The sequence below is a fragment of the Esox lucius genome, chromosome 2, assembly GCF_011004845.1.
Source record: "Esox lucius isolate fEsoLuc1 chromosome 2, fEsoLuc1.pri, whole genome shotgun sequence".
Classification (NCBI taxonomy): domain Eukaryota; kingdom Metazoa; phylum Chordata; class Actinopteri; order Esociformes; family Esocidae; genus Esox; species Esox lucius.
In genome coordinates, this window is record NC_047570.1 from 20,026,629 (window position 1) to 20,096,252 (window position 69,624).

At 39.6% G+C, this 69,624-nt stretch overlaps 1 protein-coding gene across 1 annotated transcript; it reads right to left on the reverse strand.

Annotated features, from left to right (window-relative positions):
• Window positions 1–1,783: 1,783 nt before the first annotated feature.
• On the reverse strand, window positions 1,784–34,384 carry LOC105022272 (mucin-5B). Its single transcript, XM_034287377.1, has 30 exons — window positions 34,346–34,384; window positions 26,420–26,474; window positions 23,879–24,149; window positions 23,579–23,693; window positions 22,625–22,715; window positions 22,421–22,527; window positions 21,689–21,905; window positions 21,454–21,579; window positions 21,150–21,267; window positions 20,907–21,045; window positions 20,524–20,634; window positions 20,350–20,419; window positions 19,925–20,062; window positions 19,651–19,812; window positions 19,454–19,548; window positions 19,059–19,185; window positions 18,130–18,385; window positions 17,534–17,586; window positions 11,830–11,930; window positions 11,555–11,706; window positions 11,338–11,476; window positions 9,971–10,081; window positions 5,911–6,090; window positions 5,539–5,778; window positions 5,302–5,458; window positions 5,075–5,203; window positions 3,414–3,564; window positions 3,260–3,303; window positions 3,099–3,165; window positions 1,784–1,913 (listed from the first exon to the last, which is right to left on the reverse strand). Exons 1-30 carry the CDS (start codon window positions 34,382–34,384, stop codon window positions 1,784–1,786), a joined length of 3,891 nt encoding a protein of 1,296 aa, XP_034143268.1.
• Window positions 34,385–69,624: the final 35,240 nt, after the last annotated feature.

A 69,624-nucleotide genomic window follows, 5' to 3' on the forward strand; every position in this document is an offset into this window, starting at 1 on the left:
AGTTGTAGTAGGGGTGGTTTGAGTTGTAGTAGGGGTGTGAGTTGTTGTTTTAGTTGTACCTGGAGCTGTTGATGTTGAAGTAGAGCTTGGTTTGTGGGTAATGGTATTAGGACCTGTTGTTGTTATGGTGGTTGAAGTCGGTGTTGTGCATACAAATTCACAACATTTAACTCTAATCTCGTAGTCAAAGCAGGTTTGTTGAAGACCTTGCTCATTATTGTTACAAATCAGCCCAATGGATGAATCACATGTCACATCCTGGCCCAGCTGTGATATCGTAAGACTAGGAAATTGTTTTGACCTGCATTCAACTGCCTCTGGCGTTGAGCAAATGTGATAACCAGCAGCAATTATATTCTTTATGGATTCATCATCTCCACCTTCAGGGCCAGAGGTTGGCTGACCAAGGTTGATCCAATCTGACCACACACATTGTTGACCTCCACTGCATTTGGTTGTTGAAGGAACAGTGGTTTGAGTTGTAGTAGGTTTGGTTTGAGTTGTAGTGGGGATGGTTTGAGTTGTAGTAGGTGTGGTTTGAGTTGTATTGGGGATCGTTTGAGTTGTAGTAGGTGTGGTTTGAGTTGTAGTAGGGGTGGTTTCAGTTGTTGTAGGGGTGGTTTCAGTTGTAGTAGGAGCAGTCGATGTTGACAGTGTAGTAGATTTTGTAGGAGTGGTAGGAGTCATAGTAGTGTTGAGAGGCTGAGTTGTGGTTGGAGTTGTGGTGACTGTTCTTGGATGACTTGTAGTTACTGTGGATGTTGACATTTGTTTAGTTGTGGCAGATGATGTAGTTCGAGTTACTGGTGTTGTTGTGTGACACTCTGCATGCTCACAGCACTTCAACTTGATTTCATAATCAAGGCATATTGGAGGAATGCCTTGATTTTTGTTCTGGCATATTAGTCCAACTTTAGTATTACATTCTACATTCTGTCCTAATTCAGACAATGGGACCCCTGGATATTCTACTCCTTGACACATAACTTCCACTGGATTTTCACAAGTTTTATATCCAGACTCAATGATCCTTTTAATTGATTCATTATCTCCACCCGAAGGGCCAAATTGAGGATAGTCCACATTAAACCATTGTGACCAGCTGCAAACTGTGCAGTTCTGTGGCTTTGTAGTCATGGTGGTTTTTGACATGGTGGTTTGAGTTGTAGTGGGGGTGGTTTGAGTTGTAGTAGGGGTGGTTTGAGTTGTAGTAGGGGTGGTTTGAGTTGTAGTAGGGGTGTGAGTTGTTGTTTTAGTTGTACCTGGAGCTGTTGATGTTGAAGTAGAGCTTGGTTTGTGGGTAGTGGTTTTAGGACCTATTGTTGTTATGGTGGTTGAAGTCGGTGTTGTGCATACAAATTCACAACATTTAACTCTAATCTCGTAGTCAAAGCAGGTTTGTTGAAGACCTTGCTCATTATTGTTACAAATCAGCCCAATGGATGAATCACATGTCACATCCTGGCCTAGCTGTGATATCGTAAGACTAGGATATTGTTTTGACCTGCATTCAACTGCCTCTGGCGTTGAGCAAATGTGATAACCAGCAGCAATTATATTCTTTATGGATTCATCATCTCCACCTTCAGGGCCAGAGGTTGGCTGACCAAGGTTGATCCAATCTGACCACACACATTGTTGACCTCCACTGCATTTGGTTGTTGTAGGAACAGTGGTTTGAGTTGTAGTTGGTTTGGTTTGAGTTGTAGTGGGGATTGTTTGAGTTGTAGTAGGTTTGGTTTGAGTTGTAGTAGGGGTGGTTTCAGTTGTTGTAGGGGTGGTTTCAGTTGTAGTAGGAGCAGTTGACGTTGACAGTGTAGTAGATTTTGTAGGAGTGGTAGGAGTCATAGTAGTGTTGAGAGGCTGAGTTGTGGTTGGAGTTGTGGTGACTGTTGTTGGATGACTTGTAGTTACTGTGGATGTTGACATTTGTTTAGTTGTGGCAGTTGATGTAGTTCGAGTTACTGGTGTTGTTGTGTGACACTCTGCATGCTCACAGCACTTCAACTTGATTTCATAATCAAGGCATATTGGAGGAATGCCTTGATTTTTGTTCTGGCATATTAGTCCAACTTTAGTATTACATTCTACATTCTGTCCTAATTCAGACAATGGGACCCCTGGATATTCTACTCCTTGACACACAACGTCCACTGGATCTTCACAAGTTTTATATCCAGACTCAATGATCCTTTTAATTGATTCATTATCTCCACCCGAAGGGCCAAATTGAGGATAGTCCACATTAAACCATTGTGACCAGCTGCAAACTGTGCAGTTCTGTGGCTTTGTAGTCATGGTGGTTTTTGGAATAGTGGGGGTGGTTGATGTAGTTATTGTTGTTACTGGAAATGGTGTTCTTTTGGTTTGTGTAGTGGTTGGAAGTTTAGTTGGGCAACCATTTTCATCACAGCATAGGATTCGAATTTGGTAGTTGAAGCATAGTGGGAATGGCCCTGACTGGTCTTCATTTCTGCAAGTAAGTCCTTCTACTAGATTACAATGCACTACTTGGCCCACTTGGCTCATGCTAACATTTGGGTACTTCTCAGCTCTACATTGAATCATGGTAGGCTTTTCACATATATCGTATCCCTCTGCTCTTATTTTGTTGTATGTTTCATTGTCTCCTCCAGGAGTTCCAAATGTAGGGAAGCTTATATCAAACCATTGAGACCATACACATGGCTGTCCACAAGAAGTTGTATAGGATGTTTGATCCTCAGTTGTTGCTGTTGGCTTTGTCTCAGTTGAAGTTGTAATTGGCTCTGTAGACACAAGGATTGCAATTAAAGTGGTTTTTGTTCAGTCTAATACAAACAACTGTTTTTAAATGTAAGGGCAACTGGGGAAGTTGCATAGTTATGTTTTTGACAGAGTTGATTTAGTTCTCACAAGTCATACAACTAATTTACAGTCATCATTCAAGTTGCAGACACAGGTACCTACCAGTTGATGTTGTTACTGGTGTTGAGAAAATAAAGACAGATGTTGTCACTGTAGAGGAGGGTGAAGAGGTTCTAGCAGTTGAACAATAGTAAATGTTCCTATGAATGGTTCCATTTTCTCCACAACTGGCTGTAAAACAATTTTCATGCCCATCTGTGGTGTCGTAAATGGTTTGTCCGTAGGTGTATTTGGTCCCATTGTAGGTGCAAGTGCAAGCTGCATGGATAGTTATATATAAATATACAAATAACATTAAGAACTGTAACGTTGAATAAATATAAAACAATTTTGGGAAAGGATTCATTCATACCTTCTACATCATATTTGCAGTCCACTGTCTCGGAATTACAGTAACTTCGGGAAAATAGAGATTTACAATTCTGCTTAATTCTTCATTTTTCATATAAACAAATGTGTACTGTTCACAATTCTAACCCAAACTACATGTATTAGTAAATGCATACCATGTCTGGCAGTTTTCTTTGACAGGCACTTTTTCTCCATTATTGTAGTGTATTCCATCACTGTCATAGCAGCCGCACTGCTCGATCTTCACACACTTCATTGTGTCTTCATCAAAGAAGGGCTGATCAGGAGGACACTTTGGATAGCAACCTAATAAAGAAAAATATTAAATATTTTTAACATGTGACTTATATTTAAACAGTAATTTTATTTAATAAATATTTCAAGCTAGAGATCAACTTCATACCATAGTATTACCTTTGTAAGTACAGTATAAGTACAACACAATCCACACAAGCATTTCTTTATCAAGCTGAGCAATGCCATATTCTTGCTGACTTTTCATTATCAAGCTGAGCTATGCCATATGCTTGCTGACTTTTCATTATCAACCTGATCTATGCCATATGCTTGCTGACTTTTCATTATCAAGCTGATCTATGCCATATGCTTGCTGACTTTTCATTATCAAGCTAAACTATGCCATATGCTTGCTGACTTTTCATTATCAAGCTGAGCTATGCCATATGCTTGCTGACTTTTCATTATCAAGCTGAGCTATGCCATATGATTGCTGACTTTTCATTATGCATAATTTAGTTCAAGATGTAGCCTGCATTTGTTTCACACTGTCAATATCAGTCAGGTAATGTTGACAGTAATCTAACATTAAAGGACAATGCTAGTCTTCACTACTGCTAATCATCTTGGTTGGAGCCAAAGTAATCCAAATCTATTGGAATCTTTCAAATCCAAAATAGCCTTTTGAACTAATTTGTTAGAATTAACATTTCAAAACTTCCATTGTCGGAGGTAGTACAGAGGTGCATCTTAAAATAAATGCGTGTGGACAACAACAAAGATTCAGTGGCTATTTGGGGAATTTTGACTCTGCAGGCAGTTTTTGGCACCTATAGAAAACCTAAATACGACCCGAACATGCTGCCAGAGAATTAGCAGAATATCCATGTATGTAGTCAGCATATTACACCAGAAGAACACAAGAGAGATATGGAGACCAAGCTGACTGTTAGCGATTTATCAAGGCAACAATGTTTTTTAAAGCCAAATTGTATTAAAAAAAAATTGAATGTCCATGTCTGCAAAACATTAGCTGACCAGTGAGGTCAAGGAGGTCAACTTTACTCTTGTTGTAGTTAAAAAAAAATACATGTGATCACCTGCAAAAACCTTAATCAGGTTAAGAATTTTACAAAATGGTATTGACAGCTTTTTTTCACAGTATGACGTTAGAAAGATGATTTGGAGTTGTTTTGGGGTCTTGAGTTTTCCTTTAAACAAACACTACCAATTTTAAGAAAATTAAGTTATACTTTATTTTGAAAAGTCCCAATTTCTGTAGATTTTCTGTAGGTAATGCTATGAACAATATTTTAACAAACTATCTGTTGATAAGCAAATACTAGCTATTTTTAGTGTTAGGTTTACAATAATGTTTAGGGTAGGTTTTAAAGTTTATGTTCAGGATTATGTTAAAGTTTAAGATTAGGGTGAGGGTTATGGTTAGTAGATAGTTAAATCTTTAATGATAATCAGTATATAATCTGTAGAGCATCTACAGACACTTTTGGGACTCTCAAAAATGAAGTGTTACCAATTGTTATTCCCAAAACAGATCTTAAATGAATGTTAAATGTACCTTCAAGAGGTGGTATCTGAGTGGAACAGTTCCCGGAGCGGTTTCTGCAGGTCTTCATACAATCAGTTCCACATGGCTTGTAGTGCCATTCACATTCTCCAGGGGGGTTGTAGTAATCACAGAACAGTGCTGCATGTGTTGGATAAAATAATTCAATATTATCTTCATTTCATTTGGAACGGATTGAGCCAATGTAATGTGAGCACTTAACTTAATTGAACACTCACGACATATTTCTGGTTTTCTCCAGGCTATGCAGGCTCCAGCCTCATTGCAAGCCATTGCATAAGCTGCCACGGCGGTACAGAAGCACTCACAGTCTCCACCACTATCACAACCACATGAGTCTCTCACACAAGCATCGTAGTAAGGAGAGGGATCCACCTTATTGAAAAGCTGAAGTTAATCGAAATGATCTCATGAAATTCTGAAACATTCAGTTATCAACTAAAGTCTAAACGTACTTTAGAATGGCAGGCTGTGAAAACGTCACTCTGGATGATGCTGCACTGCCTTTGTGACCAAGACTGCCTGTAAGGGTTAGCAGTACAGGGGTTCCTTTCACTTTTAGCATCGGGGCAACTTGCAGAGACTTTCCAGCTATTTCCAAAGTCTAGAGGATTGACAACAACTTCCTGGTTCCTTGAAGTGAAGTCATTTTTTGCATTGCCATCATAGTTGCCACACAGACCACAGACATTTCCCTAATTGAGAACATAACATTATGATTAAGTTTAATGATAACATTTTTCATTCAACAGACATTTGAATTTCAGATGAATACCAGAAACACATTTTAATCTATCATTGATCATTAAATAAAAGTTCACAATTACCTTAAACTGTGGACTAAGCTTGATGAACATGCTTGTTTTCCTGTCCCACATGAGAATCAAACCACTTTGGGCTTCTATTACAAGGTAGATGCCCATTGTGTAAATCTGGTAAGGTACCTCCTCCCCTCTATTTCTCTCAATGACCTGGTACTTCCCCTCTGTCAGGATTAATTCGTTGTTCTGATAGATGAAAAAGAAAAATATATAGTAAGAGTCATAATCATGTAATTTCTCTATTTACTATGTTATAATAGATGCTATAATGATAAATAATCTGTAATGGAATGTTTTGAATAGCATTTTCTTAGAACAACAGTTGAAAATGCTCCCATTGTTTCGGTTGGCCTCCTGACTCTTTTCAGTGCTCTTCAAATTTGAACTTCAGAATCAACTATAAACCAAAAGTAGATGTATTTTGCCCTTCATAGGTACTGGGACAGTAAAGTCAAAAAGGCTATTTTTGCTGTACACTCATATAAATATTGGATTGTATATCAATACAAGATATATCTGTGCAAAATATATATCTTTTACTAATTAAGAATAATAGCATAGTCCGAGCATAGTTCCAACCCCCATTTTACATGAGCATAAGTATTGGGATATTTGGCTCACAGGTGTTTCAAATAGACCAGGTGTTTCTTGTTGCATTGATTGTTCACACACAAAAGGGCTCTGAATGTGTAGGATGAGTTCTATACTTTGCTTTTGCCTTTGTAGTCAGCATTTGGTGTCAGTTTGCAAAATCCATAATGAATACAAGGAAGTTGTCTTTAAAAGAAAAGCAAGCGATCTGGAGGCTAAAAGAAAAGAGGAACTCAATTATAACCATAGCACAAAAGTTGAGCGTAGCCAAATCAAACAATATATATTATGTCCTGAAAAATAGGGCTAACCCTAACCCAGCAATTGGCAATGATAAAGTCGACCAAGGAAACCAACAGAAGTCGATAACAGAAAAATTACCAGAATTGTTTTGGAACAGAGCTTTATAGACAGATGGAATAAAAGTGAACCTTTATCAAAGTGATAAGCAAAAGTGTGGAGAACAAAAGGACCTGCAGATTATTCAAAGCGGATCACCTGAAAACTGTGATGCGTGATGGAGGTCATATCATTGCATGGGGATGCATGTGTCTTATGCAACAGGCTCACTCATCTTTATTGATGATAAAACAAGTAATGACAACAGCAGAATTAATTCAGACGTGTAGAGATGAATCTTGGCTACCAATCTACAAGAAATTGCCAACAAACTCATTGGGCAACAACGCAACAGGACAACTACCTAAAACCCACTGACAATGCAACCAAGGAGTTCATCAGGGACAAATGTGGAATTTAGACTAAGACAATTTACTGATTTAAATCTGAATAATTTCACTTCCTGAAGAGGAGACTGAAGTTAGAAAAAACCCATAACAAGCAGCTCAAAATGACTACAGTAAAGGCTTAGCAAAACATCTCAAAGGATATGAGTTTGGTGATGTCAGTAGGTCGCAAACTCACTGCTGTTATTGAATGCAAGAGATTTTCGACTAAATACTTGCTTTTATACATCTTAAATTTGCTTTAAGTTGAATAGTTCCGATACTTGCTCGGTGGGATGAAACTGTTAGATTCTGTCCATTTGTGATCCATGAACAAAATGAATGCAACCGGAAGTCAGGGGAGAGCCTTTATTCAGTATGAGGTTTACGATGATAACCTTTTCTGATGATACATCACGTCACTGACTGGACACAGACAACTGAGTGTGTGAGTACCAGCAACATGTTCAAGAAGGATTTCAACCACAACCACATGGGTCACATCTGTTCCAAATCTTCCTGACCACTCACATGGCAGAACAATGCCAGGGTCAGATCACTTGGCTTCACATTCCATTTCCAGATGAATCATCGACAGCAAGATGAGAGGAGAATCATGAAGGACTCCACATACTACAGGACAGAGTACCACAGGCCAGTTGACTGGAAAGGTCACATGTTCCCATCACAGTGGAAGACACTGTTGTGGTGTTAATCTTGAAATAGTGAAGTGGTGGGAACTCACTGTTCCATTACACACCTAAACTGACTTGTTAGGACAACCAGGCAATTTGCTGGGTCCACATCACACCGACTGCAATAACTGATATTGGAACTTTACATCCCTGATGCAAGACAGAGAAGACTGAAGACTAGAACTACAGGACATTTGATGAGAATCTAGGGTCATTCCTAACAATCAATAATTTTCCTAAAGTGACTGGTATTTTGATCTCTTATGTATGTATGTTCATTCCTCACAAAGCAGGTGGAGGACTACATATGATCACTATTCAAACATTGGTGGAGGACTACATATGATCACTATTCAACACTTGTCTTTTTGTGAAGTTGCTTCATAGTCATGATTACATCAGCTATCCTGATATGTTTATTAGTGCCATATTCCTTTTCAAAGGTAGAAATTGTCAGTAGTACATTCATTGGAGTTGAGTGTTCAGGATACGTTCAGGATATATTGGGTTGTTGGTATGATGTTGATGCATGACTCATGATATGGACAAGGGGGGACTTTGATTGTTTTATTTGGAATGAATTCGGCATTTCATTAATATGACATGTTAGGTCTGTTTCTGTTGGACACAGGTTAGACTGATAGTAGCTTGAGACTTGATGTGTTCGGTAAAGATCGATCACAATGGTCACCACTATTGCAATGCCATACAGTGCTATGTGTCAGGGCAAGCTGTGTCCATTGCATCTTATTTTCATTTCATTTAAGGAATAATAAAGCCTCATAGGCCAAATAGTCCTTTTTATTATTTTTCTTTATTGATTTTTACAGAAGTGTTTGGACCTTTTCAGTTCATTACGAATTGGACTGTACTTTTATTTAGCTATTTTTATCAACATGTAATGATTAAGTGTTACATGATTGAAGGGGGGACTGATAGATATTGAGCATGAAAGTAATTGAATTAAGCTTGACACAATGTATGAGTGTCCTCCATAAAGAGAAAGTTAGTACTTTCATACATTGTGTCAAGCTTAATTCTATTACTTTCATGCTCAATATCTATCAAAGCTGTGGTGGGTTGAAACTCAGACAGTGCTGTAATTCTTAGTTGGTAAAACATACAGCTCTGAAAAAAATGAAGAGACCACTCCACCTTTTTCTATCCTTTCCAAAAAAGTCGAAAAGGAAGGTTTTGAGTGAGGAATAGAAGGGTTAAAATTAAGAGACCACTGCACCTTTTTCTTTCCAAAAACTTCGAAAAGGAAGGTTTTGAGTGAGGAACAGGAGGGTTAAAATTAAGAGACCACTGAAAATTTAACACTTCTGTTCCTCACTCGAAACTTTCCTTTTCAACTTTTTTGGAAAGGAGAGAAAAAGGTGCAGTGGTCTCATATTTTTTTCCGGAGCTTTATGTGTTGAATGTGATATGCTTCAATATGCTTCAAATTCATATTTTAATCATATTTTTTCAAATGGGTGAAAGATGTTTTGATCCAGGGTGGTGATTATGGTTGATCATGTGGTGAAATTTAACAAATATCGAAAGCACAGGTGACGCGTGCCCTTCAGGAAAAAATGTGTCCACTACTAGTACTACAAATGGGATAATTCAACCTGGTCTCATGGGAATTTGTACCTTAGTATACAGAAATATTTGACACATTTTGTATAATGTTTTACATTAGTGTATATTACAATACACAAATGTGTGATATGTTATGAATGCAACAAAAAAAGTATGATATTATACACATCTTTTAAAGTTCAGGATAAGGTGAGGCATAACAATACTGGAGATAAGGAAAGAAGAAAACACATCTATGGATTCAATTTTGCAACCAATGGTGTGGTGTGGTGTGGGGGCTTTGCCCATCCACCATTCCTCATCACAATGCACATCTTTACTCTGCATGCGCTCACCACTGCCCCTAGTGCCCAATCTCCTCATTATGAGCGCATCAGTAAAGTGTTAAATTTGAAATCTCTAGTATATACAGTATATTAGTATAAATAAATAGTAGTTGGTCAGTGATTGTATGTGCAAGGTAGTTACCCCCAGGAAGATCTTGATTGCCTTGGAGCAGGTGGTTCCTGTTGTTCCACAAGGGACGTTCTCAGTGATGACTCTGAAGCTGCCATTGGTATTGTTGTTACCACAGTAGTCCTGGTTAAGATACAATTTCAGACATATTTTACAACAGCCAACACATTATTTTGTGCACATTCTGCGAGTCACTCAAATGATGCATTGTGTGAATAACTGTCTAAGCCATGTTCAAAAATAAACTGTTTACTACTGGTAATTCTAGGATGCAAGATAGGATGTTTGTATCCTCTGTGTAATCTGCCTACCTAAGGCAATTAATACATTTTATCACCTCTGTAAAAAGCATTTCCCATTGCTTCTAGCCTAGCTGCTTCTACAAATGTTGCGGTCTGATTTTCCATCGTTTAATTAATTATTTCAATTCTAAATAACAATCTCCGTAATATAGGCTCATATGGTACAACAAGACAAGACTTCTGGGATTTCTGCAAAATCATGCATCGGTACAGAGTTTATGGACATATGAATTACAAATAACAGGCAAAACTAAACTAAATACAGCAGATGTGTGTACTGACACTTCAGTTTGCACATTTGATTGCATTAAGCTGTGCATTTGGGTTAGAAAGACAAGGAGGAAGACCTTGCATTGAATGATCTAGTCATAAGTGATTGACATAAAAAAGAACATCCTTATTTTGATTGCAATAATTTCCCTTACATGGTCCAGCATTTATGTTACAGGTTTTAGTATGAATCTGCTTGCTTGAGGAGCCAAATGTAACATCACAGACAACGCTACCATTGTCAACAGTGCCTGGTGTGTTTTGTGCATCTGTTATATTTAGATTTGTGCACATACAGAAATGTAACATCTGTGGGGTGATCTGAAGAGCTGTGCATAGGAGATTTCCTTGCAATCTGACAGATTTGGAGCGCTTTTGCAAAGAAGAGTGGGCAAATATTGCCACTTTAAGATGTGCCATGCTAATAGACTCATACCCAAAAATACTAAGTGCTGTAATAAAATTAAAAGGTGGTTCAAAAAGTATTAGTTTAAGGGTGTGGACACTTATGCAACCAGGTTATTGTAAGGTTTTTATTTCTCATTTTTCCCCCTCAAAGATTTCAGTTTGTTTTTCAATTGAATTGTTCACATTATAGGTAACATTAAAAGTGGAAAAAGTTCTGACATAATTTATATTTGTCTCATTCTTTTACATCACAAAAACCTAGCATTTTAACAGGGGTGTGCAGATTTTTACATGAAATTCATCTGTTACATTAATTTGTTGACTCCTTGGAATCATCTACAAAATGGGTCAACATTTCTACCAGTATATAGTGAATTTAACTCAGCCTTCAAAACATACCTCTGTAAGAATGTATTCACAGTCTCCTTCAAAAGTGTATCGTTTCTCATCAAAAGTAATGTAGTGTCCTTCTCCATAAATGGCACAAGTTCCATGGCACAGATTTGTTGTGCACTGCCATCTTCTGTCTTTACAAGTACTGTAAGTGACAACAAAGGTATATCAGACATTGAATTCATAATTAGTTTACCCCTCAACTAAGGCAAGCTGAACTCACCAGGTATTGCAGTCAACCTTTATGCTGTCTCCGCGTTGGTAAACAGCACCATTGTGAGAACAAGGACAAAGATCTGGCTGGATGCAACCTCCTTTTCCATCAGATACCAGACCAGAAGGACACATACAGCCTGATATACATTCTGTGCTGATCTGTAAAGAGAAAATTGTTTTAATCTCAACATCCTTTGTGCAGTAGAGGAATAAAACTATATATAGTGGACAAGTTTTCCTTTTTTGATTACAACTTCATCTATGATAGAATTTGTGACTCACACAGGCCATATCCAGAATATTGCAGCTCTTCTGACACTCTAATCCTCTCACTCCCGGGCTCGCTTTTGAGCAGTTGAAGAAAACCATTGGGGCAACACATGCTGTTGCAGTGGGAAATAAGTAAATTAATTTATCAGGATGTTGTAAATATTTCATGTGTTGCTGGCATCAAATTGAAAGAGGGCATATTTTTTCAAGAAACAATAACAATAATTTCTCAGTTTCAAAATATGATGTGTTGACACCTCACAGATTATTGTTTGTATGTTAGCTACCGTGCCAGTGCGCTTATTTTCAAAGTCTCAAAAGAAAATAACTTACAGTAAAACATTTGAATCATTCGCTTTGTTTATTTTTATTTCTTGCCTTTTTTTTAAGCACTCGTTATATTCGCACCATCACAATTTGGCATGGAAGTAGCCAGAAATTGTAAGGTCAGATAAGAGATTTGCATCACAGAAATTTTGTTTACCAGATACAAATATTGAAAGAGAGGGTAAATTCTCTGTGCAAGTTGTATCAATTCTGGACACAGACATTCTGCTGGATAGTTAGAACATTAGTTAGCAAGCTAACATTCTTTTGCAAGAGATAAAATGATTGTATGCTGTTATAAATGTTTTTCATTCATATAAAAATTGTCCATAGGTCTGTTCTTTAATTAAAGGTATCGTTTCAGCAGTTGTTTATTTTTTTAGTAAATCATTTGTTAATGGTTATTGATTTTCATAGTTTGCTAGTTCTACAGTGGATATAAAAAGTCTACACACACCTGTTAAAATGCCAGGTTTTGTGATGTAAAAGAATGAGACAAAGATAAATCATGTCAGATCTTTTTCCACTTTTAATGTGACCTATAATGTGAACAATTCAATTGAAAAACAAACTGAAATCTTCGAGGGGGAAAAATGAAAAATAATAACCTTACAATAACCTGGTTGCATAAGTGTGCATACCCTATTATAACTGGGGATGTGGCTTTGTTCACAGTTTACCCATCCCATTCAAACTCATGTTAAATAGAAATAATTGCAGACCTGCCATCATTTTGATACACTGCCGATTTTGCAGGTTTTCCTACTTACAAAGCATGTAGAGGTCTGTAATTTTTATCATAGGTACAATTCACCTGTGAGAGACGGAATCTAAAACAAAAATCCAGAAAATCACATTGTATGATTTTTAAATAATTAATTAGCATTTTATTGCATGACATAAGTATTTGATCACCTAACAATCAGTAAGAATTCCGGCTTTGACAGACCTGTTCGTTTTTCTTTAAGAAGCCCTCCTGTTATCCACTCTTTACCTGTATTAACTGCACCTGTTTGAACTGGTTACCTGTATAAAAGACACCTGTCCACACACTCAATCAAACAGACTCCAACCTCTCCACAATGGCCAAGAACAGAGAGCTGTGTAAGGACAACAGGGATAAAATTGTAGACCTTCACAAGGCTGGGATGGGCTACAGGACAATAGGCAAGCAGCTTGATGAGAAGGCAACAACTGTTGGCGCAATTATTAGAAAATGGAAGAAGTTCAAGATGACGGTCAATTTCCCTCGGTCTGGGGCTCCATGCAAGATCTCACCTTGTGGGGCATCAACGATCATGAGGAAGGTGAGGGATCTGCCCAGAACTACACAGCAGGACCTGGTCAATGACCTGAAGAGAGCTGGGACCACAGCCTCAAAGAAAACCATTAGTAACACACTACGCCGTCATGGATTAAAATCCTGCAGCGCACGCAAGGTCCCCCTGCTCAAGCCAGCGCATGTCCAGGCCCATCTGAAGTTTGCCAATGACCATTTGGATGAGCCAGAGGAGGAATGGGAGAAGGTCACGTGGACTGATGAGACAAAAATAGAGCTTTTTAGTCTAAACTCCACCCGCCATATTTGGAGGAAGAAGAAGGATGAGTACAACCCAAAGAACACCATCCCAACCGTGAAGCTTGGAGGCGGAAACATCATTCTTTGGGGATGCTATTCTGCAAAAGGTATAGGACGACTGTACTGTACCGAGGGGAGGATGAATGGGGCCATGTATCGCAAGATCTTGGCCAACAACCTCCTTCCTTCAGTAAGAGCACTGAAGTTGGGTTGTGGCTGGGTCTTCCAGCATGACAACGACCCGAAACACACAGCCAGGGCAACTAAGGAGTGGCTCCGTAAGAAGCTTCTCAAGGTCCTGGAGTGGTCTAGCCAGTCTCCAGACCTGAACCCAATAGAAAATCTTTGCCCAGCGACAGCCCCGAAACCTGATGGATCTGGAAAAGGTTTGTATGGAGGAGTGGGCCAAAATCCCTGCTGCAGTGTGTGCAAACCTGGTCAAGAACTACAGGAAACGTATGATCTCTGTAATTGCAAACAAAGGTTTCTGTACCAAATATTAAGTTCTGCTTTTCTGATGTATCAAATACTTATGTCATGCAATAAAATGCACATTAATAACTTAAAAATCATACAATGTGATTTTCTGGATTATTATTTTTTGATTCCGTCACTCACAGTTGAAAAGCAGAACTTAATATTTGGTACAGAAACCTTTGTTTGCAATTACAGAGATCAAACGTTTCCTGTAGATCTTGACCAGGTTTGCACACACTGCAGCAGGGATTTTGGCCCACTCCTCCATACAGAGGAGCTAGGCCACTCCAGGACCTTGAGATGCTTCTTACGGAGCCACTCCTTAGTTGCCCTGGCTGTGTCATTGTCATGCTGGAAGACCCAGCCACGACCCATCTTCAATGCTCTTACTGAGGGAAGGAGGTTGTTGGCCAAGATCTCACGATACATGGCCCCATCCATCCTCCCCTCAATACGGTGCAGTTGTTCTGTCCCCTTTGCAGAAAAGCATCCCCAAAGAATGATGCTTCCACCTTCATGCTTCACAGTTGGGATGGTGTTCTTTGGGTTGTACTCATCCTTCTTCCTCCAAACACGGCGAGTGGAGTTTAGACCAAAAAGCTCTATTTTTGTCTTATCAGACCACATGACCTTCTCCCATTCCTACTCTGGATCAACCAGATGGTCATTGGCAAACTTCAGACGGGCCTGGACATGCGCTGGCTTGAGCAGGGGGACCTTGCGTGCGCTACAGGATTTTAATCTATGACTGCGTAGTGTGTTACTAATGGTTTTCTTTGAGACCGTCATCTTGAACTTCTTCCATTTTCTAATAATTGCACCAACAGTTGTTGCCTTCTCACCAAGCTGCTTGCCTATTGTCCTATAGCCCATCCCAGCCTTGTGCAGGTCTACAATTTTATCCCTGATGTCCTTACACACCTCTCTGTTCTTGGCCATTGTGGAGAGGTTGGAGTCTGTTTGATTGAGTGTGTGGACAGGTGTCTTTTATACAGGTAACAAGTTCAAACAGGGGCAGTTAATACAGGTAATGAGTGGAGAACAGGAGGGCTTCTTAAAGAAAAACTAACAGGTCTGTGTGAGCCGGAATTGTTATTGATTGTTAGGTGATCAAATACTTATGTCATGCAATAAAATGCAAGTTTATTATTTAAAAATCATAAAATGTGATTTTCTGTATTTTTGTTTTAGTATTTTTGTTTTCTCACAGGTGAATTGTACCTATGATAAAAATTTCAGACCTCTACACGCTTTGTAAGTAGGAAAACTTGCAAAATCAGCAGTGTATCAAATACTTGTTCTCCCCACTGTACAATGGAACACATTGAAGACAGTCATCATCAAGTGGAGAAAATATGGCACAACAAGGACATTACCAAGAACTGGCCGTCCATCAAAAATTTATGAGAAGACGAGAAGAAAAACAAAAACAGTCTCCCAAAAGCATGTGGGAAAATGTATTATGGTCTGATCAAACCAAGTTTGAACTATGTGGCCATAATTCCAAAAGGTATGTTTGGCGCATAAACAACTCTGCACATCACCCAAAGAACACTATACCCACAGTGAAGCATGGTGGTGGCAGCATCATGCTTTGGGCCTGTTTTTCTTCAGCTGGAACCGGGGCCTTAGTCAGGGTGGAGGGAATTATGAACAGTTCCAAATACCAGGCAATTTTGCCACAAAACGTCAGGCTTCCGTTAGAAAGCTGAAGATAAAGAGGAAGTTCACCTTTCAGGACGACAACAACCCGATGCACACATCCAAATCCACAAAAGCATGTCTTCAACAGAAGAAGATTAAAGTTTTGGAATGGCCCAGCCAGAGCCCAGACATTAATCCAACTGAACATCTGTGGGGTGATCTGAAGAGGGCTGTGCACAAGAAATGTCTTCGCAATCTGACAGATTTGGAGCGCTTTTGCATAGAAGAGTGGGCAAATATTGTCACATCAAGATGTGCCATGCTAATAGACTCCTACCCAAAAAGACGGAGTGCTGTTAAAAAATCAAAAGGTGCTTCAACAAAGTATTAGTTTAAGGGTGTGCACACTTCTGCAAACAGGATATTGTGGGGGTTTTATTTTGTATTTTTCCCCTGTGGTAATTGCGGTAGATCACGAAAGACAATTTCTCACGTTGAGCACACGAGTGCGTGTGTCGTTTATTTTTCAGCAAGCAACCAAAAATCTGTAGCGCCTAAATGTCATCACGCATTCAGAACATTTAAAGGAACCGCGATCCCTGAACAGTCATAACTACATGAAGTGACTAAGGACAGTAAATTACATGTATAATGTATTATGTTTTTTCACTGCATTAAGAAACACATTAAGAACAAAGTGCTTAACAACAAAGGTGAATTATGTATGTCACCTTCACTACAGCCCCTCAAAGATTTCAGTTTGTTTTTCAATTGAATTGTTCACGTTATAGGTCACATTAAAGGTGGAAAAAGTTCTGACATGATTTATCTTTGTCTCATTCTTTTATATAACAAGAACCTGGCATTTTAACAGGGGTGTGTAGACTTTTTTGATCCACTGTACATTTTGGTAACTCATTATTATAGCAGTTCTGAATGTTTAGAACTCATATATGATGTGTTTATATGTCTGACAATTTAGAATGTTATCTGATAGAAAGTTGTTAATAATACATTTTCACAAGTGTCCCACTTAAACGTATCATGTTAGCAGTTATAAATAATCATAACTCATCTATAAATAAAAAAAGATAGGCTTTTAAAAGTTACACATTTTGGTAAATAATTTATGGATTATTTGAAATGTATGGGATTACAGGTGTTTAAACCATAGTTGGAACTCTTTACTACATACACAACAGTGGATATTAAGAACTTTTGACACATTCAGTCAATGAATGGTGGGTATGAAGACCAAAACATTTGAAGATGTTCAAGATTAACTCTTCCACTGTTTCCAACTCAAAGTATTATAGTTACCAATTCATACCAGAGCATTAACCATCCATGGACAATAACAGAGAAGTGATAAGTATTGTTCAAATCATCTGGCAGTTAAAATGTTAAGAAATACATGATTAAATAAAGTCTGGCGTATTAATTTTGCCCAGACATCATTGTATTGAGTGTATGTCAACACACTTAATGAAAACCATTGTTTTCATTTCCTACAAATAACTTATTGTACAACTGTTGAAAATAAGATTGCATTACAATACATAAATGTTCATTTTGTAAGCATTTGTAAATTACCTTTGCACCTTTTTTAGGGGAATATTGGCAAAAAAAATTACCAGCACTTAATTCAATAAACCTGCAAGTATTATTTTAACAGTATTATTAACTTACATGAGTGATCTGATGAATCTCCAATACAATGGATTTTGCCCTCCGTGCAAGTGCTGAAATAAAATATTAATCAAAGAAAGCAACACTCTTAAATAAATACATTTTAAATAAATGTTAATCTTAATATTAAAAGAAAGCTACTTTCTTATATGATGTAGTGAATTATTTTGATGTACAATTTGAATATATACTAAAATAGTTGACACGTCATAATCCCCATTCAACCTAGCAGTATTATCCCCATTTATTTTCACGTCACCATTCATTTTCCCCCGTAATTAATTCTGCGTTTAATTTAGGCCCTCCCTGGCTCAGCATTTTGATAACTGTGCAAATCTCATCAGGACAAGGTGACGTTTGTCAACATATTTGTTTCAGTCAAGTTCACAAAAATGTTTTATATTCGGCCAACATTGATAAACGTTACCTTGATTAACACAGAGGTGGAGTAAGCCTAAAGAAACCATAGACCTTATTGAAAGTGGATAAAATGAATGGTGTAATAACGCAAAGAGACACTGTTAAATTTTTGCCAGAAGGTTTGGTTGGGATTATAACTATTTGAGCCCATAGGTAAGTAAAAAATGTATACATACCACATGCTTTGGTCCTTGCTGATGACATTTCCAGGGGGCACTACTGAGCCCTTGTAATAACAAGGGCAGCTGGCTGGTGGTACACACTTGCCTTCATCATCCTGGAAGGTACCCTCAGAACAGACACACCCATCCACAGGCTCAAAGGTAACAGAACAGGTATAGTCAGGGTCACTGTTGCAGCGGCAGGAACGACCATTGCTTTTTATGCTGTAGGTGTAGACCATTGTGCTGGGGCAGGAGGTGGAGTATTTTGCTGGGGATGGCAAAATGTGGTTTAATGCAAAAAACAACTAGATGACATCTATGGCAATTATGACAAAAATAACTAACTACCAAATTTTTGTCCAGAATCTAAAGCGTCCCTGGCAAGTTTTTCGAGGCTGCTGACAAAGGGTAAAGAAAGGAGAAGAAAGAGATGCTCACCTGAATGGGTAAGTGTGTCCAAAAGTTTGACTGGTACAGTGTGTTTTTGTATTACCCATGTTATGTTTGTTTTTACAACCCATTACATTGTATACCGTTTTTTTAATATATTGAATTCTGTTAATAGTTATGAATGAAAAAATAAGTAGAGTATCAATTGGAAAACCTATTAAATGTTATGTTTATTCAAGGTTTTAAAAAGCAATAGGGCATGTGAGTCAGTCTTGTGTTGTGAATATAGTCACATGTAAATTGACTGGGCTTCATGACATTGGTTAACCTCAAAATGTCACTTGAACTGTCCATGCTGGAAAGACCAGACATGTTTCACATATTTAGGCCATCTCAACCTAAAATTACTAAAAGTTAGGGACACAAACTTTTTCTTCTCTTCCTCTACTTAGCTGCTATTCAACTTGAGTTCTTCCTCTGCCACCCACAACTTATTTTGAAAGTGCTAAAGAAAGCCTCAAATCCAGTCATTGTGTGGTTTTGTTACTTACTGCAGATAGTGTCCCTCCAGTTTTTAATCTGGATACCCTCCGCAGAACAAGCGTGGACATAAGAGGAGACTGCAGCACACATGCAGTCCTCACTCTTCTCACAGTTATTGGTGTCATACATGCAGTTCTGAATAAAAAAACACATTTAGAACAGCATTCACTTGATACTGTAAAATAATTATAGTTAATGGTATATGCATAAAATACACAAATACTGTTCAGATAAACAGCATTTAGCAGCAAGCAATACACATTTCAACTACCCCATAGAAGTTGGCATCACATGTTTTATAATGCATTATAATGGATTAGCTATGCTAGAAAATCACAAATGATATATATCTTCTATCTTGTATATCTTCTTTTGTCCAAAATTTATGTTGAAAGAGTCTCACTTCTTTGTACATGTCTGGGCTTATTGTTGCATGGCAGGGAGCAAACAACCCTTTAGGATCAGCAATCTGAGAGCACCAGTGTTGGGCATATTTCTCTTTAATAGGAAAAAGAAAAAAATATGATTTAGTTATGTGGAAAAACAATTCTCCATAATATTGTGAAACAGACATGTAAAGGTGATAAACCACATAGCTACCATTTTCAAGACTTAGACTCCGGCTTTCAAAGCTTCTTGTGATGTCTGGGCAGCTGGCTCGTGTTTTCCAAGTGTTTGCAAAACCAATAGCTGTGCCCTCAGTCACTCCACTCAGGCCCTTAAGATCATCTCCTTGGTTGTTGTTGAAATTTCCACACAGGCCTGCATGGTGAAAATTTTGTGAAATAGCTAATTTCTCCATGAACAGAACAAGACATTACATTGCAACATTACAATGGATTGTGGTGGTTTGTCAAAGGATAATGAGACATACCACACGTTTTCTGCTGCCAAAATGTGCTTGCAGCAATATAGACCTGCAAGATTGGTGAGATTTGGATTTCCAACTGGAGGCCAAAAGTGGTCTGGACAATGATGAAAAATGAGGAAGCTCTGAGAATGGTTAGTCCAGCTACAAAGAACAAGAGGATTGAGTGTCAATCTTTTTTTTTTTCAACTTGTACCCTTTTCAAATTTTTACATTTTACATTGCAATGACTTTATATGAGTAACAGTAATATGATATAACAAGTGACACTCTAATGATGTTCAAGTACATTTAGTATAATCTGCTACTCTCAATAATAATCAGATATATTTTGGGGGGTTCATGGCCCTTCTAGTTGTCTCGTGGCACTTGTCAGCTGCCTATTTAGCCTTGTCAGCTGCCTATTTAGCCCTGATGCAATTGTAACTTACCAGCAGAAAAAGGTAGCTGGGAATAGATTCCATTTACAAAGGCTTTTCCATTTTCCTGTATGTTGATTACCTGCATAGAGGAAACGTGAAATGTTTATTGAAGTCATTCAAGTAGTATGTTCAAACCTAAGAACCTACACACTTTGGAGAACATATCAGTCAAATAATACTTACAGTGGTTCCTCCTGAGAGAGCCAGTGTAACAGCTTTTAGACAAGTCTGACTGTCAGAAAGCCCGCACTTTACCAGATCTCCCAGGACAGTGAATTGCATCCCATAACAGTCCTAAAATAAAGATATATTAACCTCAATAAGGTGATACATTATGTCCTTCTGAATCTTTTTGAAATGGGCATATCTCAGCATAAAACTGTAGAAGGTGTGTATATTTATATATATATATGTGTGTGTGTGATTTGAGTTTTTTATTTGATTTGAGTTTTCATCAAAAACAAATGTTTGTCAGATGTAAAAGCATGAATAGACACAAATAATTTGCATATAATTCATTTTAAAATAATGTACATAGAGATTTGGTGAGGAAATTGCATATTGACCTTGGTCAGAACATAGGAGCAGTCCCCATGGAAGGTGTATGCTTTCCCATCAAAGGTGTTAATGTGGGATCCCCCCTCTACAGAGCAGGTTCCAGGACAGTCCTTGTCCTTACACTTCCACTGACCACCACTACAGGAACTAAAGGGGAAAATATATGTATATCTTTTTATTGATAGTTAAAGTATTACTTAATATGATTTAATAATATGATAAAGTCTGAATGTGTAGCCTCTCTGTCTTACCAATCTTTACAAGTGCTTGAATAAGACTCTCCTGGTGCATAGGATTTTCCATTGTGGCGGCAGGAGCATTGACTCAAAGCAATACAACCATTCTTGTTGACGTCATCAAAAACAGTGTCTTTGGATGGGAGAGTATGGCTCTATCAGCATTTAGTCTGCTACATTTATTTTCATTTTTCATTACAAAAATTGATTTACATTTAATAATTTATCAGGGGCTCTTATCCAAAGCAATGTACAGTTAGTATATTTCACCTCTTTGTAGAGGAGGGTGTGCAGATACAGTTTAAATGTGTCTGCCTACCTGGAGGACAAAAGCAGCCATCTGAGCAGTGGTCCTCACACAGCTGGCCTCTCTCTGGGTTGGAGCAGGTATCAACACAGGGGTTTCCACACTCCTGGTACTCCATGTTAAAGGGGCATGTCTTAACTGCACAAACAATGATATTTAAAAAGGTTATTATATGGTTAAATTCTCTATCTAGCAACTAACCAATGTACAGATGGAATGTTGTGAGGGAGATTAAATGCATGCTTACAACAGAACTTTTCAGTCCTCCATTGTTTGGGCTTCCCTCCTGCATGAAGACATTGGCGGGAGTACTCTGAGATGGTGTTGCACAGGCAGAAAGACTTGGTGTGGTTATCACAGTGGCACAAGTCAGACTCACAGGATCCAACAAATGAGTCAACAGCCAACAAGTCCTTACAGCTACTGAAGGCAGGGCTGGAGAACAAATGCTCACAAACGGGTTTCTATAAAAAAAGACAGAGATATTATAAAAACAATATGATGAACGTCATTGTCTATTTTAATGGAAATTCAATATACATGAATATAACCGATGAATATATGCAGTATAAAAAAATGGGAAGTGAAAATCCCAATATTTGACCAATATATTCTTTGTCCTATGTTCACAATGCCAGAATTAACTCTTTGAGACCAGAATAGTACTAGCTAGTCCAGTGAGATTTAGGGTGGGGGTATATTACTGTGAGTGTCTAAAGCAAGTATGAGGAAACTAAACATCAATACCAAATCATAGACAGACTGGTGAGGAAGTTCAAAAGGGGAATCTCAAGCACTCTGTATCTTTTTGTAGGAAAGTATATTTGAAACATTTTAAAACATTAACTACATGTTGTTGGGTCATTTATGCTCATATTTATGCTAGTAGTACGGTAAAAATCTTAAATATGGCCGCTGTAAGTACAACGTAGCCTAGACTATAGTAGTGAAAAATCTTAAGCAGTAAAATGTAACCTACCAGATTGGTGCATTTCTGATTTGAAAGCAGAGGGTTTTCAGTACAACTTTCAGTTGGACCATCCAATTTCCAGAAGTTTCCAAAGTCGGCAGGTGACAATGTCATACCTTTGACATGAAAATAATTCCAGTTATTCTTCAATGTCATCTGTATTCCGAAAAAGTGGCTAATTTTCACATGTTGAAAGCATAAGTGAAATTGTACCATGACTATGGAATTCATCAAATTGCTGAAGGCCATTAAAATCTCCACACAGACCACAGGTCTGATTTCTGAATTTGATGTCCATCTCCACCTGAAAGATAAGATATGTTTTAGGGTAATGTTTTACTTCTATGTGCAAAACAATTGCAAAACTACTTAAAAATATTGTTGGTGAATTACTTCCTTTCACTTTACAATGATGTACTGTAATTTTATAACAAATCTAAAGCTATTTAATTGTTCCATTGGTCTCCAACACTGAACTAAGTTTATACAAAATAGGAAATGTTCTTCTGACAATAAGGTGGACATTGGCACACATTACAATTTAGAGGATGCACTATAAAAAATAGTCTATCATTTGATAATTTATGAGCCAGTTTTACACAGCAAGAAAATATCAATACAATGATCCTGCAGTGACAAGAAATGTAAGTTGTTAAATGGATTATAGTTAATGAAAGTGTTTTATAGGGTCTGCTACATTTTTAAGTTGAAAAAACTATATTTCACATAATTTTAATTCCTAGAATACCCTACTAATTATTTGCCTCAAATGAGTGATCAAATTAGGTTCTGAGATATACACTGATATTTTTTAAATGGCGTTCATACATTAAATAAAATAGTTAAAAATGGTCTTTCAGTATTAATGACAAACAAATTTGTGTGAATGGATGCATTTCCAGTGGATTGCTGTATTGCATACATCACATTTTACCATAAATAATTGCTTCTTTCTCACAGTAATAGTAATAAAAGAAAATACTTAACAGTTAAACAGTTAACATTACACAAGAGTAACAATGCATTTCTGTTTAAACAAAATTACAGATAACGCCTACCTTACCAGTTTTCCCAGTCATTACATTTACCAACCAAAGGCTTTGAATTTATAACCTAGTTCTGGCATCCAGAACAGAAATGTTTATGAATGAGTAATTATTGTAATACCATGAAAGAATCCTCCTGGTTCCATATGGCTACAAATCCCAGTTTAGCTGAGATCTTGATGTAAGAGGGAGTTTCTTCAATGAGAATGCCAGACTGGCTGAATGGTGAGGTGGTCCTTGAAAAAGAGGGAGACAATTGGTCTTAACAAAACTACAACCAATGTTCTATTAGCAAAATCAACTGATATTATTTCATTTAATGTTCATTGGTAACTTTGTGTAATTTCTTGTAATTTTTTTAAAATCAATGACAATGGGACAACAACTTAACAATTAGAAATGAAATGAGTTAAGAACATACTTCTTCCCATTAACAACAATGGATCCCTTGGATAGCTCCACTACTAGGCCATCTAGCCTCATTGTGATCTTGCTAATGGTTGGCTGGTTGTCTACCACCTGCCGCCTCATCTGGATGTTGAAATCCTCATAATTGCTATGGCACAGTGAGGTCAGAACATAGTTGCAGGTGGAGGGTAGCTGAAAGATGTCTCCATCAAAGGTCTTGAAGTGGAAATTACCCCACGTACTGCAGACCTGGTCATTATGTGTAGGATTCACTCCTGGAGAAAAGGAGAACCAATTAGTTTTTGATAATATACCCTTTAGCAGGTTTGATGTTTGGATGATGTTCATGTAGGATTTAGATTTGGTTTTAACTAAGAGCCTATTGATAGATTGCTAGTTTAACCTCATTCACTCACATGTTTAGGTTGTCTGACTAAAGCCGGGATTTGTTTCATAAAATTGTAAAGAAAGTTTAAGCAGTGCCTTTATTAAAAATATGTACATTCCATTACATGTGTGCATATGTTCCCCAATCACATTTGACCAAGCCGTTCTGCCTCTTAACACGCTGTTGACTCAATGAACGACTTGCCAGCACATATGCTCTTGGTGGAGTATACATTCACTGACCAAAATCCGCAATTGAACTTACAGGCATCTAGCCTATGTACCACAATGGGTTCCTTAAGCATGAAATGACAAGACAACCCTATTAACCCTAGATGGTGCTGAGCCAATTTGCACTTCCACATGAAAGGCCAACAGGCATTGTCGGTATGTCACAACCAGTGGCCAACACAGATGTAAATGAAATATAACATTTTAAAGCATATCTGTGAATGGGATTGCCCAGATTATATTTTATACAAGACCTGTCTCAGTGTTAATTTGATCATTTGAAAATATGAAAATCACAGTTCTGAACATCGAAAAAAATTAATTTATATAGGTTACTTATAGATAACCCACAAAACCTGTCGCTCTACTTGTTATGACTGTCCATCCGAGTTATTGTTCTTTCATCACTGTTCGTGAAAATCTAAGACTGCGGTGTTGATGTTTTTATGTGTACATACAATTTCAGGTAACATTGAGGGGATAATATTAACCATGGCCTTTGGTGATTCTGCTAAAATAATAAGTTTATGTTAATTTAAATTAAGTTTTACTGTAAATCAGTGTAGAATCCTCTGCATTTTAAGTTCTATCACAATTTTCCATTGCTAAATCTTTATTTTCTTATTCCTGAAACATACATTAAAAGCACATAAAGGCAGCACTGATCTTTGTCAAATATTCCTTAATATTTAGGCTATCCAATGATTTAAAAATATAAGAGCATTATAACATACAGTTATTACTTCTGTTGACAACAAACCTCAAAGCTCAATCATGGATTCTACTTACCAATTTGAGAGGCAGTTAAACCAATTGCCAGTGCCATACATATTAACACCCATGTGGGTGTCTGTGTTGTCCACATGGTGATCCTGTGGGTAGTGAACACAGGTGGTATGTGAAAGGAACTTATCTTGGACCTGGATTTTATACCACCTGACTGAGGGGAAGGTCATAGCTCTTTCTGGACAGAAAGGTGTGGCAAAAGGTATTTTTCTTCCACCATGTGTTCATGGTTCTCTCATAATATGACATTTGAGGACCAGAAATGTTTTGTCATTTCACTTAAGATGTTATCAAAATGGAACTATATGGTGAGCATTCTTTGGACATTCACTGTAGAAGTCTAACTTGTTGTTGTCCATTGATGACTTCACCAGTGCTTGCTTTTTGTTTTCAGAGTTTATTTAGCACACCTAATGTTTTGACAATGTCTCTGATCAATTTATCTCATGATGGCCAGCTTAACCTACATTAACTTCATGTTGTCAGAAACCAGCAACAGACTCCAAATGCAGTCTAGAATCAAGACATCAACAGTTCGTATGTACAAAATGTGCTATCATTTGAAAGTGGTTAATCCGATATGAATTAAAATACCCACATATTCCTTAACCGACAACCTCACTCTGCAGGAAGTGAGGTCACTCTGCAGGAATATTACACCTGTACCAAAGCCTAAATCTACCCTCACGAACAATTTTAGAACAGTGGCAAACATGTTCAGGACTAAACTTAGAAACTGTAAATTCTAAAGAGTTATTTTCCTGGATTTATATTCCCATTCCCCCAAAATGTTTGCTAACTGCAATAAATAAATTATTTAATTAGAAATATGTTTTATTTAGAACTGACCTCAGCATGAATTGCACTTAGTAATGTGAGCTTCTGTTTATACAAAACATTTAAAACAGAAACATTTTGTTGTGTTATACACTTAATTTATGATGAAGTGAAAACATGCTTTAAGGTTTGGCTGATTGTTTGGTTCTGATATTTATTTAATTATTTTACTTAATAAGAAAGTGTTTGATCACGCCCAACATTTATTTTTGTTAGTGGTGACCGATAGCCTAGTGGTTAGAACATCTGAACAGGAAACGAAAGGCTACCAGGACAAATCCTGAGCTGGCAAGGTGTCAAGTTAATCCTTATTGCACCTGTAAGCTGCTGTCAAAAAGTGATTCAGGAGAAGTTGTAAAATATAATCTCTTTTAGCATAGGGTTACAGGGAGTGAAGAAAATAACGCAAACGCCTAAAAATATATTAATATATAGGATATAATAAGGAGCAGGACTCCCCTTTGCCCTCAGAACAGTTCCAATCCATTTTGAAATGCTGTCATACAAATCCTGAAATGTGTGTAATGGCATATTGCATTTTTAGGTTGATTCTGATTTTAGAATCAAGAATCAACTTCTAACTTGAAACAAAGTATGGGTCTTAGGACTGTTCGATGTACAATTCCTCTCCCAGTGTTGTTTATTTGTTTTCTTCACCTTGTAATGAGTCATTCACCTAGGACACTGCAGGTGTGTTTCAATCACAAGCGTCATTCAGTCTATTGTCTTTGCAGGGTACACGAATTGTCACTCTTATCAAAGTCTTTACAGACAATGACAATATTACTCATATGAATGAAAAGATTATTACATTATTAAATGTTTCATTATCACAAAATTGTTTGTATATGGTATCAGTTTTGTTCTAATTTGCAACAAGGTGTGATCATGGTGTTGGCAGTTCCACCTGCTCAACCCTTATACCAACATCATTGCAGAATATTATTGATGAGTGTGTGGGGCGCAAACCATTGCAAAATATAGGATACATACCAGTAAAGCTACAAAACTCCCTCTTGCTACTGATGTATTTATTTAACACATCAACAAACAGCGTGGCTCCACAAGACACTTAGAACAACAGAGCGGCTTGCTTCTACCAGGTGTTGTAGTACACATAGGTCTCTCTCTCAGAGATAGAGAGAGAGACCTTCTTGTGTAATTGCTCTCCTTCTCTCTCACACACACAAAATTACCACTGTCACATTTACAAACCTAAATTAGGAATGCAACCAAACTCAGAACCAATGTGCCTACAGGGCCATACGCGAACAGCAATGAGCTCAACACAACTGAAGGCCACTACTGAAGCGGAAAGACAACTTTTTAGGGATACAGATCCATTCTATGACAACAACCTTAATAGATAAGCATGGACACATTGTGGGAAGAGCAAGCTGTCAGCCAGCTTGGCAGCGATCAGGTGGACACTTTGTGAAAACCTCTGCTCCACCTGGGAGATGACTGTGTCGCATGCCTCCATCACTGGTGCTGTGTTGGTTACTCGTCAGCCTGGCTCATCTGTTCCATCGTGAACAATGGCAGCCCATTTATCAGTTAGCTTCCGCATATTATGGACATTCTCTTTGAAACAGTTGAGCGCACTACTAATCCCAGATACTTCAATGATCCGTTTTTGTGTTGTATAAAACATCAACTTCTGGCATTAGGAGGAAAAGAATTCCAGCAACTGCAGAAAGGCTCGGTCCCTGAGTGTTTTTGACAGGCCGTATGCCTCACTTATGGTGGCCTCATCCCATCCTAGTTGTGTGCATGTCCTCCATACACAGGAGCAGCGCGGTTTTCCCAAACTGCATTGAAAGTTCTACTTTTACAGTTCCATTGTACAGCGGGTGTTCTTGGAATACATCTCTGTGTTGCTTCAGCAAGTGCCGCAACACGTTTTGGAGTCCCAGGGAAAACGGTGGCTAAAGCGGTTAAATCTGCAATAAACACCTTCTGGATGCTCACCCTTACTGAACAAAGTTGCTGTAACGTCAGGTTCAGCTGGTGAGCAAAGCAGTGAACAAACTGGGCATGGGGGTATGTCTCTTTCATTAGCGTCTGTACACCTCGGACGTTTCCGCTCATTACATCATAAGTCTGAGCGATCAGCTTTTCTCCTAGCTTCAGTGGTTCCAGCACACCCTTGATGCTATTAGAGAGGCCGAGTCCAGTTTTATCTTTGACTTCCACAAACTCTAAACACTGCTCGGTCACTGTATTGTCAGGCAACATGTAACGCAACACAACCACTATTTTTGATTTACAGGTGACATCAGTTGTCTCATCTGCCTGTATGGCAACAAATTATGTCTCGTCCACTTGCTTGGCTATCTCCTCCCTGTACACTTCATACATACAGTCTAACAGTTTGTTTTGTACAGTGCTAAATGTCCCTTTGAAGATGGGCTGAGCGTTATAGTGCTTCTGAAGTCTCAAATCGCCCTCACACATGAAAATGCATCTGAATATTCCAGGATTCAGGGAGTCCACCAACTTGTCGTGCCCCTGCTGTGTGGTTTCACATTTTCCACACAGTTTAATACATGTTATGATCCGACTGAAAACGTATCTGTTTTCCTCCACCTGTTTGTTATGCTGCTCAATGGAGTGCCTGTACGCACTGTCAACTTGGGCTGGGACATTTACCCTTCCAAGTAAGCCCAATTTCACAACATTGTCCAGATGACTCTCGCTTTTCTCATGTTTTGCAATCCTCTCAGAAAGATGTTTCAAATCTTTGTAACACATCCTTGACCTAGTACCATCTCCACCAAATGGCAAGGATGGAAACTAGGACAATCTACCCCCCTTGCTCTTCTTGCCGACTAATGTTGGCACCAGACAGACAAACAGCCAATCAGCTACCGGCTGTCAGCCTCACATGACATCAAATTAATGTGATCTACATTGATCACACTAACATTCTGAGCATGCGTATTAATATTTTCACACGTACAATATACATTGCATTGTGAGAGAGGGGCTAGCCCCACATTCACACTTAGCCTATGGCCTACTACTGCAAACTGGAATCGGCAGAACGCAGTCTGAAGCAGCAAGGCAGGGACCAATGAACATGAAATAAAATCCTAACACAAATTATATGCAATTTAGGAAGATGCTATATTCATAGATAATAAATTATAGGAAGTAATCTTCGAGAAATAAAAATAACAATGTTGCAGTTCTTTCTGTTGACAACAGGTGGGGCTGTTTTTGACTGTTTCCATCTGACCATTTGATTGTAAATCTATTCATAGAAAGTATTTGTGTCTTGTGCTAAGTAAAATGTTTAGCATACAACTCTGCATTCCGTGTGATAAAACCCTGGCTCAATTCTTACTACATTCATTCTGGTATGCTCTTCAGCACAACTTTAGTGGAGTGGGTTTCACATTGAAGGTCTGTGTTAGAATGCGGGTGTTTGTTGTTTCCTTTTAATTGGTGTCCAAGTAAGATCCTGACCAGTTAGTGATTCAATTAATGAATCAAGTAAATGGTGAGAGTGAAAACCTGCAGATACTCGGACCTCAGTGGAACCAGTTTGACAGCTGTGCCCGAGTGCCAAAACTGCACCATGGGACAAAAGGAGGATGAAGTCATGATACCAGCCTTTTTAATCCTGTCTCCCCTTTTAAACACTTAACTCTGACAAAAAAAAGTGGCACGGTCAGTCATAGACCAATGAGGACGCTGATCAGCAGATATTATTTTTTGTCAGCAATTGCAACCTTAATATTTTTATGACCCTGACATTCATTTTCAAATTCAAAATGTTTATATTGAAAAAGATTTTCTGCAATAACTGAAACATTTAGCCCATCCTCCAAAAGGCCATAGGCTCTGTCTCTGACTTTTGCAGCCATGCTGGGAGAAAGTGTCAGGTTCTGGCTGGGGGCCTCTAAGCATCTCCATGCCACAGTCAGGACCTGTTTTCTGTTCTCCCCAGTTAGAGACAGCTGCTATTTAAGTTGTTCTGTTTGCTTTTCAGTTTGTTTTGAGTTGTTTTGAGTTGTCTGTCTGTTTGCTACAGTTTGTGATAACACTCCCCTTTTGTTGTTTTCCTATTGAAATATTAAAAGGATGTTCCCTAACTCTGTGCCTCGTGTCCTGCCTCACCTGCACTGTGACTAGAAAGTGTATAGTGGGAGTTGGAATTCTGCTTCCTGTACCACTGTAAAAATGGTAAAGACCATCTGATGACATCAGAAACAAAATAATCTGTAAAAATAAACATTCCCAAGGGTACAAGTACATTAGCTGTGACTTTTGAATTCTTAAAAAAAAAGTCAATTTTATTATGAAGATGTTTGCGACCCATGAAAATAATTGACCTCAGATTGAACCCCTTAAACAGTGCAAAACTGGAGCAGTTTACAGCTAAAGTGCAGAAAGTGGATGATTCGGAGAACAGGAGTTCTTCTAACCAAATATTAAGTCCTGGGTTCCAAAAAAAAAATTCATGCCATTTCTTTGTTTATTTTTCAGAATTACAATGATAAACTTAAAGGGTACACTTGTAAAATGTATGGTACTACTAGCATAAATGTTCAAAACACATCAGAAGGGAATGTTTCATGTTAATGGTTAAAATATTTTCTCAAAAAAAACTTCCAAGTTCCTGAGATATTCCTGAGACGTTCTTGCTTGTTTGTCCATCAGCTTGCACAGACCTGTAGTCTTCTCATACTTGCTTTCAACACCTGCACTACACTCCCTCCACTCTAAACACTGCAAAGTTTCTGTCTGGACCAGCAAATAATATTCTAGTTTCATTCAGTAAGGGAACGGGATAAGGTGACTAGTCATGTTTTTTTTTGTGCATATGGCGCTACAGTACAAATTTCTCCTATTCGTCTCTGCAGATCCTCTCATGGTCTACCAGTTTGGATGGGGAACATCACTGCAAAGTCATTTTCAGGTTTCTCTAATGGACCTGTTTTAAGTGCAGGTTCTAGTTGAGCAACTCAGAGACATTCACAGACTTATCCCAAAGACGCTTCTGCATTGTCTTCGCTGTGCGCTTTGAGTTGGTGAACTGATGAAAGATGAACCTTCACCCCAGTGTTCTCACCCAGAGTAGATTTTCATGAAGCATCTGTCTGTACTTCTCTCTGTTCACCTTTTCCTAGATCCTAACTAGTCTCCTAATCCCTGCTGAAAAACATCCTATGCCTTGAAACAAACCTGTCTCAGAGCTCTATGGAAAATTCCTTTGACCTCATTGCTTTGTTTTTGCTCTGATATGCACTGTCCACTGTGGGACCTTATACAGACAGATGTGTGCCTTTCCAAGTCATGATCAATCAGTTGAAATGACCACAGGTAGACTCCAATCATGTTGTAGAAACATCCAGTTTAAGTTGAAGCTGATTTTTGTTTATTTGAAGTATCAATTTTTCTCTAGCAGATGCAAAAGTTGTTGTCTAGACAAGTTTGTGGCTTAGAGAAAACTGTAAAGGTTCACCTGACTTAAGACAACTTTTAGGATAAAAAAAAATCAAAATCCTGAAAGCTGGAAGATCTTTCAGACCATTTCTCATATTATACCAGAGAAATTGGAATTTGCACACTAAAACCTTTTCAGTTAATAAAGGTGTGGCAATCTAATCACCTTAATCTCTTGAGAAATTGTCAATTAATTGGTTACTCCCATTCCATGATCTGCCACTCCTTAGTCTTACCAGGGTAAATATGTATTCTGGTCTTTGTACTGTTTGCAAATGTTTACAAAATTAGCATTATGCTTCCCAGAACAGGATCTATGAGCTTTAATGCATGGATGAACTATATATGGAAAAATCTGAAAAATAACAAAGATTGAAACAATCATCAAGTAAAAACCAGTGTATTGATCCAAAACATTGCAAATATTTCTTCTCTGTGCTAAGGCAATTTAGACCAGGCATAATGCAAGAAGCACACAATTAAGGAAGGCATCTAAGGCTGGATTTATCCTTCAATAAATGTTCACTATAGCAGGATCATAATATTTTAACCTAATGTGCCCACTAAAATCTCTGTATGTTACCCTCTATGTGGTGGAAGTTGATGTCACTGAGTCTGTAAGGTAAATTTTTTAGGGCCGTTTAAATCCAGCCACTCTTTCCACAACATGCCAGTCTTTCCACATTGTGTTGGTATTTTACAGAGGGTTTTTCCATTTTAAAGTCAAATGCCTCTGATTTTAAACTTTTATTGTAATATTTTTGTCTGGGAGAATTGTGCCAGCATACATTGAATGTGAAGAGAATGTGCTCTTCTGCATCTTTATGGTAACCAAGGAGACAAAACACCACAGAGCCATAACAAAACAAAACATTAAAAAAACTAAAAGTTTAGAAGCTACTTAATGTACAAAGTATACAACAAGAAAAAACTATACATAGGAGGAAGATATTAAACCGATTTTATTTTGATTGAAAGCACTCTTTATTCTCTTATCTTAACTTTATAGGGGAGAACTTTGCATTCTATTTGATAGGTTAATGCTGATACCTATCAATCCTGAGCAAACTAATGAAAAACACTATAACAGACTTGGTAAATGTCTCAAGATGTTACATATGTATAATATTAATATAAGAATATTGTATCTGTTTTGACTTTTGACTTTAAATTGTGGAATGCTTTAGCAAACGTTCATACACTGCATTCTATCACTAATGACAAAGCATTTCCCAACACTGGATACACAGGTGGAGCACCTGCCTGAAGGGAGTGTCAGTAGAAAAGTGACTCAGATTTGTGTCAAAAGTTTTGGTAGGACAGACCTTATGTGGTGGAACACAGGCTCTTTAAATACGTCAATATGCGTATGCAATTAAACAGCCTCCTTCAAATATTTGCAAGTCTAAGTTACACATTAATTACACTTGGTGAGCCAAAAGTGGAATTACTTCTCATACACACTAATTACACTAATACATGCACTATGCAAAAAAAAAGGGAAAACATTTAGTAACAACATTATAAAACAATGATAAAACCTCTACTTAATAATGTTATTTGACATGGAAAATTACTGGCCTTAAAACAAGGGCATTAAGTTCCTGGAATGTTTAAACACTAAAAATTTCACTTTGTGTCTGACCTAAAATACGACTTACTACAAGTACATTTTAATCTAGGGTAATTACACAGCAAACATACAGTATTGCTACAGTTAAGCTGACCAAAATCAGACATTTGAATTTCCATATAATTTACAAATAATCCTAACTGTTAAGGTTGAGACAAAGGTGTACCACTAAATACACAAAACTATCCAAAACTACACAAAAGTACCCAAAACAACCTTGTTCCTTTTTTGCATGTATTAATTAAGGCTATCAAAGTTAACTTGTTGTGTGCAAATCATTTGTTTACCCTTTAGACCCCAATAGAATTCCAGAATGCTGCTGTAAATTACTGATAATTCTCAAAACAAAACATATTTTCTCACACATTTCAAACAAACAGATACAGCACAAAAAAGAACAAATTAAAATTTGAATTTAACTGTTTTAACAAGCAAACCCTTTTCTTTAATTTGACACCACATTCATTTAACTTGGAACAGTATCGTTTTTCTCCCATTGTGTAGACACTTGTAATGGGAATAAAAAAGATCCTGGTATATATCTCACTCTACCTCGTCCACCCCCCCTGTGAGTGCATTACACATTTGCTACTACACAATTTCTGGCTCCTTGGCACTAGCATTATGAATAAAGAAATTAATCAAATGAAAAAGTAAAATGAGAGCATGCCCTTTTATCTGCATTAAGGTATTTTTACATGTACTGATCACTTGGAGCTTTCACGGGTGCTTTTTTTCAATAAAGCAATGGAGTATAATACACATCTGCCAGAACACAGTATGTTCCAAATGAACATACTAAAGTACATCAAGTACAAACAATGGCCCAACAACTGAAATGTCCAAAAGGGACACTTAAATAGGGACCCCAATTAGAGACAACAGGGTGCAGCTGCCTCAAATTTGGGAGAACAGAAAGTAGTGGCCGTACCAACTACACAGAGCCTCCACCTGAAGCACAGAAAAAAATGATGGCCCTCAGAATGGGAACGGCAGAACTCGGGACCCATGACACCATCAACCCCCTGGTGTCCATGTAGGGAACACACACGCTTGCCACTGGTCGGCAAATATGGGAGGGAGTTAAGGGCGGTCGTAGGCCAGACTGGAGGAAGGGGGGTTTCTGTGTTGAGGGCTCACAGTGGAACATACCACTCTCAGGGCAGAGGGAATGCGTTGAGGCGGTGACATCACCGGCAAAATAATGGGTAACACCTGCCTGTGGGGAGACAGAAGAGCGAGGACTGATAACCCACTCACCCCACATGGTGGCAGAAATGTGCATCTCCAACACCCTAACCAGGTGGAAGGGTGAAAAAATATAAAATCCCCAAGTGGTTTTCATAGCAACATATCAACAGCAGCAATGCAATCTGGATGCAACAGAAAAACAAATCCATGCTGAAGACAACACAAGACGTGCTCTTCTGACAGGAACTAGGCAGTCCCTGAATATTACAATCATTGTAAGACTTGATGACAAGACAAGATGGAAGCCATTTCTCACATAAATGGGAACATCCAAGCCCATATACCACCTGTTTTCTGGTGGTATATGGTCTTCGGATAAGATATCTAGAGATGGATAAAGACAAAGGCAGAGACTCCTGCCAATGCAATTCATACTGAGGCCATTGACACTTCTAGGTGAGGTGTCCAAGATAATAGCAAATGCATTATTAGGTGTATTTTATTTATTTATTATTTTACACTAATGTGTCCTTTCAGCTCCAGGACCTTTGTGAGAAAGACTCAGGCAAAGTGATAAGGACAAGAAGGGACTGGACAATGTGCAGCTGAGGCTGCCAAAGTGGCTGATATACAATTGCACCCTCAGGAAACACTGGGATTACTTTAACTCATCATGGTTTAGCAACTCCATTAAGAAGGTTGGGCCCCTACAAATTAAATTAGGTTCATTGACAGTGACCTCATGCAGTGATATGACTGACTTCCTGTTTGGAAGTGCTACGTGGAAAGAATCCCAATGTGTTGGGGTGGATACCTAGGTCAGAAGACATACAGCAAATTCCAGTTCCTGGGGTGTCACTGCAATTAGACAGGGTCAGGGGTGACATTTGAGACAGAAGAAAAAGGAGGTCAAAATCAAAAGGTAAAACACATAAAACCTTGAATTAAAAATAAAAACATAGGCCTAAAGGCCTTTTCCCAAAACTATCAGAGAATTAACAAGTTGCCTCTACAAAGTACAGCGATTTACTTCTTATTCACTCACAACCGCTTGGCTCTGCATGACAAACGCCATAATGATGTTTGCAGACGACAACTCAGTTGTATGCCTGATGACAAACAAATTATTCACCAAGGAGGTACTTAAACTAGCATTGTGGTTCCAAAATAACCTCTCCCATGACATAAGCAAAACAAATATGACTGTTTAATATAATAAGCAGAGGAAGGAACACTCCCAAATCCATATCAACACAACGTCAGTGGACTAATGAGTTCCTTTGCATCCACACAGCTTAAGATTTGATAGATCATCAATGCCACCAGTATTGTTAAGAGCAGGGGCACGGTATAGGGGGGGAAAGTTAGAACAATTCCAAGTGCCCCTGACTGACAGGGGCCCCAAAATATTGGTAACAGGTAATTCCCTGGCGGCGCTCCTGGTTTAGAGGGCCCAACGGCAAGTCTGCTCTCTAAGGTGATAAATACATTTTACATCTTGTCAAAGCACCATCAAGAGCATCCTGATCAGCTGTATCATGGTCTGTTATGGAACAGCTCCAAACACTAGGCCTTCAAGTGGGTTTGCAAGATGAGCTGTTCATTTGCAAATCCTCAGTTAGTCAGGGGCTGTAATGCACCATTAATAGTATTAATGTAAATACTGCAATTGTAATGCAATACTGTATTCTGTTGCTATTATGATTGGTTTTTTTGGTTAGCTTTTTTCTCGCATTTTGAATTTGTTTCTTTTCCTCTCTGTAATATATTTTTTTCATCAGGAACCTGCAAGAAATAATTTTGCCATGGTTTACCTTGTACCCATTAAAAACATTAGATACCTTCCCTCAAGTCAAAATGAACAGGGCAAAAGCCAGTTGTGACCATAACAAAAATGACCAATGTGGGAAATTAGGAATTGACACAACACTACACAAATGTATACATTGTATTTACGTGCAACAGCATTTTTCATCCCCCAAATATTTTTTTTTATAAATATGTTTCTATTAACTGACAGTTAACAAGCCAGCAACCTTTCAAGAGTGGAAAGGTTACCACACAAGCTACATTTAGATCTGTGACTTGTCCAAAGTGACTGCACTGCTTAAAAAAAATAGATCTATTCTATTTGTTTTTCACCTAGTTTGAGTTTTCACATGCATCAACACTGTCCCGAACATCCCAATTACAGTTTCTTACTCAACCTTCTGGCCTGAAGCATGACACTATCAAATGCCCAAAAACACGGTCTTGAGCAGTTGACATCCACCCTTACAAACCATGGATTTCACAGTAAATCCATTTTTATCAACGTTTATCAGAGGTAGCTGATTGCTGCCCAACCTCCATTGTTCTATGAGGTTTAACAAATAGGAGTGGTTTTGAGTAATCAGGCGTGATGTAAAGCATAGGTTTGGCTGGTTCGACCATTAAATATAATAACATTTCAATATTATCCTGATGTGTTTGTCTACCAAATGCAGGGGTGCAGTGATTTAAATAACTGCCTAGCAGTAAAGCTGCTTCAGTGCAGCCAAGAGAAAGAATCAGGCGTCCAGCGGTGGATTGGAAGTGTGGACTTCAGACAGGGTTGTCATATCGTTTTGCACTCTGACCACTCCTTGTGGTAGGTAGGGAGTTTGTGAGTTCAATCCTGGTTGTTGGCATGGATATGACCTCTCCTCCAGGACATGTGTTTTACAAAATACTTTATGACTGAGTAAGCACTGTGAGAAAAATCGGAACGTTACAATATGAGCATCAGAGGACACATCTTATTGCTGGAGTCTCTTGACCTTGCTTTGGAATTGTTGAGTAGTTACAAAAATAAAAAGTAGAGGCACCAGTTAGAAACAACATATACTGCACAATCACCCTTGGACTCCACAGAAAACTCACCCAAAAGCTATTTTTACTATACAACCCTATCTGTAAATCACCTCGGCCATGCCCAGAAGGGTCGATTTGTTTGGCACTGGGATATTGACAGTGGCAAAACCCTCTTTACAATTTATTTTGAGAGTCCCAATTTCCATCTGTAGATATTCTATAGATAGTAATACTATAGACAAGCTTTAAACAAATCTTTCAACAAACTGTTATGGTTAAGGATAGGTCTACGTTCGCTCATAGACTAGTTGTATAAATTCGAGAGGGGCAAAACAATTCTCTTTTAATAATATATAATCTGTTGCTTGGAAAACATTCTGGGATGAGTAATAACACAATACATGCATTGGCTTTATTAGCTCACATCAACCGCCCACTAAACATAAAACAAAGAAACCATATTATGGAGAAATAAGATAACCGAATACATGGATTCTAATTTGCGTATTTGCACTGGAGATCGGCTAATGTCGTACAACCCTGCGCAATGTAACAATGCGCCTGTCAGGAAACATGAAGAACCACCCAGCTCGCAGAGTTTACAGTAGCACTGAGACGAATGGGTGAAACAAGCAGACGCAGTTTGGAAATGAATGGGAGTGGTTCTTCCACAGCTCGTAGCCTCAGTCGGTCTACAGTATCTTGCTATTAAGGAGGATAAACTGCTGTCTTAGTAGTAACTGCAGATAGTAGTCATTACAGATATTCCTCGTGTTAGCAGTGTGGAAATTGTCAGAAAACATTTTGTTTACTGTTTGGTGCCATTTAGGAGGAAATAAAATTATAAGCTTCACTCATGCCAGGAGAGGCTCAGCAAAGATTACATTAAATTAATTTGGCCATAGGCACTATACATCTCAGCCAGCACTCTTTTGCTTCTTTACAGGTATTTGTATATTAATGCGTTTTATTGTCCAACCTATGCAATGCATTACACATGATTATGTTGTGATTAATCACATACATTTTCTATATAACATGTGATTTGACAAAAAGACAAATGTCAAAGTAAATGATGATTGTTCAAATGTAACCATAAAAATGGTAAATGCGAAAATCGAGTGCTTAGGTCTAGTGGATGACGAGGGAGTTAATTTGGGGTCGTGTCATAACATTTACTGCAACTCTCCTAACCGAAGCCTATTGTTAGATTTAAGTTTCGTTCAACAAGGACTGAACGAAACAACTGACATTAGTTTATAGCACGATAGAACGACTGAGGCTACGTGCCGGGAAGCACCACTCACATTCATTTCCTATTGCAATGTAGCGTCAATAAGCTATCATTGCAGCGCGAAGCTGAAGCATTCAGGCTTGAGAAGCAGTGAACTTTTTCAAAAACGTCATTATCATGCAAATCACCAGATGTTACCATTTGACGATAACTAGTCACTGAGTTGCCATCAGTGTTTTGTTGGAATCTCTTCCCTGTTGTGAATGTAGAATTGGATCCCAAATCACCCATTTCCAGGCAAATACATTTTCAATCACAAATCAACATGTAGCCGCCCCTTCAGAGCTATATGAATAACAAAATACTGTGAAGGGTACTCCATTAAGTGAATAGGGACTGTGGGGCTTGTTTGGGATTCTCAAGAATACACTTAAGTCAGTTCTCGTGTTTCTTGGCCTAAGCAAGTCTCTTGTTTTTGGTGTCCTTCACTAGTGGTTTCTTTGCTGTAATTCGACCATAAAGACACGATTCACTCAGTCCTCTCCGAACAGCTGATGTAGAGATTTGTCTGTTAGTTGAACTCTGTGTAGCAATTATTTTAGGTGGCAAGCAAAGGTGCAGTTAATTGTCTTACATGTCTTCCTTTGTCTTCCTTTCCTGTGTCAGTCCTCAGGGGAACTAGTTTCATCATACGGGAACTAGTTTCATCATGGTTTCTGTGACTGCACTTGAAATGTTCAAAGTCCGGATTGACTGACCTTCAAGTAATGATGGCCTGCCGTTTCTCTTTGCTTATTTGAGCTGTTCTTGACATAATATGGACTACTACAGTACAGACAATGATCTTCTGTATACCAACTCAATAGTGTCATAACACAACTGTCTCAAACGCACCAAGAAGGAAAGAAATTCCACAAATTAACTTTTAACAATGCACACTGTTTAATTGAAATGCATTCCAGGTGACTACCTCATGAAGCTGACTGAGAGAATGTAAAGAGTGTGCAAAGCCGTCATAAAGGCAAAAGGTGGATGCTTTGAATCTGCAATATGAAATGTAATTTTGATTTTTTTAACACTTCTTTGGTAACTACATGATTCCATATGTGTTATTGCATAGTTTGGGTATCTTTACTAGTATGGTAAAATGTGGATAATAGTAAAAATACAGATAGAGTGTGCAAACCTGGTCAAGAACTACAGGAAACGTATGATCTCTGTAATTGCAAACAAAGGTTTCTGTACCAAATATTAAGTTCTGCTTTTCTGATGTATCAAATACTTATGTCATGCAATAAAATGCACATTAATTATTTAAAAAATCATACACCATCATCAATAGGCAATTGCCATCCAGCCCTAAAATATACTATGCATGCACATAGAGAAATAGGGATGATTTAAAGCAGGTCATATTAGAAAAGCTGAGTGAAAGTATTTTGATATACCTTTATGAGGAAAAACTGTACATTGTATCAATTCCAACTTAAATGACACAGAAATAATACATGTGATTGGTTTGGTATCAACAATGTTTCATCCTCACAAGTGGAAAGATTGAATTGTACAGTTTTGTGGAACACCATTTTAGACAAAAATATGACTTAATCTTGAAACAGTTCAGAATTCTTCTGAAAACAGATCACATAGATGAGACCCCGGGGAAGACCTAGGACACGCTGGAGGGACTATGTCTCCCGGCTGGCCTGGGAACGCCTCGGTGTCCCCCCGGAAGAGCTAGAGGAAGTGTCTGGGGAGAGGGAAGTCTGGGCATCCCTGCTTAGACTGCTGCCCCCGCGACCCGGCCCCGGATAAGCGGGAGAAGATGGATGGATGGATGGAATCTTGAAACAGTTCAGAATTCTTCTGAAAACAGATCACATAGATGCCGTGACAGTATATCTCTCCTTGTCTCCTTAGTGTTAAGCCGTACATCTGAAAAATAAAGGAAACATGTCAAATACCTTAATTTTTATCTCTTAAAAAAACAGAACTTGGTAAACATAGTTAATGATAGGGATCTAGGATGGGGAGGTTGAGATCTACTCACCTGTGTTTGAGTATCTTTTCAAAGTATTGTTTTGTCAAGGGTAATTTCTAAGTCTTCATGTCAATCTTTCATTTCTATCAACAGCAAAAAAAAAGTGCATTTTGATTCAAGAAATGCTGATGAACAGTTACAAATAGACTGGCGCTCCTTGGAAACAAACATCAATGCAGCAAATGTAATCATAAAAATATAACATTGGTTTTAGTAACCTCCATGCCTATGGGATGCTTGGCTTTAAATATCTGTTGTACTACTTCCTGATGATGGCTGTAAAGAAAGGCAGATTGAAATACCACTACTTTGCCCTCAGCTGTTAAAGATGTGTAACTACACTAGATATTGCACTTGTTTTTTGTTGCTGAACGAAGATGGATTCAAATGTACTTCCATGTGAACGTTTAAAGGACATTACTGTTTTTATATTTAGTTTGCATTTAATTAAAAAAAAAACTATAATGTATTGAACTGATCCATCACTTATAAATATATAGTGATTGATAGTATTTGCTTGTTATATCAATATTTACACATGCTAATCTGAACGAAAACCCTTTTGTATGCTATACATACACAGCAGATTGCACTCACACATTTGCAAATGATATTAAGAGTTAAAAGTTCTACAGTGCATTCTATGTATTTTGACAGTGACCTAAATTGTGCAGTTTTGGCCCTGTACTATGGCATGTTGAATTTTAAATGAAACATTGAATATGAAGTTAAAGTGCAGACTGTTAGCTTTTGTTTGAGTACACACCGATCAGCCATAACATTATGACCACTGACAGGTGAAGTGAATTACACTGATCAACTTGTTATCATGGCACCTGTCAGTGGGTGGGGTATATTAGGCAGCAAGTAAACATTCCTTCCTCAAAGTTGAAAAATGGGCAAGTGTAAGGATCTGAACGACTTTGACAAAGGCCAAATAGTGATGGCTAGATGACTGGGTCAGAGTATCTCCAAAACTGCAGCCCTTGTGGGGTGTTCCTGGTCTGCAGTGGTCAGTATCTATCAAAAGTGGTCAAAGGAAGGAGAAAATCTGTGAACCGGTGGCAGGGTCATGGGCGGCCAGGGCTTATTGATGCACATGGGGGGTGAAGGCCGGCCTGTGTGGTCCGATCCAACAGCTACTGTAGCTCAAACTGCTGAAAAATGTAATGCTGGTGCTAGAAAGGTGTTTGTTGCGTAGCCGCAGACCAGTCAGGGTACCCCTGTAACTGCTGAAAGCACCTGCAAAGGGCACATGAGCATCAGAACTGGACCACGGGGCAATGGAAAAAGGTGGCCTGGTCTGATGAATCATGTTTTGTTTTACATCGCATGGATGGCCAGGTGCATGTGCCTCGCTTACCTGGAGAACACATGGCACCAGGATGCACTATGGGAAAGAGGCAAGTGTGATACTTTGGGCAATGTTCTGCTGGGAAACCTTGGGTCTTGCCATTCATGTGGATGTTACTTTGACACGTACCACCTACCTGAGCATTGTTGCAGACCATGTGCACCCATGGCAACGGTATTCCCTGATGGCATTTGCCTTTTTCAGCAGGATAATGCGCCCTGCCACAAAGCAAAAATGGTTCAGGAATGGTTTGAGGAACACAACAATGAGTTCAAGGTGTTTACTTGGACTCCAAATTCTCCAGATCTGAATCCAATCGAGCATCTTTGGGATGTGCTGGACAAACAAGTCTGATCCATGGAGGCCCCACCTCACAACTTACAGGACTTAAAGGATCTGCTGCTAACGTCTTGGTGCCAAATACAAAACACACCTTCAGAGGTCTAGTGGGATCCATTCCTCAACGGGTCAGGGCTGTTTTGGCAGCCAAAAGGGGCCTACACAATATAAGGCAGGTGGTCATAATGTTATGGCTGATCGGTGTATTTACATCCATAAAACACAATCCAAGTAGAAATTAAAGACCTTTTATGGCCCTCCATTTTAGTGGAACAAACATAAAATAGGACTAACTATCAACCTTAAATAAAGTTGTCACATTTAGTACTTGGTTGCAAATTCTTTGAATAACATTTTGGCCTGAATTCCATGACCCACAGACATCACCAGGTGTGGAGTAACTTTCCTGGTGATGCCCTGCCAAGCATGCACAGCAGCCATTGTCAGTACCAATTTCTATCAGGGTCTATTTGGCTTTAGTCCTGTCTTTGGTAAGTGAAACACATCCTCAGTTGGATTCAGGTCAGGTAAATTAATTATCTAGTCAGGACCAATCTACATTTTCTCCCTACAAATCTCCCTGTTTTTTTTAGAAGTATGTTTTAGGGTTATTGTCCTGCAGCTTTGTGAAAAGCCAAGTTTTGAGGCATTTGGTTAGAGTCGACAAGATGTTTCTGTAAACTTCAGAATGTATCATAGTGCTGCAGTCCGCTTTAAAGAAGGCAAGCCATTACTGGTACATATTCCTACTTGCCTCATATGTGCACAATATCTTTGTCCAGAAGTCTACATGTTGTTTTTGGTATGTTTTAGATCATGTTGTTTTTACACCAAGTCCATACTCTGTAGTTTGGCTGGTGAAGTTTCAGTATGTGGTGGCTGACACATCCGGAGAGAAAATGTATGAGATTTTTGCCCTAACTACATGCCTGTCTCACAAATTAATTGTTCTGTAGTTTGTGTTGGAGTTTAAGTTTTAAGATTAAAATGTTTTAATGTCAAGTCGAACAGCAGCAGACCACAAAGCTTTATAAACATCTTTGCAGTCTGCAATGTTCCCATTTCTTCCCTAGTACCGGTAAATGCTGCCTGTGTACACTTGAGTCAATCCTCATGGTATTATAGCCAGCTGTTAAAACTGCAGTTATGTATACCTTTTAATCAGAATGGAATTTAAAAGAGTTGGTATTCAATTGTTAAGTATGCATTTAAATCTAACAGAACAGAAAGCTATGTCATCTTGTGTAGAGTCCAATTCTACACAGCTCACTGCAGTACAATTTTCCATTCTAATTAGATTTGATTCAACTTTATTGTCATTGAACAAGGACAAGAACAGTACAACGAATTTGTAATCAAAACATTTTAATTGGGTGGTGGTTTTCACCACCCGTTGCAGGGCCTTCCGTTCAGATAGGGAGCAACCGCTAAACCACACTGTGACGCAGTTAGTCAGAATGTTCTCGATTTTGCAGCGGTAAAAGTTCACAAGGATCTTGGTGGACAGACAAGCCTTCTTCAGCCTCCTCAAAAAGTACTGGCCGGTGGTGTGCCTATTTGATTAGGGCTGTGGTGTTGAGGATCCAGGAGAGGGCCCAAGAGATGTGGACACCCAAGAATTTGAAGCTCGACACTCCACTTCAGTGCCATAAATGAGAACTGGGGCATGATTGCAGCCTTTAAACTTCCAGTAATCCACAATGAGCTCCTTGGGTTTCTTTGCGTTGAGGGCCAGGTTGTTGCCTGCGCACCATGCTGACAGGCGCGGTGTGAAAATGTTTATCCAGATATATTTTATTTTTGATTTGTCACTTCATGTTCACTTGTGTTAAAATGGCACTTACACTTGTCAATTTTAAAAAATATATATATATATGGAATTAATTCATAAAATATTCTATTCACTGTGATCCTCGGCGTGCCCTCTTTTCAAAAAGGATGTTAAATATTGGTAAAATATATAAACAATAAGTGACAGCAGGTGCAGGATGTTTTTTTTTTATTGCCTCTCATGGGCAGCTGGAGTGTCGCCTGGTGGGTTAAGAGCTGGTGGACAGCAGCTGGGGTGTGGGAAAATGGTGTAATCGGTAGGAGTTTGGCTGCCATTTTTTTAATCATTTGCCATCGGCACACTGTCAATAAAACAATTTGCAATCACCCGCTTGGTTGCTATTTGGGATTGTTTTAATTAAATTATTGAATTCTAAATGCAATATAATATCCATGGATCAGTCAGTGGCAGTTTTAGTGATTTTGGGGTCCTAGTCCGAAACTGGTTGAGGCCCCAACATCATCTATTTTTACCTAGTGGTCCTTATCAAAGCCATAGCGGCAACAATTTGAACATACCTTTTTTCTGCATTGTTAACTATTACTGCCACTTCCAAAAGACACTTGCTTTGCTGCCCCATTGCGTAAATCTATTAAAAATAATTATCTGAAGGGTACATACTGCCTTATATGTTACAACCACAGTGACGCACAAAGCACTTAGCCACTTTGTTCAAGTGTACAGTTTCTTAATCATGATCAATCAAATACATTAATATAACTTCCTTTTCTCACTATGCTGCACCTTTCCTTATCTGTCAGCTGGGAGGGCCACATATAGGCTACCTGGATCAGACATTATATTCTGTGTCACTACACAGCCAGGGGAGAGTAAACATCAACATCGCTAATTTGTGATCCGTAGGACTGTAGCTATCGCTATCACAATCAATATTGGCGTCATTGTAATCAAAATGTGTGATGTTAGAATATGTCTTTAGTATATGTCAAACCATCATATTCAGCTACAGCCGTTAAGCTATTAACGTTTATGACACAAGTAGTAGGTGCAACTGCTAAGCTATTACTGTTATGTAAACTCACGCTATTTTCCTCTTCTTCTTTCTGCCCCGCTCACATGAGTGTTTCATATCATAAAAACTGTTTTTTGTGGCAGGCTCAGGGTGACTGAGAAAGCCAGCTTTGTTTTGACTGCTGCGGTGAGAAACAAAATGGGACAGACCATTTGAGTAAGAGTGGAGGGGTTCGGTCTCTAACATAAATAATGTCTTAGAAGGCATGATTTAATTTATCATTTTGAGGAACACGAACAGATCTTAAGACAAAAAATAAATGAAAAAACATAATTACAAGAAAAAGAGATGCAATCTGCATTTTTCTCCAGAATAAGTTTTCAGCCAGTTTATAGCGGAATGCCTTTATCTTTTTCTGTACATCATAAGACATCCGGTTATAAATCTCAGTGCAACGAATGGGTGATACATTTTAAACTACATACCTGTCTGTTAGCTCTTGTTGGATCTACGTCTTTTTAACCCTATAGGCTAATAGTTGTTCATGTAGATTTGCACAGGTGAAAGAATGATTCAGGGTTAGAGGCTTCTCCAATGTTTATTCAGGAATTAAGGGAAACGTCTCCACATGTAACAATCACAGCTCTCGCCAGTGTTAGTTTCTCTATCCGCTGAATCCCACCATCTATCAATAGGCTCTGTGCACAAGCGTATGGACGAACTTCTGCTTTAGCCAGATGTCGGCATATCATTTTCCGTGTTTACTTAAGGCGATCACCAGCGTTGCCCAAAATTTCAGTTTTTAGTAGATGTCTCCAAGACCTGCCTAAAATAAGCATTAGTGATGTCCATCGAATTGTTGATGCCTGGTCCCCTGCTCCAACAAGCAAGCGGAACAAGGGAATTCAAACTCTATGTATTGAGTTATCTGCACAACTAAGAGGGTAAGTAGTTTACTGTGGTGTGCCGGCCGGCTATCGGCTAAGCTAGTTGGCGACATGTTCCTTTTTAGTGTAGTATTAGGCAGGACAATAGAACGCATAACAATTCACCCTAGCCTCAAAAACGGCAAAAGAACGCTGGCTGAGTTGGAACGCTAGTGCGTCCCCATAGCAAGTGAACTGAAACGAACCTTCATTCAGCCTCTTCTAACCTGAATGAAGCTTAAAATTCCATAGCCTCAAAAAAGCACCAAAACAGGTCTCCTCTTTTATTTTACTACTGTAACCTCATTTCACAACAAAACTGAAAAATAACAACTGGCATAGGAATTAAATATCTGGTCCTATATGGTATTAATTGCGCTTAAACCTGCGTTACGTGGAAGTATATAAATAAAATAGCCTTTTCTGACAATTTCTTGTCTAGTGTTTGAAGTCATTGAATGGCGCCATCCATATTTTATTAAAAAGAGGACATTCTCCTGATTAAAATGATGCCCCACTTGTACCTTGAAACTTAAATTAGTCACTTACATTATATTTCTTTTTTTTCAGTATAACAGCATCACTCATCTTGTTGTGAGTTTAGGTGTTTACTAATGCCGATGAGTATTAGTGAGTAAACCGGAAACTGCAATACCGACTTCACAGCTCATGGAAATAAAAAATCCAGCGTCTCAAAATATTAGAATAAAAAATGGGTGTAGTAGTTGTGTAGTACTCTGTATGCCGTGCAGTTGTGTTAAATCTGAGTAGGTTAAACTCCCTTTGTAGTACAGCCCCTCCAAGTCTACATTGACACAAAGATCTTATTTCAAAATAGAATAGAAGAAATGAATGTTGCAGTAACTGAAAGACCCGCTTTTCCCGTTAGGCCGCAAGGTTTAATGGGTCATTTATGTCTATGACTCATACCATTTCAGTTCGTACTCCACCCTTAAAAATGAATAGTGGATAGAGCATCCGGCTGCGGATGCATGAGTCACAGGGTCGTGACCAGTCAAAAAGAAATTTTTTTTTTTGAATGGAATAATTCCCTATTAACAGAATAACTACATTTCCATCATGAATCACAAATTGAGATAACAATAGCGATAATCAAATGTTATTACGCCAATGATCTTTGCCACCTTTGCACAAGCAGCATTTTTTCGGTTGCTCTCGTAACTATATTTCTGGGCACATTTTGACAATTACAGAATGACAGAGCAGATATAGCTACATATTGATTTAGGATTTAACATTGGTTAGACTGGAAATGGTGGAGGTGATTTGACCGCCAGCATTAATTTCACAGTACAGAAAATAGTCCAAGAAAACACAAACAGCAACCCCGAGTGGTTATCATTAGCCTAAGGCTTTAGGTGTTGGTTGGTAAACAAGGTTGGACTGATGCCGGTATCAACATAACAATTAATGGAGCTGGGATTGCACAGCTTGTTTTTTGGACTAGCTGACATAAATCTAAGCTGATTTCAATGAATATGTCAATTAACAACGTGAGGCAGTAGAGCAGACATGCGCTTCAGTTCAGCAGTGTGAGCCAGGTTTTACCAATCTAGCGACGAGCGTGTTCACATAAAAGGGGCACGCAGTGTCTGCAACATATGAGCAATCGCAAACATGGACACGTCTAATAGAGCCGCATATTTCATACATTCAAGAGGAGCAAACGATAATTTTAGAGAAATATGAAGAATAAAAGCAACAGTTGACGCTGCCAAAACCAGGAAGGAAAGCTGGCAACAAATTGCAGACTGTACATGTGTAAGTAACAAAGCTTATCAGTACTGCCCCATCATTAAGGTACAACTAGATCTGACTATACCTACCACTCCACTTTGTGCACTCCATTAAATTAATGTGTTGTTTAGATAAATTCGTATGGGGTATAAGACAATTTTCACCGTCCGTTGCAACCCTGGCACTGTAAGCGTTTTGGGAGTAAAAAGTAAATAAATATAATAAGTGAAAAGTGAAACATTAATGCGCATTTGAAAGGACTCTATGTGAGGGGGAAAGATAGTCCAACTGTGACACGTGTGCCGTGTGAATATTTCTATATGCTACAAAGGAATTACTTTTCATTGTCCAGCATACTGCTTTTTCTGAAAACCTTTGGTGTCCACTGTCCATGTAGGCAATCAGTGTTGCCAACTCCTCAGTAAGGAAAGTCGCTATTGGCTGTCCTAAAAGTTGCTAGAAATCGCTAAATAACGTCATCTCCTAATTTGCATAATTTCCATTAGCATCATTAATGGATTATTTTTTTATTTTTTAACATACAAAACTCTCGTTGGGGAAAAGAATATACATGCGTATTTATAAGTGTTGTCCATGTACAAGAAATAATCACCTGAGAAAAAAAACAAAGAACAAATCAAAAAGGGGGCGCTATTTAAGTCAAACTCAAAAGGCTAGAAAATAAATAAACATTTAGAGTGACACACAAGGGGAGACATCATCATGGTCATGGATTAAGAGAACTGCACCAACTGCACATGATGGACGCTGCCTGTAGGAGAGGAATAACATTGTAGGAGAGACAAAAAGTGAGTAAAAACACCCTAAATATGTTTAGAACTACAAATTAACTTTCTTCTGTCGATTCTTTTTTTTTTTTTAAACAACCCTCCTCCTTTATCCAGTCTTGGGACTGGCGAAAGTTACCCAAAAGAGACACTCTGGCAGAGCGTATGCGCGATTCATTTTCAGTCTGGACGCGGAGGAGTTAACATCTCCTGCTCTGACTGCAGCTCGGAGGAACTGCTGTGCGAGGACTGGGAGTGCTTTCCGATGGGGGAGGGGCCCACGGCGGCACCCGCTGCTCGTTGAGAAGAGTAAGAACAAGTCTCCAATAACACCACAAAAAGTCGCTAGATTTGTCGCTAGTCACTTCTTTGAAATAAGTCGCTAAAGGGTCTGAAAAGTCGCTAAATCTAGCGACAAAGTCGCTAAGTTGGCAACACTGTAGGCAATATACCACCATGAACAAACACTGACTATCCTAATTCTTCCTTAATCTGAAAGTTGATGCTGTGGAATGATTTGCGATTAGCAAAATCGCCTTCACTCTCATCCAGCGATGCTGTTATCAGAAGGTGGATCACTCTGGGGAACCCCATGAAAGGAGTATGGTGCATTTGATATAAAAAAACAAAAACGCTACGCTATGCATAGTATGTGAAACTGTAAGCGCACTACCTTAATGTGTCGCACTCGAAACATACGGCTCAAGAAGCTGACAAAAGTATGTAACTCCCTCCGAATATATACACTCACCTAAAGGATTATTAGGAACACCTGTTCAATTTCTCATTAATGCAATTATCTAATCAACCAATCACATGGCAGTTGCTGCAATGCATTTAGGGGTGTGGTCCTGGTCAAGACAATCTCCTGAACTCCAAACTGAATGTCAGAATGGGAAAGAAAGGTGATTTAAGCCATTTTCTGAGCGTGGCATGGTTGTTGGTGCCAGATGGGCCGGTCTGAGTATTTCACAATCTGCTTGGTTACTGGGATTTTCACGCACAACCATTTTAGGGTTTACAAAGAATGGTGTGAAAAGGGATAAACATCCAGTATGCGGCAGTCCTGTGGGCGAAAGTGCCTTGTTGATGTTAGAGATCAGAGGAGAATGGGCCGACTGATTCAAGCTGATAGAAGAGCAATTTTGACTGAAATAACCACTCGTTACAACCGAGGTATGCAGCAAAGCATTTGTGAAGCCACAACACGCACAACCTTGAGGCGGATGGGCTATAACAGCAGAAGACCCCACCGGGTACCACTCATCTCCACTACAAATAGGAAAAAGAGGCTACAATTTGCACAAGCTCACCAAAATTGGACAGTTGACGACTGGAAGAATGTTGCCTGGCCTGATGAGTCTCGATTTTTGTTGAGACATTCAGATGGTAGAGTCAGAATTTGTCGTAAACAGAATGAGAATGTAGAATCTGAGCATTAACAATTACAATATGAATGTACGTTTCATTGGAAGTGAATGTGCCTAGATAATGAGAACAACAGAAACACCTCTGTTTAGATTATCTCTCAGTAGGTAGCGCTCTTATGACAGGAATGTTTACGATGGCCATATGGCATGGGGGTTGACTCCTAAAAAGTTAGAAACGCCCTTAATGTATAGGCTAGCTGGTAACCAACATTACAGTGAGAAGAGATTGACTGAGATGAGATTGAGGTTGTGTAAGGAAGACCAGGTCCGTAATCTCATGAACAAGACTTTCTAATGCTGCAATAAATAATATACTTTCTCTCTCCCTTGACAAACGGGTATGCTAATTATTACAACCACTATACGAAACGGCCGATTTCTAACAAGAACATGGATCCATCATGCCTTGGTACCACTGTGCAGGCTGCTGGTGGAGGTGTAATGGTGTGGAGGATGTTTTCTTGGCACACTTTAGGCCCCTTAGTGCCAATTGGGCATTGTTTAAATGCCACGGCCTACCTGAGCATTGTTTGTGACCATGTCCATCCCTTTATGACCACCATGTACCCATCCTCTGATGGCTACTTCCAGCAGGATAATGCACCATGTCACAAAGCTCGAATCATTTCAAATTGGTTTCTTGAACATAACAATGAGTTCACTGTACTGAAATGGAGAGAGAGAGAGAGAGAGAGAAAGCCAACGAGAGAAAGAGAGAGAGAGAAAGCCAACGAGTGGGAGTGAGAGAGAGAGAGAGAGAAAGCCAAAGAGAGAAAGAGAGAGAGAAAGCCAACGAGTGGGAGAGAGTGAGAGATGGGGACATTTACAGGGGACATCAGTTGTCTCATCTGCCTGTATGGCATCAAATTATGTCTTTTCCATTTGTTTGTACACGTCATATATACAGTCTAACAGTTCATTTTGTGCAATGCTAAATGTCCCTTTGGAGATGGGCTGAGCGTCATAGTGCCTCTGAGGTCTCGATTCGCCCCTTACACAGTCACAAAAATACATCTGAATATTCCAGGATTCAGGGAGTCCGCACTCGTTGTGCCCCCACATTGCGGTTCCACATTTTCCACCCAGTTTAATTCATGTAATGATCCGACTGAGAACGCATCTGTTTTCCTCCACCTGTTTGTTATGCTACTCAATGGAATGCCTGTATGCACTGTCAACGTGGGCTGCGACATTTACCCTTCCAAGTAAGCCCAATTTCACAACATTGTCCAGATGACTCCTGCTGCTCTCATGTTTTGCAATCCTCTCAGAAAGATGTTTCAAATCTTTGTAACCCTTCCTCGACCTAGTACCATCTCCACCAAATAGCAGACATGGAAAACAGAAGGGTGCCTTCTTTTGAATGCTAACCGTTAGCCACTTTTTCTTCAAAATCCACTCCCCATTAAACCCATGGTTAATTTTACCAGCAGTTTGAGTGATGAAAATATCCTCTGGCTGATGTGCACCAAGTCACTTTACTTCAAGTTTCTCCTCCAATTTAAGGGTTTCAAACCGGTGCTCGAGTATGAAATCCACTTCATTCATTTTCTCATGTAATCTGGCATTTGTGACGCTAACAAGCTAGCTAAGACAATCTACCCTCCTCGCTCTTCTTGCCGACTAATGTTGGCTCCAGACAGACAGGTCTGAAATACAAAATTACGCTATAGTGGGGCTACCGGCTGTCTAATTCGTGTGATCTACATTGATCACACTAACATTCTGAGCATGCGTATTAATATTTTCACACATACAATATACATTGCATTGTGAGAGAGGGGCTAGCCCCACATTCACCCATAGCCTATGGCCTACTATTGCATACTCGAATCGGCAGAACGCAGTCTGAATCAGCAAGGCAGGGACCAATGAACATGACATAAAATCCTAACACAAATGATATACAATTTAGGAAGATGCTATATTCATAGATAATAAATAATATGAGTTGCAGTTCTTTCGGTTGACAACAGGTGAGGCTGCCCCTAATGACCAGTCGCCCCTGGGTGTGCAGCCTAAATTACCATGGCGATGTTACCCGGTAACAAGTGAACCACCATCGTGACACTGACAACTCAGGGTTAACAACACAAGAGTTCAAAGAAACAAGTAAATTTAATCCAACCAAACTGGAACAACATAACAAATGCAAAAGTGTCTTATGACAAACAATAACCAACAAGGACTGGGAGAAAAGGACAGAACTAAATACACAGGCAAACAAGGGAACAGGAGGGCACAGATGAGTGGAAACACGGGTGAGTAAGATGACTGACTGAGGGAAGACAGGAAGACCAAATAAGGACATGTGAAGCAACTAAAGACCAGGAGAGGGCATGACAGGACAAGACAAAACTAAACTGCAAATGGTCCAGTTCAACTGGAACTGTTAGAATAATTTGTTTAATAGGTGCCACAATGTTGAATGTAAATTGTTTATCGTTGTTTTTCGGATTTTCCATTGTACTGGACACAATGGGCACAACACTGTTTTGTTTTCTCTTTTCACAAAAACACATTTTAATATACTGTATTTATTCAAATATAATCTGAATATTTTTTTATGCACAAATATTTTTAAATATAGTTTTAAGAAAATTGCGACAACCCCATTTGTCAGGAAAGTGTGATAAACCTGGACAACTGAGAAATGAAAGGCACGAGAATCCAAAACAACCACAACCTGACAAAGGAGCCCAGCAGAGAGCAACATCAGGAAAGCAAAGGGGATATGGGGGTGAAGGGGCTTGCAGTTAGGAAAAAGAAGATATTGGAAATGGACGACTGGCAAGAGGTGCAACCAGGGCAGGGACTGGAGCCAGAAGATCCCCAACAAACAAGAGAGTTCTAATTTACAAAGAAAAAATTATAGAAGCAGTACAGAATAAGAGGTGAAGAAAGCTAAGGAATGTACACAGCTGAGAAGAGCAAAATGTTGGCTCAGACAGGTGCAAGAATGCAAATACAGTGTATACAGGATCAAATTAGTAACAACACATGAGAAGATGTGGTCTATATCTCTCAAATTGGCATTGTGTTCTTTGCAGTTTTCATCCAAGTTGTGATGCAGATTCTCTGGTCCCTTTTTCCATAGTTTGGCCAGTATATAGGACTCTCGCTCGGGTAGAGGAGTCTTCTCTTCCGGCACAGTTGCCTTGAGGGAAGTAACAATAGAATAGGTAAGAATATAATGACCAGCAGGTAGAATAAATACTGAGCGTCCTTTTCCGAATTGGTGTTCATCTACAGTGGATATAAAAAGTCTATACACCACTTTTTGTGATGTACAAACCTGGTTTGTTTTTCCCCCATTGAATTGTTCACATTATCGGTCACAATAAAAGTGGAAAAAGTTCTGACATGATTTATCTTTGTCTCATTCTTTTCAAAAACCTGGCATTTTACCAGGGGTGTGTATAATTTTTATATCCACTGTTATAAGACTGGCTTCCTCTACTGTTTCCTGAAAAACCACACCCTAACAAACAATTTCTTTCAGTTGGATTGAATGATAGTAATGAAAGTGTCAATGCTGCCCAACAATCATGGAGGACGAGAACAGAAACAAGCATTCAGCCTAGGTACTCCACAGCACACTGCTGGAGCTCAACATCTGTATTGCGGAGCTGGCAGTCTGATTGCAACACCTCCTGAATGGTGACCTTTACCTCTGGGAAAAGGTTGATGAATAAAAGCAAGAGAGCAGCAGCAAAGTGCACAGATGAAATTTGGAATTAAGTATGTGAAACTCGATGACAGAACTAAGGAAGGGTCAATATACAGATAGGGATGTACAGTGGGGAGAACAAGTATTTGATACACTTTGCAGGTTTTCCTAATGCTAATGAATCAAACCAGGAAATCATACAATGTGATTTCCTGGATTTTTGTTTTAGATTCCGTCACTCACAGTTGAAAAGTACCTATGATAAAAATGACAGACTTCTACATGCTTTGTGAGTGGGAAAACCTGCAAAATCGGCAGTGTATCAAATACTTGTTCTCCCCACTGTATATAGGGCAAGCATTCTGATTTGGTAATACATTTTCATGTAACCTTTCAGGAGTCAGGTTTGGTATAAATACAGTACACAGAGAGAGAGGGGGGAGGAGAGGGCTGAATAGCTATAATAGCATGGTTGAAATAGTTTGCTTGAAAAAGTTATTTAAAAATGTTTAAATAAAGATGAAATTATTTAATGAAAATAAATGGTGGTCTTTGTATTCGAGGACAAAGCATCATCAAAGAGGTTTGTATTTCACATTATGTGACATAAGAGTAATAGTGTTGCAAGCATGTGTGCTCCCACTTCATTTGGTACTCAAATGATTAAAGAGTAGAAGGCAAGGCTGGTGATAAGTCTACAAACAAATAGTCTTAATTCCGAGAGAGATAAAGACAGAGATAGTTGTATGTTCTTTCTCAGAGTTAGGACTAAGATTCAGGGTCAGGATTGGTCAGGTTTTTGAGCAGGTTTTTGAGCAGTGAAATAAGTATATTATTATATTATCGGCTCCAATTATTGCATTTTTTAAAACCCCGACAATAATGTAAGAACTTATTACATTATGGGCAAAAACTTGTTACGTTATTGGTTCAGAAATGTTATTAGATTTATGAGAAATTACATTATTGACTTATTACATTAATAATGAAAACTATTATGTTATTGGCAGTTATTACATTAATAGTATTTATTAAGGCTCCTCAACCAACAACAGTGATTCATGATCATACTGTTCACACATGAACATTCCAGATGCTCTGATGTCTTTTCAGGTACTTTCAATGTACACTAGAATATTCCCTCTCATATGGCATTCATAAGCTTATTACGCTCATATGTATCTATAATAATCAATACTTTTACCCATATTATGGATTTTCCTAATTGCAGCTAGTTTACATTGTTATGTATATTATGTACACCGATCAGGAATAACATTATGACCACCTGCCTAATATGATCTGTCGAGGCACATACATTTTGACACCTTTCTATCAGTACCAGCATTTACCTTTTCAGCAGTTTGAGCTACAGTAACCCACACGGGCCAGCTTCACGTGCATCAATGGGCCTTGGCCGCCCAGGACCCTGTCGCCGGTTGACTGCTTTTTCTGACCACTGCAGACCGAGAACACCCCACAAGGGCTGCAGTTTTGGAGATGTTCTAACCCAGTCATCCAGACATCTCAATATCGCCACGACAGACCGATACATCGACTGCATTACTGCAGAAGCTGCACCAATCCGTCTGTCAATCTCCCGTTCCATCCTTCCCTCACTCGTGAACAAGACCCCTAGATACTTAAACTCCTCCACTTGAGGCAGGCACTCTCCACCAACCTGAAGTGGTCAAGCCACTCTTTTCCGACTGAGGACCATGGCCTTGGATTTGGAGGTACTGATTTTCATCCCAACCGCTTCACACTCGGCTGCAAACCGTCTCAGTGCATGCTGAAGGTCCTGGTTAGAAGGGGCCAACACGACATCATCTGCAAAGAGCAGAGACGAAATTGTGTGGTCCCCAAACCTGACACCCTCCGGCCCCTGGCAGCGCCTAGAAATTCTGTCCATAAAAATTACGAACAGAACCGGTGACAAAGGGCAGCCCTGCCGGAGTCCAACATGCACTGGGAACAAGTCTGACTTACTGCCGGCAATGCGGACCAAGCTCCTGCTTAGGTTGTACAGGGACCTGACAGCCCTTAGCAAAGGAACCAGGACCCCATATTCCCGAAGCACCCTCCACAAGATGCCGCGAGGGACACAGTCGAATGCCTTCTCCAAATCCACAAAACACATGTGGATTGGTTGGGCAAACTCCCATGAACCCTCCAACACCCCGTAGAGCAGAGGTGTCAAACCGGTTCCACGGAGGGCCGAGTGTCTGCAGGTTTTTGCTCTCTCCTTGTACTTGATTGGTTAATTAGGTCACTGATTGGTTAGTTTCTACCCTCACCTGGTTGTTTAGGTATGAACTAGGAACCAATTTATAGGAAAAACCAAAAACCTGCAGACACTCGGCCCTTTGTGGAACCGGTTCAACACCTGTGCCGTAGAGGGTATAGAGCTGGTCCAGTGTTCCACGGCCCAGACGAAAACCACACTGTTCCTCCTGAATCCGAGGTTCTACTATCGGCCGTATTCTCCTCTTTTTGCTTTATATATTTATCTTAACTCCTACTATGTAGATGTTGGGTGCCATGTCATGAGAATTTCCTTGTGCTGGATGACACTGTGTTATTTGGTACATGTGACAAATAACTCAAACTTGAAACTTGGATTTTGATATCCATTTAAATCTCATCAGAAGGTGACCAATGTCTACACATTTGCTTTAATTGCCTTTAAGTAAGTATACATGCTAATTAAAATCATAGAATACCCAATGTAAAACTACGGCTCAATCTCAAATTGCATAATACATACAGTACAGTACTACATTACTGTTTAGTACAGGACCGTTTGGAACATTGGAACCATTAGGCATTGTGTATATTTACTATTTGAGTTAATTGAATATTTTACTTGCACTACAAATAACAACTTTATGGCTTTTTCATGGCTGTTTTAATAGCTTACAAGACAATAATAGTATATTTTATATTATAAAAGTATCTTACTACTTGGAATAGTCATATAAGAATTGAGCGCATGCCAACGAGACTAAAGACGAACTTTACACTACCAAAGCTATTTCGTTTAACAGCCTAGCAACGTTAGTTTTCTATTATACGTCAAATTTCAATCAATCAATCAGATTTATTTATAAAGCCCTTTTAACATCAGCAGATGTCACAAAGTGCTTTTACAAAACACCTGGCCTTAGACCCCCAAACAGTAGTGTTGAATTTCAGTGGCGGGGGGGGGGGGGGGTGTCAGCACAGTGGCAGCTGAAATCGTCAGGCATCGTCTCGATCTGCAACACAACCAGGAGGACTCTGGACAGGGACAGCAACGGGTCCCCCAAGCCAGGTACTCCGCAGATGTGGGCCAGGACCTCATGCACTCCTAAGTTCAAGAAGGGAGGAGACTAGGAATATTTAGAAAATGCATTCCTCATATCAACAAGGATTTATAGTGAAGAAGGAGAACTGACCCTACTCCCCTAGCACAATAATATAGCAGCGTAAGACCTACATGAATGACATTGATGCAATAACGATCAGTATTGGTGATGATAACTGACTTTTTTGTTAAATGGAAGGAGGAGAGATTCATGCAAACCCCTCCTCTTTACCTGTACAAGAGTTTGTGGTATATATGACTCCTAAAGGTATGATAAAGTATGGTATAGATACATAGGGTAACATGGGGCAAAACGTCCCCTGGGGTAAGACACCCCATATTACTCACACAAAAACTACAAAATGTCACCATTATTTTTTCCAACACCTCCTGGCTGTTACTAGTCTTAATCACCTACAAATTTACTTGGTATCATTACAAATTCTCAGCCAACTATTAAAAACATTTTCTTCTTAATCTAATTTCAAGGACTGCTGGTATTTCAAATGTTGCCTTATTTAAACGATAATGAGTTTAGTTTAACTGTATGAAATGGTGTGTAAGGAAAATGTAAGTGGGTAAAAAAAAAAACAGGGCCAATTCTAAAAGAAAACAAAAAAAACAGCACACCTAACCCCAAAACCTAGACAAAGAAGATAACAATGACCAGCGCGATCATTCCCGAATCCATGTCCTGTTGTGTTGAAATGTATTGAATAGTTTCTTCTGTCCTCTTTCTCTGTCTTAGCCAGTTATTGCCTTTAGCGAGCAAGTTAGCAGTGCAGAAACAAATACATTCTTTTGTTTGAATTTACAAAGGTTTAGAAAAGTTTGGGTAGTGTCAAATTTTGTGTAGATTTCTGTATATATGTATTTTTTTATGGATTAGTCATTTTTTTATGGATTTTTCATGTGGAGAAATACAGCAATAATCAGGGTTAACTTAACGATTTGTTTAGGGCCAGCATGAAACATAAACGTTTATCCTGTTTGGTTCAATGTTCAATCTCTATATGATACCTCTGGGGCAAATTATACAGAACAACAACATTAACTATCCTAGCTATGCAGATGATACTCAAATATATATAGCTCTCAAAATGTATGACAACAGCTCAATAGACTCACTGCCACTGTATAGAGCACATGAATACCTGGATGAACCAAAATTGTCTACAATTAAACAGATGGTTTGGCAACCAAAATAAGAGAACTTGTATTAGAGCTGGATTCCCTAGACCTAAAAACCAGGGACCAAGTGCATAATCTTGGCGTTCTGATAGACTCAGACCTCACATTTAACAGTTGTTACGTACTCCCCTCGGGTGGTTCTCGTCTGAGGTGGAGACGTAGTTACCCATGCTAATGCACAAGATGACAAGGTATGGACCATGCAGAAGTGTGGAGGTGCAACCAATTAAATAAGACACGACAGTCAGAAGTTAGGGGTATCCCCACCCTGGGGCAGGTTAGTTATTAATTAAACAAAACCATAACATACCCATTTACAGGAACACCCATCCCACCAAAACACAATAGACACAATAGGGAAGGTAGGAGAAGGGACTTAGAGAACGGGGTCCAATCAATGAAAACAATAAAAAGGTCCCTACGCTTCTATATCTCTAATCCTTCCTAACCCGGTCTAGTCCCAACGCATAAGCTGCTGGTTGTGGTTATACATGCAGCTCAAGAATAGTAGCGGGTTGTGGTCTGTGTACACCACAACCGGCAACACACTGGATCCAACATAAACCTCAAAATATTGTAAAGCAAACAACAGGGCTAGGGTCTCCTGCTCAATAGTGGAATAACGGGACTGACAGCTGCTGAACTTGCGAGAGAAGTAACAAACGGGGTGATCCAGACCATCATGTTCCTGCAACAATACAGCGCCTGCACCCACGGAACTGGCATCCACCTCCAACTTAAACGGTTTCTCAAAATCAGCGGCAGAAAGAACACGAGAAGTACATAACAGAGCCTTCACCGCCTCAAAGGCAGACTGACACTCAGCAGTCCACACAAAGGACACTGAAGGGCTGAGTAACCGTGTCATCGGGGCGACAACAGTAGAGAAATTCCGACAAAAAGTACGATAATAACCGGTCATGCCTAAGAATCGGCGTAATTCCCGACGAGTGACAGGGGCAGGGAAACGGATAATAGCGTCTACCTTGGCTGTCACTGTACGAACCTGACCCCGCCCCACCTCTTTACCCAAATAGGTAACCGTGGCCTTTCCAAACTCACATTTGGCTAAATTAAGGGTCAAAGAAGCATTGGCCAATCTTGCAAACACAGCTCTTAAGGTACTCATATGATCCAGCCAGGTAGTGGAATGAACCACCAGGTCGTCAAGATATGCTGTGCAATCAGGAACATCGGCCAATACAATGTTTACCAAAAGTTGAAATGTGGCAGGGGAGTTCCTCATTCCAAACGCCATTACGGTGTTCTGGCAGAAACTGTCAGGGGTTACAAAAGCAGACACCTCAGAAGCACGAGGGGTTAAAGGCACCTGCCAGTAGCCTTTTAACAAATCAAGCTTAGTGACATAAGCAGCCGAGCCAATGGTGTCTATGCAATCGTCCATTCGGGGTAAAGGAAATGAGTCAGGTATAGTAACATTGTTCACCTTCCGGTAGTCAGTGCAAAACTTCTGAGTCCCGTCAGGCTTTGGAATTAGTAGGCAGGGGGAACTCCAAGGACTGCCACTGGGGATTGCCATCTCATTTTCCAATAAATAAGACACCTCTTTCTTCATCATGGCCCTCTTGGAAAAATTTACACGATAGGGGTGCTGTTTTATTGGGACAGCAACACCTACATTTATATCATGTTCCAACACATTCGTACGACTGGGAATGTCCTTAAAGAGGCCTGGAAAATCAGTGATCAGTAAATCAATATTAGCCCTTTGCTGATCCGTCAAATGCAACAAGTTAGATTGGAGGGACACTAACATCTCCGAATTACTTAAACGAGCGCACTGCTCAGAAGTATTCCTCATTACCACCCCATCCTCATCGTTTACACCGACCCCTGGGTGAATACCTACGCTCACAGAAGCAGCACAGGACACCACTGGACTCGTAAGAGTAATGGGTTTTTCAATACCCTCTCTCACCTGGTATGCTTTAAGCATGTTAACGTGACACACTCGAGATGGGTGTCTACGGTCAGGCGTTTTGATAACATAATCAGTTTCACAGAGCTTCCGCTCCACCCCATACGGTCCAGAGAACCTGGAAGCAAGAGATGATCCGGGCGCCGGCAATAACACCAAGACCTGGTCAATAGGTTGAAATGAACGAGACACAGACTTGATATCAAAGTGGCGTCTCATGGCCTTTTGTTTTGCAGATAGGTTTTGTCTGGCTAAAGCGCAGGCATCGTGTAACCTCTCTCGGACTTGACTAACATAGTCTAGTACCTTAATAGAGGACCCAACCGAATCGTTGGCCAGAATTTGATCTTTCAATACCTTTAAAGGCCCTCTCACGGTGTGACCAAAAATTAGTTCAGCCGGGCTAAACCCAAGAGACTCTTGCACGGTCTCCCGAATAGCAAACAGCACGTACGGCACCCCCTCATCCCAATCCTTCTCTGTGTCTAGGCAGTACTTACGTAACATGGCTTTTAGGGTTTGATGCCAACGTTCCAGAGCACCTCTCCGGGTGGTAAGCACTAGACATCTGATGGGAAACGGACAAGGACTTCAACACATTTCCAAACAAACTCGATGTGAAAATAGTTCCTTGATCTGTTTGTACGATCTTGGGAAATCCAAAGGTAGAGAAATACTTAATCAAAGCCTTCACAACCGCCTTACTGGTGATTGTACGCATTGGAATCGCCTCTGGGTATCTAGTAGCAGTGCACATTATTGTTAATAGGAATTGATTACCTGACTTAGTTCTTGGTAACGGACCAACACAATCAACCAAACCTTTTCAAACGGCTCTCCCATGACCGGAATCGGGCAGAGAGGCGCCGGGGAAATAACCTGGTTAGGCTTCCCCACCACTTGGCACGTACTACAAGTACGGCAATAACGAGCCACATGCCGTTTTATTCCTGGCCAGAAGAAATGACGGAGAATCCGATCAAAGGTTTTAGTCACCCCTAGATGACCAGACCAAGGAATATCATGCGCAAGGGACAACACATTCGTCCGAAACGTGGCAGGAACTAAAATCTGGAAAACGGAACTCCAATCTTCCTCTAGATCAACACAGGGAGTCCATTTCCTCATCAAAAGACCATTCTCGATATAAAAAGTAACACCTTTCCTTTTAGCCTTCCCCAGCTCTAATACAGAGGAAAAACATTTTGCCAAACCAACATCTTCTTTCTGAGCAGCTATTAGCTTCTCCCTAGTAACCGGTAACCTTAAACATTCCCCAGAGAAAGCCATGGTCTTGTCTTTCTTGCCACCTACAATACCGGAACTCATTGGGAACACAGGAGTAGAACACGGGGTATGTTCCCCATTAAACATAGGGGCTAGCACAGAGTCAGCTAAGTCCACCATGTTACCTAAGCTTTGCGACTGCGCGCGCGTAATTGCGCACGCTGGAAATGCTTCGGGAAACGCAGTGGCCAAAACATCTCCACAAGACTGAGCATCAGGTTTGTCTAGCACCTCTAACACAGGTGCTACTTTCCCCCCCGCTATGTCGTTACCCATAATCAGAGTAACCCCATTTACGGGAAGCTCCGACTGTACACCCACTCGGAAATATCCACTCCCTAGCTCAGAAACCAAATGTACATTATGTAACGGAACAGGTATACAACCCATTTCGATTCCCCTTAACAATACTCTAGAGCCACAATAAGACTCCTCCGACCAGGGAAGAACACTCGAAAGAATTATAGACTGAGCCGCACCTGTATCTCTCAATATAACAATTGACTTCTGATCTCTCGAATCACCGGTCAGTGAAACAGAGCCGTTAAATATGAACGGGTCATATGTGGGATCAGGACGACCTAGTACCATCCCTGGGCTCTTCTTTCCAGAGCTCTTATCAGTTACCCCAATAAGACCCATACTTTTGGGTGGTTTAGGGGTGTACGGCGGTGACAAACGTTTTAAAGCCATATAGTCCGCAATTACATGTCCAACTTTATGACAATAAAAACATGCCCGCTCCTCCTTTGGAGTCGGCCGTATATTCCCGGGATTACGGTGGGGACTATGGAGAGGAGAGGATACAAGAAATCTATTTTCACTGCGGGGTGTGGGGAACACCGTTTTATGTGTTAACACAAATTCATCCGCAAGCACTGCGGCTTCAGATAACTTCAGAACTTTCTGTTCATTAATGTACACAACCAACCGCTCAGGGAGGCTGTTTTTAAATTCCTCCAACAACATTAACTCACGAAGTCCCTCAAAATCACTTACTTTACTCGCTGTGCACCATTTATCAAAGAGAGATTCCTTCTCTCTAGCAAATTCGACAAAGGTTTTTATAGAGGACTTGGTGTGCTTTCTAAACTTTTGTCTATATGCCTCTGGCACAAGCTCATATCCACGGAGCACAGTAGCCTTTACTATGTCATAATTAAGACTATCTGCAAGGGAGAGAGTACCCATCACCTCCTGTGCTTTTCCAGACATTTTACACTGCAGTAACAAGGGCCATACATCCCTAGGCCAATTCAAAGCCATTGCAATGCGTTCAAATGCACAAAAATAAGAGTCCACCTCAGACTCGCGAAATTCGGGAACTAGAGCAATATGCCGGCTAATATCAAAGGTATGGGCAGATCCGTGGGTGGAAGATACACATGTGGGAATGGCAGGAATAGCAGCCAGCCTCGCAGACTCTACCTCTAATTCCATTCTGCGCAGGTCAAAGTCCATCTGCCTTATCTTTAAATCCCTTTCTGTTTACAACTCCAGTCGGCGTATCTCCAACTTGAGATGTTGCTCCTCCTTTCGGATTTGGGCTCTCTCCTCTGCCTCCATCTGAAAATGTACAGTAGTAGGCATTGGGGAGAGAGGATCAAATCGGGGCATTCCAGAATGTTGCTGCTAGAATGTTCACCAGGACCAAGAGAATGGAGCACATCACTCCAGTTCTTACATTTTTGCTGTGGCTTCCAGTCAGTTACAGAATAGATTTAAAAGTGGTGCTTTTAGTCTATAAATCACGGAATGGTTTAGGCCCCGAATACATTTCTGATATGTTTGAAGAATATAAACCGAGCAGGGCTCTTAGATCCATGAGTCCAAACGTTAGTTACCGGGAATGTAACTCCGGTTATATGAGTGGAGCAGAGCCCTTTAGAGGGGCTTTACCTCCTAGTGGTTTATCCTGGCCGCGTCTGCGGCCGTACTGAAAACTCATTATGCAACATGCGACAGCCAATCAGGGCACGCCTGCCCCTATATAGGACCTGAGAGCCCAGAGAACACCCTCCAGAGTTTATTCAGCATCTCATGGGACGGCAGGGCAACAGGTCTAGGGGGCTCCGCTTCACTCATATAACCGGAGTTACATTTACTACAGGGGCTTTAGCTCCAATTGGTTCATGGCAGAGCGAGCGAGCCAAAGATGTACCCCCTGCCGGACCACCAGTAAGGCTCGCAGGGTCCAGTAGAACCCTTCCCCTAAAACCCCCAAAAAAGCACAACTTACACCTACAAGCCCGGCATTTGCATACACTGACGTTGCACCCTTTGCGGGGACGCGTTGCTAAGGAGACACAGAGTAGTGTCCCCCAAGCCAGGTACACAGAAGGAACAGGTAGCGAGAGCCGGCGACATTACCTGGCGATTGATCCCGTCATAGCGAGCGGGTTGAGAAGCCACTCTCAGGACTCTCAGGACGCTCAGTAGCCCGCGAACGGTGGGAGAGAGAGGAGCCCGGCATTTGCATACACAAACGTTTCACTGATGGCGAGTGAATGTAAACACAGTCGTGCCGGGCAGAACTCTGAGAGCGGGACAGTTAGGCAGCAGAATGAGAGATGCCTCTGAACCCGCTAGCCGGCGCTTATGTCCATTAGAGGTGGCTGGTAGAGTAGTTGTACCTATAACTCCCTGAGAACCCCCACTACCCTGAACATAGCTAACATAGCTCCTACCCTTACACTGAATAGGGAAAGGAATAGAGCGTGCACAAGCAAAACATTAGAAGACCTGCAGGGTGAGAATGAGGGAAATCCGCTCATTCCTGCCACTGCTCATATCCAACGGGGCAGACATAGAGACAGAGAGAGCGCTTGCTGAGTCTCTAATAGCCACTGATGGAGGTAAACTAGGGCATGTAAAAGGTACAAGTGACTTAACAGGCTCCTACACCGCCTCAGACATCTGCGCAAAAGCACAACTTACACCCAAGCAACATGTAGGTTGTTTATTGAAAGGAAAAGATAGTCAGGCAACAATGCCACTCGTATCCTGCTTCATGCCTAGTCAGGGCGGTCTGGGTTTCTTAGACGGCCATGGAGTATCCAGTCTGGGGGCGGGTTGCCTGCGACGCACGGGAGGAAGAGCAGGAGCCGTGGCAGTAGGACGAGGAGGCCCTGAGGCAGCTGAAGAGACTTGGCGGCGCTTAGCACAGGAGCCCGGGTGATCGTCATTGTTGCTGTTAGAGACATCCACCTCCTGTTCGAAGAAGTTTGCCCTCTCTACACGTGTACAGAGGGACAAAGCAGCACAGGAGGAGTAAGCCGGGGGGTCGGTGAGACCTTCGTGTGCGTGGGCCGGTCCCAGGCAGGAAACAGACTAACGGTGAGGGTCCTGATCCGGTGACATGTTGGCGCAACAGCATGTGGCGGGGAGAAATTTCTTCATATTGAGACGTCGAACTAAAGAATTCTGACGACAAAAATGTGCTGAATAAAAAGGGAGGGCGTTATCTGGGCTCACGGATCCTATATAGGGGCAGGCGTGCCCTGATTGGCTGTTGCATCTTGCATAATGAGTTTTCCGTAAGGCCGCGGACGCAGCCAGGGTAAACCACTAGGAGCTAAAGCCCCTCTAGGGGGTGGAGCTCCACGACATATAACTAAACATGGCGAAGCTTCATTTAGCATGTATGCTGCACACAGCTGAAGTAAACTACCATAAGATCTTAGACGTACCCCAAAGGTATCAATTTTTAATTATGGACCCATAAAGTCCAGAGCTATTTTTAGGAAAAACCTTAAAAAATCTTCTCATGAACCGCTGGTTCAATGGACTCATAAGTTGTTATATGTATACTGTATACCATCTTTTAGTTAAACTTAGAAGGAAAAGTTGAAAAAAATGTCAGTACCATCAATTATTGTATTTTTTGGTAATCTGTGGCCACTGTTACATAAACAACTGTCAATCCTGAAAAGATTATCCTACTCCTATACAAAGCGACCCACATCCAACACTTCTACTGTACTACTACCCAGTAGTTGAATTATGATTAGTTTGGCTTATTTTCATTATCCTAATTATCCCTTAACTGTGCTCAAAAAGTAGGTATTGACATCATAATACTGTTAGCTACATACGCTAGTTAACTTCCTTTGTTGATAAGAAAACCAGAAACACTTTCGGAACAGACAAACGTACACGCCCACAAGCGCCCTGTGAACAGTGAAACAAGCGAAAGTACGTGAAAAAATATGCCTAGTGGACACTTCAAGGGAGTATGCGCATTCACAAACGGAATCAAGCCCCGCCTCGCCAAAAGCGATTGGCTAAAGATTGTCTGGAAGACGATTGGCTGCACTGTAACTACCTGAGGAACATTTTCTGAGTGGGATTCCAGCGGTGGAGAGCTGTGTGCAGTCAGAGCCTGCTCCAGGAATAAGCAATGTAAACGGTCGCTTAGGGCCCCCAACCGCTAGGAGACTCCGACTGCTTGTGAGCCCCAGACTAATAGGGGAGAGGGGCCCCCAAATATTTGCTTAGGGCCCTCAAAAGGCTGGAGCCGGCACTGTCTGTGGTGCTAACCATTTCTCACAGGACCTTATTTAACGTAGACTCACCATGTTTATATGAATAAAACATTTAAATTTTCAATGAAAACATCCTACCTAGCGCAGCTTTAATATACCATACAAGGAACATCACCTGAGATGCTACATGCCTGTTTCAGATTCAGACCAGAGTATGGGACTGACTCCTAGTGACTTTGATCAACCAATGGTGTGTAAGTTGCCTTCCCAAAAAATTTTTATCGACACCCCCCTCATTATCATTTTGGTGAAAGTAATACAGAAATAAATCAAGCTACAAGCAGCATTTAGCGGGTTTCAGCATTGAAGTTACTACTAACCAGATTGCACATTTCTTTCAACTTATATCCATTTGTAAGCAATACAACATTTATGTTTTGTCCTTTCCTATAGTGCCCCCATGTGGCCAACTTGAAACATCATTCACACAAAGTAAAATCACAACCCTGATCATGTGTACCAAATGTAATCTCACTGAGTGACACTGAACTACAGATAGTGTTATGGCTATTATACCACCACTGTTCGGCCAAACAGAATGTACTTGCATGTCCTGAAAACTATTGCAATATAACATTTACCTCAAATGGTAATATAATACAATTTTCTGCATCAGGTAAATATGGAGACTTCAAAATTCTGACACTATCAGAACAGTACCAAACAACTTAAGCACCAAACAATGTAACTAGGAAGTTGTTTGACTTTTGCAGAATGTAATAAATACAGCCTAATTGTATGGTATATATAACTGAATGGACGTTTATCAGTCTTCCCCAGCGCAGAGCATGTTAATGAATTCAACTATCAGCTTGTTGTAAGATAATGATGGGGTCAGAAGAGATAACCATTATCATTTTCAAAAGGTGTTTACTTCAGTATGTCTATTAACATCAATGATTAAACTAACAATTTCTCTTGGAATTGTTTAATTTTGATGATCAAAAGACTACTACAGATGGCAACAATAATACCAATACCTTTCTAGGTTTTCATTTATCTGGAAAATACTCTTCCTATTCTTACTGTAAAAATATGTTGACTTTGGTAGGGCATGGGTATACAGCCTATGTACCCATGTGTTATTTTTTAATTACATCTCAGATTTCATATTAATTTAACTGCCATGTCTACAATTTAAAGGGGAAATTGATAAGTTCAGCCCTCAATTAGAAGTGGAATTGTAGAAACAAATGAAAAGAGAAATTATTTAATGAGAATGGATTATCTACTGAGGCTTGAACACATAACACCCTCTCTACCAAAAGCAGATTTTTAATAACTAAAGAATTTGTTATAATGTTCATATCATCATAATGATTTAAGGTAAATAAACGCTAGCTTAGACTGAGTCTCTTCTAGCAATTATTTTTGATGAAATATTCATGGCAACTTTGCATTCCACTAAACATTTGCTTACATTAGCAAGTCATTGTACAACTGAAATCAGATAATTTACTTACATGAGCATAGATGAGCTACCGAGGATTGAAAGCATGACACCATCTCTAAATGGTCAAATTATTATTAGATAAACAGTATATTATAATATTCATTTCATCAAATGATTTTAGATGGACTAACGTTAGCTTAAATTGAGGTTAGTTAAATATATTTCCATTAGCTAACGTTAATAGCTTGCTAATGTCAATGCATCAATCGCTAACGCTAGCCATTATTTGACTCTGCTAGGTAGTATTTTTTAACATTAAATAATCATGGCAACATTGTGTTCCACAAAATATTTGCCTATAGTAGCAAGTCATTGTGCAAATGAAAACAGTGCATTAAATAGCTACTGAGGCTGGAATTCATACACCATATCCAAAACGTATTAAATTATTAATAGCTAAACTTTCTGATATTATATTCATGTCATCAGAATAATTTTAGAAGTAACTAGCCAGACTCCAAATAAAAGCAACTAGCTGCTAACTAATGAGCCAATGTGAATTCCATGTACAGTATACTGTGTTGCAAATTATATTTGTAATTTCACAAACTCTCCTGAGTGTATTGTACAATAAATTCACTGCAGTACTGAAGAGCTTTCATCAAAAAGTATCCCATGTACATTACAGTGGGGGGATGGAAAATAAGGCCTTTACAGGGTTTGTCAACCCTGGGCTAAGGATTCACACTTGTGTTCCTAAGCCCTGGGCTAACGGACAAATACAACACAACGCCATTTTACATTCTGTGATAAGCTGCAAATGATGCATTCTCTCTGGCATGCGAATAATGTTACTGTAGCCTACATTACTGACACATGATCAATGTTACGCTACCAGGATTCAATTAACAACTTCATGACATCGACTGATCAAGATGCCCACCCGGTCGGTATTTGCTTGAACAACTTTGTCATAACAGATGAAGCTGTTGGTAACACCAGTGAACAGCTGAAACCCTAATGAACCGGAACAAACACAATAGGGTTTCACCAGTGAACAGCTGAAACATAGACATCATATATAAAGGCTAGATACCTTGTCCGCGCTAAAGGCTAATGGAGGTCGACGTCCGCACATGGCGGCCATCTTGCCACAGGCCGCTCGCTCACTCGTAACATTGTGTTTTATGGTGCATGTACTTTTAAATAACCATAACTTGCAAATTTTTCTACCGAATTTCAAACGGTTTGGTTTGTTATAAACGTCAGAGATAAAGTTATGACACTGCATACATATGAACCATTAAAACCATGGACTTCCATATGAAAATATCATTGAACAGAACCAGATAGGTTTAATGAATATACAAACAAGGTATGTATGTTAAATCAATAAATAGGCTACAGAATGGCAACAAGACATACACTTTTGTACTATTATAATAAAATAATTTAAATTACTACATGATTTTTCTTTATGCCGGATAACAAGCATCTCTGAACTGACCACATTTCAGCCCACTAGGTCACTTGATATGACTTTAGAAACAACTGAGCCCTAGCACCAGGTCTTGTGAAGCTGTGTGCAAAAGCAGATCAATATAGAATGAAATTGAGTACTTTAGACCATTATTTGCCAAGGTATGGTCATGCGTATTGTAAAATGCCCTATGGAAACTCCCCATAGGACTTTGTCAGACAAAATGCTGACAATAAAATGCTTACTGTGGGGCAACATCTTCGTGTAGAAGCATAATGAAATCAAATCAAATGAAAGGTAACACTGATGTTATTTGTAGACTATTTGGATTGTATGTCAGGGGTTCTGATATAGAATGACTACAAAAAATATGGAATAATTACACAAGTCTCTATTTTTAAACTATTATAAGAGAGACATTTATTTGCACACAAAAAATAGGTACATGATTCCCCTTTACAAATATAAATAAATCATTTATATATACACAAATAAATAAATGCTGTAGAGAGCACTACACTACTGTTGAAGTAAAAGAGGACAGTTCCTTGAAAACACATACCTTGGGCTAATGCCCTTTGAAAAGGACAGTTTTATTAAGTTTCTGTTGCATGTTGTTGCTCTGTAAGCTGAGGATTGTAATTCTGGCGATGTGGTGCAGCCTTAACTTAAAAAACAGGGACAGAATTATTTTTAACAGCCTATGGTGGTGGATGTCTATCCCATACTGTCTATCCCAACACAAACATCCTCTGAACCGATCCTTTTTCAGACAATGTAAACAACCTCAAGCAGTTTGATGGGCTGTGATTGTCTGGTACTGCCTGATGACTGCCGAATGACCCACTCTGCTGCCCTGATGACACTCACGGTTCCCTCTGATG

Bases quoted from the DNA above. Each gene is read 5' to 3' on its own strand.
- LOC105022272 (XM_034287377.1), bottom strand. From the start codon at position 34,384: ATGTCACCGCCTCAACGCATTCCCTCTGCCCTGAGAGTG. The intron at 21,906-22,420 runs GTAGGTTACATT...CTTTTTTTATAG, and splicing joins ATCAGAAATGCACCAATCTG to AAACCCGTTTGTGAGCATTT. The intron at 19,813-19,924 runs GTATGTCTCATT...TTCACCATGCAG, and splicing joins TTGGCAGCAGAAAACGTGTG to GCCTGTGTGGAAATTTCAAC.